The sequence below is a fragment of the Pelodiscus sinensis genome, chromosome 5, assembly GCF_049634645.1.
Source record: "Pelodiscus sinensis isolate JC-2024 chromosome 5, ASM4963464v1, whole genome shotgun sequence".
NCBI classification, from domain to species: domain Eukaryota; kingdom Metazoa; phylum Chordata; order Testudines; family Trionychidae; genus Pelodiscus; species Pelodiscus sinensis.
The window spans coordinates 60,479,323-60,539,550 of record NC_134715.1 but is presented as its reverse complement, the minus strand read 5'-3'; the positions used below and the strand labels follow the sequence as shown (position 1 = coordinate 60,539,550).

Genomic DNA, 60,228 nt, shown 5'->3' with positions numbered 1-60,228 from the left:
CATATTTATGATTTATATAGACTATTAGGAGGCACTGGTGGAATAACAATATAAAAAATGAAAAGGACTGAATAATGTATTTTGCTCACAGTGTTGATGCATGGGATGGTAGTTAAGAATAAATGAATGCACTGAGACTATAACCAAGAAAAAAGAATGATTCTACCTCCCAAATTCATGTGTGTACTCCTGGTTCCCAATTAACATCCTGACAGCTTTTCTGGTGAGTTTTATGGAGATTTGTCTGGTGAAGTATTAGAAATAGTTGGGCAGGTTCTGTGCTGTTCCTGTATCAGAGGCTCAGCAGAGAAGACACGGCCAAGGGAAGCACAAAAGTGTTTTAACCCCACCAGGCTATGTGGGGGGATTAGGATTGAGAATAGCTCAGAATCCCTGAAGCAATTAGGACTACCGATATGTGTCCTGTCCCTTATCCACTCCCTACCACTTATAGCCTTACCCTCTTTTGCCAGGGGGAGAAATTGTAGGCAGCGCTGTAGGCCACAAGAGTAAAGTTTAAGGGCCAAATGAGAGGCAGAATTATTTATCTAATAAGCAAAAAAAGCTGCCTTCTGAAATCAATATAACCTGAATAATTATAGTCATGACAGTACTATTTACTGCAAAAACAACTAATCTTTTCCTATAGTAAATCAGGCCCATAGACAATTAGGATATGTCTAGACTACATGGCTCTGTTGCCAGATCCATGTAGATTAGTTTACTAGACATACCCAAATGAAGCGGCGACTTAAATAATCACCACTTCATTTAAATTTAAATGGCTGCCGTGCTGTGCTGATCAGCTGTTTGGCGGCACAGCACTGTAGTCTGGACGCTCCACAGTCAACATCAAAGGCATTTGTCAACCTCCCTGGTAAACCTCATCCCACGAGGCATAAAGCCATGGATTCTAGGCATACCCTTAGTGCCTATTTCTGCCCTCTGCTGTGTTGGTGTGCAAATTTGTAACAACATATTGAAGAAACTACTTCTTCCCATCTATTGAACAAGAAGGTACCCAAAATATATCCATGAATGCCCAACTAATGAAACAATTGAGTCAATATATCCCCAAGAAGGCATGAACTGCAGAAAGAGGGGCATACTAGTGACATTCTCCTTTCACCTCCACATAACTCTGAGACATCAATCCGACATTTTGACTAGCAAGACGACTAAAATTCTGGTCACAAAGATACATATGCACCATTGTCCTGGCTGGACTGAAGCAAGGAAAATTTCCTTAGACATATCCTAACCTTACCCAACCCAAAGGGACCAAATTGTTAACAGGAAACCATCGAGCACCACAAAAAAGCCTTCTAAAATCCATCAATACAGCATACTCAAAGAATACTTCAATTGTGGCTTTCTTGCAGAATGCTGACATTTTTCTAAGGGTAAAATTTGTGTATTTTTTTCAGATCTTAAATCTAATCCAATCAGCAGTCAATATATTTCATGTTATTTTAGTATAACAAGAAATTCCATGCAAATAATGTTAAAACAATGGAAGAACAGTCATCTGACAGCTGTAGAAAGCCCAGCGAAGAAGAAACATCAGCTCAGGAGATAGAAGCATTGTGCAACATGTGGAAATCAAATATCTGAGGTGGGAGATTGAAATTATAGGATCTCCAAGTAAATCTGAATTTCTAAACTTCAGGAGTTAGTCACATACATATTTCAGGTTTGGGCTCTTAGGGTATGTCTACACTAGAGTTTTGTCAGAAAAACAGCCATTTTTCCAAAAAACCTGAGTTGCGTCCACACTGCAATCACATTCTTCTAAAAGTAAATCAAAAGAATAGAGGGGTTTTTCCAGCATTAGTAATCCTCTTTCTACGAGGAAGAAGCCTTTTTCGGGAAAAAAAAGGACATGTGTGGCTGGGGAAGAGGGAGTTCTTTCTAAAGAGGAAAGAGAAAAAAGCACAGGTGCCTTGGTGGCCACTCCGTACATAGTAATCACAGCTTAAATTCAAGATAGCAACCATTCAGTGTGGATGCTATCTTTCAAAAAAGTAGATCACTTTTTCGATATGCTTTTGTGGTGGACGCTCTCTTTCAGAAGAAGCTTTTTCAGAAGATCTCTTCTGAGAAGAGCTTCTTCTAAAAGAAGCCTGTAGTCTAGACATAGCCTGATTTTCTATTCTTGACAGAAAAGGAGAAGACAAGGGCTGGTTTTTGTTTTGCAAAAGTTTGCAGTTTTGTTTTGCTAACCCCCAATAAGGCTTTTTTTCAAATATGGATCCTATTGTATAGTTATCCATTAAGTCTGTGGACAAAATAAATGTTATTTTACCTCCAAGACTGTTGCTTTTAAATCCGGTGCTTTCCCATTAAGGACTGTCAAAAGGAATAACGTATTGTAAAGAATCATCTTTATGCCTATATAGCTTGATTATTTAAACAAAAATGCAGTGGTTTCTCTGGGATTAAATACATGTTGTATTTACTAAAACAGAATTCATGAACGAATTGCATGAAACTCTTTAGTAATGCTGTATTATACCTATCACAGTTTCAATATCTGCCCAACTGTGAAGAGTTCTGATGCCTCTCAGTGAGGGCTGCCACTCTAATTCTACATCCTCAACAGAAACTTCAGTCTGCTGCCTGTGATCTGTGACAAAGAAAATGCTATAGTAATCAATCCGTGAACACGCATGCACACACAAAAAGCCAAAGTATTTTGTTGTTTAAGGTAAACTCTGTAACTGATGAAGATCTGAGGAGGTTACTTTAAGGCTGGTCCACAGAACAACCTGTAAAGCTTTCCCTATAATATTAGCCAAGAATACAAAAGAAAAGATCACTTCAGCCCTCCACTTAACCACCTATTTTCTTTCTGCTCTTTTGTTAGATAGCATGAAAAGACAACATAAAATCAAATATTACTAATGCCATATTATAGAAACAAAGATGAAGTAATTTCCAGGCCCGCCAATGGGAGGGGCAAAGGGGGGCAACTGCTCTAGGGACCAGTGATTCAAAAATCCCGGGGCTCCTAGCCACAGCAGCTGCAGTCCTGGGTCCTTTAAATTATTGCAGGAGGCCCTTGCGGAATGCTCTGGGCAATGCTGAGCACTGCCTGGAAAAGGCCCTGCAGAAAGCACTGGGGGCTTCAACCTTGGCCCTTTTGCTTGAGATCAGGGAGTGGAGCTACTCCCTTCCATCTTGCCCCAGAGTCCAATGTGTCTGATGGCCCCCCTGGTGATGTCAGATTGGACCAACTTCTGTTGAACCTCACCCACTTTGTCTCCCTAACATTTTGGGACCAACATGGCTATAACAACTATGCCATATTGACAGAAACACTGAGCAGCCTTCCCCACTGGTGTCTGGCAAGATAATGAGCAATTGTGAGAAGAACATGCATTCCATGTTGATGACATATCACATTGTGATCAGCCTCCAGGAAAGACGTTTCCCAAGTCATCTTGCTCCTGTAACAATGGTGTCAGCACAGCTTTGGCCACTCTACCTCAGAGTTTGTCTGAGCATTCAAACATTTTGTTTTGGTCAAGAGCAGACTTTGCTTTCTGTGCCTGATTATTCTTCCCCTGTTATAGCTCGTGATGCTGATTACTGGCTCAGCTGTCCTTTGGCTGACTGCTGACCAGTGTCAGCAGTGTATATAACTCTGACTGCTGAATCTTGCCAGGCTGTTTTGCTTCTGGCTCAGATTTCCTCATCCTGCCTGCTGACTCTGACTGCCCTATTTCCCTTGCAGTCTCACCTCATCTCATTCCCTCTACTGACACCTGCTGAACCCTGTTGAACTCCCATCAAAACTTTGGCTTCAGCAGCAAATAATTGTAAGACCCTCAAGAAGTGTTATGTTACTTTGCATTAATTTTTGCTACAAGTTATGCAAATTATGTAAATTATGTGCTGCCTGGGGCTTGTGGGAAGTTGCTGGAGTATCCTATGTAGTCACAGTATTTGCATGACCCTGACCTGTGTGTGAGGAATATGAAGAAAATGTAGATCCATCCATTATTCATTTTGCAACATGGACGGAGTGGAACAGTATTAGAATATCATGGAAGTTTTGACAGGTACAAATGAGATTTTCCATTATTCACTTTCAAGAAAAACCTTCAGAGTCCAGTAATTAATTATATGTGACACAGGTTCAGTCCTCCATAAGCTTAAATGCCTAAGTAGAAAATACATAGTACAGTCGATAAACATACATGCTCTGCTAAAAATGCATACTTAGGGAATCAAAGAATGTGCTTCCTTTGAAAAACTATTATTGGCAAGCAATGATATTTTTCAGTGTTACAGAAAATTGGTACAGAAAGGACTAAAGCCATACCAAGAAGTGCAAATACAAATTCATTTGCCATTGCATCTGTGTCCAATACACTGTACTTGCAAATATTGTAATGGTTATTGCAGTACCATTGCAACCATGCTGATAGAGCAAAAGCAGCAGTCATAATACTTAAGGATTAATGTCACAGTGATCATATGAAACACCCCTTCCATCTTTGGCTATAAGTGATTATTTGAACACATAGTTGATACCAGCAATAGTGATGGTATTGTAGGACTCCCTGGCCTCCTGGTTTTAAAGAATCAGGCCACCTCCTTACAGTAATATATTAAAAATCTATAGGAAGTACACATTTTTAATAATGCCAAAGTAAACTTGTGTCTGAAATACATACTTGTACTTCTAAATATGTTATTATATTGCTACAATACTGTATTATGGCAAAAGTAACTAAGATACATAGAATGTATACATGTAATGAAAAACCCAATAGCAGAGTTCAAATATCTTTGAAGTGTTTATGTGAGAGCACTGTTGACAACATTGACATTGAAATGGCTTTCTTTTAGTGATGCCTAGCAACAAAACATAAGTATGCATCAGGTTATCAGTGAACAATTTTCCTTGAATTCTTCTGAAGCACATGGCAGCACAACTAGCCATCACAAATAAGTCTCCTGTGATTGTTGAAGCTCTCACAGCTTTTGTAGCAGAGCAGAATTTGAGCAAGTGACATTATAAACAGATGGAAATTCAGTGGCAGATTATGAGCTGTGACAGGCAGCGCAATTTACAATATCATTGAAGTTGCGTTAAGTTGCTCCTTGGAGGTCACCCAGCAGCTGGTGGCCTCCATGCCACTATGAACCAAAGAGCTGCACCTATCAACCAAAGAGCTGGACTCAAAGGTGTGACTTATGTTTGAGTAAATGAATGGTTTTCTTGTTCCAGCAACTGTGTGCCAACTGACATATGTTTGCTTTTCTTTAAATCCTCAGGATTTCTTTAAATCTATCAGCCAATATCAAAGAGCTGCTGTTGGAGCATGGTCTTCAACTCTTGGCCCAATGGGCTGACATTGTACAGGTTGTGCTTTCAAAACACAGTGGGCTTACCATTAATTAAATTGGACATGAAAGTGGATAGAAAAAACTATACACTTTAGTTAACTATCAGATAAAACGGAGAGAATCTTCTGGAGTCAGCAAAGGAAGTTTTCAGGGCCAAAGTTTGGCAGATGTTTCACATAACTTCAAATGCTATCCTGAACAATACCAGATAATACATGAAAGATCATTTTAGACTTATACCTCCCATTTTTGTTCTTTCTTCCCCTAAACTTGTTGGTGTTAGTGTCACTGTGGACAAATTGCCTATTTACTGGAATGCACACAACTTAAAATGGGCTCTCAACAGTGAGCAGAACTATGCACTGTGATATAGCAGTATAAATTCCACCAATTCCTCTGAAGTCAATAAAGCTATTCCTGGTGATCAGAAGTTCAACTGAGTAAAAGTTGGTCCATGGCTTTCTGAATATTTAACATTTAAAATATAAAATGTGTTAGAAATGGGAGATTTACAGTTGTTCAGGAAATAAAAACTTCTTCTATCCATCCCGTACTCTCCTCCCCCACCCTCACCAGACATTTTTCCATTTTGGAGACCCAAAACTAAAATTTGTTGTAAAAGTTTTAACTGTTTGGTTTATATTTTTGTTTCTCACTTGCATGCAATTTTATTCTTGTCTTCACAGAAACCAGAATCACTAAGATAATCAAAGAAACAGCTTTTTAAAAGATATTGTCAACATTTGACTATTTGAATAAAGCTTTGAATAAGCTTATCTGAACATTGGATTGAAAAATAAGTGTTTAGCACATTAATGTTAAATTTGCAGAATAGGAAAATAATAACATCTCTAAATGCTGTAATGCCAACCGAGAGGTTCAGTAACTTTGAAAAATCATGCCATATATTTGGGTGCCTAACTATCAATTAAAATGAAAATATTGGTCCAACTGAGTTGTGAAAGTATACAGAGTTAGTGCCAGGAATAGACCCAAGTTGTCTATTACAAATTAATCTTCTCTTTGAAAACAAACAAAACAACTTTCTGTGTTCTTCAGAAAAACAGAGTTTAAATCTAACTCCATTTGTTTGACTACAATAAATCATCCTAATTAACATGTAGTTCTAGGTGAATGTATTCATTTTATTATATTTCTTAAGGGCTATTTCCTTGCTATACAGACAGCTTTAATATGTTTTCTTATTATTTCCCCCTCATTACATACTTCTAAGATGAATATAAATGTGCTAAAGACTGTTATTTTTCATGCTAATGAACAACTCACACTAGTGAGAAATATATCTGAATTGCTCCCAAATTCACATCATACCCACTGTTGCTTAATTGTATTTCTTTGAGCTATGTTAACAGTTTTGATGTTATACAGCATACCCACTGTATGTTATCTGGGAGCTTTTATGCTTTCCTGTTTCTTAAAAAATATAGCGCAAGTGATCAGTTATAGCATCACTGCCTATACCTTATTATTTATGTGAGTGCCTAGTGAAGAGGTGGTGAGGAACCCCACCCTACCCTGAATATGTCCAGGACCAATATGTCCCATCTCTGCATTAAAGCTCATCTCTCCCCATGCTGATTTCAGCTGTGTGGAAGGGCCTATTAACCCTGAACCTTGACCAATAAGCAGCAGGTGAAGAAGGAGCTGGCCCCTCTACTCCAGAACTATTAATGTGTAGAGAATTGGGAGGCTGTCCCATTCTGGTCTTCTGCTGCTAGCCTGCTCTCCATTGATATATCTTGGGGAATTGAAGAAGGTGCAGAGTTTCTTCCTCTTCTCCATTCCGGTTCTAAATGAGGATGGTGAGCTGCAGGCTTTGAAGTGAGTTAAAGAAGCCATGTTCCTCCGTCCTGAGGTCCACCTTGTTCAGGACCACTCTGCATCTTCTCTGACTAGGGATTGTTTCTAATTGTATGTAACCGATGACCCTACCTGGATTATATATTGACATGTACAGATAACTAAAGATTAGTTGAAAGACTAGTTATGCCTTTCACAATAGTTACCTAAACATTTATTTATGGCTAGGTTGGAGGAGAAAATTAACCTAAAATTTTTCCCCACTCTTCTTCGGGAACCTTAGACAGCACATTCAGCTAATGTATGCAGAGAACATAAAACATCTGAGGTTTCTCCTGCCACCACTCATTTATCACAGAAACACATATCCATGATCTTTACTGTTTTCAGAATGAGGTAAAATCAATCAATTTCCACTTGGAGAAAAGTGTATCCAGCAAGAACATCAATCCACATCCACTTAGCCATTTTTTTCTAACAAGATTTGAAGATCAATGATTAAAGCCTTACTTGCCAACATGCTAAAAAACCACCTCAAATTTGAAGTTGGCATATTCAGTCAACCCTATTCTGTGTATATGTGTAAATTCTGTGTCCGAGTGCAGTTTGAATTTATATTGTGGTCTTGTTTTCAATCACTTCAATTAATATTGAGTCTAGATCTTTCTACTATGAACTTTGTCATCTAAAGAATAACATATACCTTCACATATTCAGAATAGATGATATTGTAAAATAAAGTTGTCATACACTAAAATGACTCCTCAATATCTTTTTAATATTGGCAGTGAATGCTGGTCTCATGCACTTTAGTACTATTTATCCTTTCTGCTCCTTGAAGTCTCTCTTTTTATTATTAAAGGATAATGTGAACTGATCCAATGTTTTGCTGCTGTGAAAATTTGGTGAGAAAAAATATCAGTGCAAAGCAAAAACTTCAGATAATGCCAAATAACTCAAAGATCTATAAAAATCAGTGCATTTTTACTTTTTGAGGGTCAACTTTAGGTCACACATATAATATGCTTAGGTGGACATCTAAATCTGGAGGCTCACTTTTCATTACTTTGTCAGTGGCATGAATACTGAGCCTGTCAGAAACTATAATGCCAGAGCTGTGCTGTACCAAACACAACTAGACTTGCTATCATCAACTGATTTTACTGCAAAGTCAATATGATGTCCACTGAGTACAAATGTTATCAAAGCCACCTTCTCTTGGGCAATATTCATGCTTCTAAGTGAAGGTTTCAAAGATATTTAAAGCACCTAGGGTCCAATATTGCTTCTATAAAAGTCAATGTCAAAATACCCATTGATTGCTAGAGAAACAGGAGCCCATGATACATTTAACTGTGTTTTGCTGCTGTGTAAATGTAACAGAAAATTTTATTAGAAGACTCTGATACACTGCTACCTTGTATTTGTGTAAACGGCTTCCGAACTATCATGATCAGCCCCTCCCCTCAAATACATGCACACACACAGAGTCAACTTTACTATACTTTTTTGGAAAAGTAAGTAGATTTTTTCAGATACACAATAAAAATAATTAATAGACATTGCTATTGAACAGAGTAATGAGTGACTGGAATGTTTTGGGGGACACTACAAAACACTGAAATTGGAAGATAGAAAAAGACTAATTCTAGTTTTGATTGGTTGTTTACCATAATTTTAGCAATCTTCCCAATATTCCAAATGGAGGGGGAAATTTATTGAAATATCCTAATTTGGGATATATTAGTATAGAATGAAAAAGTGCTGAATTTGGAATATGTTATTAGTGAGAAATAGATTTCATTAGAAAAAACAGAATGGCAGTTTTATGTTGTCCAGTAATAATTAATTTTATTGAAAATCATTCATTCATGCAAACCCATATATTTATAGCGATAAATAATAAATGTATAATAATAAATTATTACTAACACTTTTTTAATTTGCATAGTTAACCAATTTCACTTAAAAGACTGCACAGGAGATTATCAGGTGTTGTTACAATGTACGTTTTATTTGATCAATACATACTAATGAATGAACAGATGCTAAAAATCAGAATATTTGTAAGAAGCCATTACCTTGAGAGACTGCCTGAAAGCATGTTCAGAGTTTTTACCTCTCAGTATGCTTGCTTCATCTGGGAATATTGTCCATATAATGAATGACTTTTTTGCTTCATTTGGAATATGCTCAGCCTTGTCTTTGGTATTAAGGATTAAAGTAGGTTTCTTTGCATGTATGCCAAAATATATGTAAAAATAATTCACTGTTTGAAAAGAAAAAATGATAAAATACAGCTACAAACCTTACTCTGAATTACAGATGACCAGACTAGTTCTTACCAGCTCAAGGGCAACAGGAACATTTTCTCTTGTGCTTGTCACTTCAGTGTGCCTGATAAATTGCACTGGACAGTAATAAGAAATATCAGAACCTTTGTTATTTGGTATCTGATAACTAGTACAGTAGGAGAAGCAGGTAGTGAGTATATCTGCCGACCTACATCTAAAAAAAGAGAATATCTGTGCTTACCCTGACAGCCATTGAGCCAGTGTTGTTTTACATAAACACTGTTCCAAGAGCACTGATAAGGCAGTAATCATACTGTAAAGCTCAAGGCAGAAGTTCCACTTCACAGAAAACAAAACCAAACCTCACACTTGTTTCTTTCTCCATAGATGAAGTTGTAGATTGCTAAACTGAAAGGAAATGGATGTAGGGATAAGAGGGAGATACATCAGTTGTATAGGTTTACCATACTGGTAGTAATATGTTTATTGATTATTGCATTCCATAGTATTACTTGACTTTCCTGCTATTTTCAAAATTTTTGGTGTATGTGCTGTATGTTTTTATTCTTTCTCTGATGTCATTATCTATCCACATCAACATTATTTATGCCTTTTGAGACATCAACACCCTGGTGAAGTGCCAAAAATATATACAGTTTTCCAGAGAAGGTAAAATATATATATCAATATCACATACTATGCTTGTGTTCTGTCCCAGACGCTATGTCTAGACTACGGAGTTTTTCTGGGATACTTGAGGTATCCTGGAAAAACTCTGCGGCATCCAGGGACCACGTCTGCTTTCCAGAAGAAGCACTCTTTTGGAAAGCCTGTCTTTCTCATTCCACGAGGAAGAAGGGCTCTTCCAAAAAAGGAGGTTTTTCCAAAATTTGGCCCAGTGACAAAATGGGCCAAATTTTGGAAAAGCCTCTTCTGAAAAAACAATCGGAAAAAGGTATGCAAATTGCGGAGCCCAATTTGCATACTTTTTTTCTGATAAAAGTCCGTAGTATAGACATAGCCTTAGCTACTACACTCTAATATTTTTGCTTTATCCTGCTGCTATGACTGAGATGATAATTTCAAGATTGTTTTTAATAATAAGCCCTAAATCATTTTCTTAATTAGTGTGCTGAATGATTGTTCTACATATACTTATTCCCTGACGTGGGTCTATGCTTTTTTCTAAAATAGTGACAATTTATTTTAAAAACAAACATTTTTTGGTAGCTACCCTGCACATCAAGGAATTAGAGATATTTAGATAAATCCTGTAAAAAACCCACAAACCTGTGAAGCAAAAGACAGTTAAAAAGAAAATATACATGAAACCAAAAGGTTTTTAAAAATAACTAAGAAGTGAGAAGACTGAATGTTTCTAAATCTAATGTCAGTGAATTGAAAAGAAGTTCAAAAACTAGAATTCAGTTAAAAATCCATAGAAAAAAGTTTCAGACATCTCCACCATGACTTTGGTGACCACCATGACTCTGGCAACCCATGTTTGTAATGGTTATGAAACTATGGCCATATTACATAAACCCAGAGGGATGATGACCTTACTATATGCTCAGCAGGTATGATTTAATGGTAGCATATGCATTAGGTGACTGAAAGCAATGGCTGGTATTTGCTGGCCTTTAGGATAATATGGTGAATTCTTTAATTCAGAACAGAATAAAGTGTTGGAAAGACTCACAGAAGCCTATGCACAGCGGTACAAACCAGTTGTTGTGCTGAGGATTGTTACATATATAAATTCAGCCTGTGTTGTCCACATTGAGCTCTGTAAACACAATTTTAAAAACTTGCCTATCACGTTTTCTTACATATGAGAGCCCTTTTTCACTGTGCAGGTGTGGAATTTCTTATGTATTAAATACTACCCTTAGTAAGTATTCCATTTTTTGATGTACAAGATGAGTAGTGGAGGAAATTGTTGTACTATATTACAGTACTAAACACACTTAGGGTATGTCTACACAACAAAGTTATTTTGAAATAACTTTACCAGCATCTACACAGCCAAATCGCTATTTCGAAATTAAATCGAAATAGTGGAGGGCTTATTTCAAAATTGGTAAACCTCATTCCATGAGGAATAGTACCAATTTTGAAATTTCTATTTCAAAATAAGCGTTGTGTAGATGCTTATTTCAAAATAGGGAGCCTCTAGCCCTTCCTAGGGTTCCCTGGTGGCCACTCTGGGCACAACCAAGAAAACTGCTCTCCTTCTCCCTCACCCTGGAGCCCTTAAAGGGGTATACTCTGGCCACAGTGCCTGTGCCAGTTCCAAGCCTGCCAGCCTAGAGCCAGCAGTCACTGCACCTGACCCAGTGGCCCCAGCATGAGCCAGGCAGCCAGCGCCAGCCAGCCCTTCACTGCTCCCCAGGACCAGTCTGCCAGCTCCCAGGAGCCTGCCAGGGGCCGGAAAAGGTGGGGTCCTGCCTGGTCCAGTGCAGAGATCAGGGACCTAATTCAGGTTTGGGGGGATGCCTCCAATGTCCATGATCTCTGCACTAAACGGAGGAACACAACCGTCTACAGGCGGATGGCTGCCAGCCTGGCCACCAAGAGCCACATGCGAACCCAGGAGCAGGTTCACATGAAAATAAAGGAGCTGTGGCAGGTGTATGCCAGGGCCACAGGGGGAAGCTCCTAACCAGGGGCAGACCCAGACTCCTGCCCCTATTTTGATGCCATGCACTGCATCCTGGGGGGCAGGATGGTCTGTGCCCCCCAGGTGGTCATCAACCCTGGGGCAGAGCTTGCTGCCTCCTGCTGCTCCAGCTCCTGCTGCCTCCTCAGCTACCGCTCTTCCTCCCACTTCTTCTCCCCCTCCTGCTTCTTCCTCCCTACCCTCCTCATACCCTCAAGGATGCCAAGGCCCCCACACCTGCGGTGCTGGGAGACACTTGAGCCAGTAAGACCCCCAACCCCAAACCCTGAGCTTCTCCTCCCCCTGCTAGCTCCCTCCTCCCAGATTTCCCCCTCCCCTCTCCTACCCTCTCTCCTCCCCTCTCCCACCTTCTTTCCATAGTCTCACCTCAGTTTCATTCCCCCATCCCAATTTTGTTCAATAAAGAGGCTTTGTTGTAATGAGCACATGTCTTTTATTGTACAGCAGGAAGTGGGGTTAGGGAGGGGTAAATGGAAGGATGTGAGGGAGGACTGAGGCACAAACTCCCAGTGGGGCACACCAGGGAAACTGTTACTTCCTGCAGAACGTGCTGCCAGGCTCGCAGCAACATGTCCAGGAGAAGTACCAGAGTGCCCTGGGGCAGCTCTGGATCCATGTTGCAGAGTGCTGTGGTGTCCTGAGTGAGGGCAACCAGAGTACGCAGAGAAAAAAATGCTTTGCTGTCCCTCAGCGAGGTAGGCAAGCAACCAGGGAAACCTTAGAACTGACTGTCCTGGGGGATCCCTTCAAGCACAAGTCTCAGATAACTTCAGGCAGCAGCCACGCAAGGTAACTCCTGACCTGATGCCCTGCCAGAACTGGTTCTGGCCAGCCTTAAATGTGATACAGTATCCTATCAATGATACAGCCGTATCAGTTATACAGCTTAAATGTGATACAGCTATTTTGAAATGTATTTTGTGTCTAGACACATTATTTCAAAATAAGCTATTTCAAAATAATTATTTCAAAATAAGCTATTTCGAAATAATGCTGTAGTGTAGACATACCCTTACACAATATACTTTACTGTAGGCAAATGAGTGTGTAGGCTAGCTGCAATATCAAACCAAAGTAGGGCAGTAGAGACCGTATTTATTTTGAAGGAGCATAAAGTGTACCTTCATTTTTCTTCATTGTGAGTCTGTGAAAGGAAGGAACCCCTGGGGAATGTATGTGAGGAAGCTGGTGAGTGCAGGACAGTCAGTCCAACAAATAATATTGTCTTAATCTTTTTGTTGTCTTGGGCTGATAGTGCCAGAATCAGCTATAACTGTTCATCAGAGACAATGGAAGTATATTAACATAAAAAATAAACAAAGCCACCAACTTAGCTATAGGTGAGATAGTCTCATGTGTGAGATTGAACCTCAAAAGATAATCAATTGAATCAACTAACTGCATACAATATTATTGCATTATAAAAGTGTATCAAGTAAAGTGTGTTATGGAAGCTAATGACATACTGATGGTCATTACTGCTGTGAAATGTATGTATTATCACTGTTTGAGGAATTATGGACACTCAGTAATATTATGCTTTCAAGTCTGTGACCAATGGCAGGGAGAAACAGACTTTCTTCCAGAAAGGAAGGAAGGCCGCTATCGAGCTGTCCTCAATTAAATTAATTTAGGACAATGAACAATAGAAGTCCCATTTACATCCAAAATAGAAGGAAGATGGAATGTCTACATAAATGGAAGAACAGCATGTGGTCATTCTGAGTCTAGAGACAAAACCAGTGAGTTTGGGACTATATAATGAAAGAGAAGAAGCTATCATGGCATCCATCACTGGAAAGTGAGAAGGGTTCAAACCGTTTGCAAGCTGAAAAAGACAGTTCCTTCAGCCAAGAGGGTTGAACTCTCTTGAAACGAATATAGGAGAGAAACCTGCAACAACATTTTATGTAGGAAAACAAGGGAAAACAATACTTTGCGCTTTAGTGGAAGGTCATGGCTGTAATGGATGTAAAGAAAAAGATAAGTAAGACAGCTACCTTGGACCAATATGTAGCATGAGTTAAGTATTAGCCAGTAGAAAGTATATTTTATTTTTATTTGCTTGTAATCATTTTTGTCTTTATCCTTGGTATAAAGTCATGTTTTATAAATTCATAAAATAAATTCATTTTACTTTTAATCTAGTCTAAACCAACCAAGTGCAGTTTAATTTAAAGTGATTGCCAACTCCATTTAAAGTTATAAACTGTACTTTTGTCTCTTTTAAGGTGCAATGGGTCTTATTATTTACCTCACTGTTCTGGGGTAAGGGTGAAATTTGCAGATGGTTTTGGGGAAATTTGGGACAAGGAATGTGTTGAAATCACCATGCAAAAAGGTAACCAAGATGGTGAAAATGAGGGTAGGGCTGCTGAGTCAGAGGGCTGAACCAAGGCTGTATAGTACACAGAACTCATGGACTTGCATGCTTATTCATGTCCGCTGTGTCTAGACTGGCAAGTTTTCCGCAAAATCACCTGCTTTTGCGGAAAAACTTGCCAGCAGTCTACACTGGCCGCTTGAATTTCCGCAAAAGCACTGACGATCTCATGTAAGATTGTCAATGCTTTTGCGGAAATACTATGCTGCTCCCATTCGGGCAAAAGTCTTTTTCTGAAAAACTTTTGCACAAAAGGGCCAGTGTAGACAGCAGAGATTTGTTTTCCGCAAAAAAGTCCCAATCACAAAAATGGCGTTCGGGGCTTTTTTGCGGAAATGCGTGTCTAGATTGGCCACGGACGCTTTTCCGCAAAAAGTGCTTTTGCGGAAAAGCGTCCTGCCAATCTACACGCGCTTTTCCAAAAATGCTTTTAACGGAAAACTTTTCTGTTAAAAGCATTTCCGGAAAATCATGCCAGTGTAGACGTAGCCGTCTAGTCTGTGAGCCTCCGAAGAAGAGCATTGAAGGCACATAAGGTTACAGGGCAGGTGGTGACACATTCCTTCACTTGTTTAGATTGCATCCTAAAATATTACACATTCACCTTCACAGCCACATTACCCCGCACATGGTGGAAATTAGCACCTTATCAGACTACTGATACCTGTCTTCAGGCAAGCTGGGATCCATTCTGGAACGAAGAGGACTGTGGTTAGGTGAGATGGACTGAGGATTCCTATTGACACCACTCCAGAACAGTCATGGGGAACCAAATGGAGATTATTATGTCAAACTTCTCTATTGTAGATAAGGCCACTTTGGCTTCCCAACTCTAAAATGGGAATAATCAGCATCTACTTACCTCACCTTGTTGTTCTGTAGATAATTTTAAAATATTCTCTTCACAGCAGTAGCATGGAAAACATCAAAATTTGCATTTTACATTTGTAATGACTATTATCCATGTACCCATGATGAACTATCCAGCTAACAATAAAACAACCTTTCACCCATGCACTTTCTGAAACTGCGTAACATGGGGTTTTCATGAATTCCAAACAACTTCCTACTCACAAGATTTTTTTGTTTAAATCCAAAATATTCTCTGAACATGAACCAAAATAACAGAATACTAACAAGTCACCTATTTTTCAAAACTTTTCCTTTGTGTATTTCTTACAATAACAGACAAAACTGAAATTGTTCTAGCCATGGTACAATATGGTTTAAGCATTGTTCTGTGCTAAATATGTGCCATAAAATATTCATAAACATGCATTGCTTTCCAGATTGAAAGCATTTATCATCATTTCATTGACTGATAATGACACAAATCTCTCTGCAGCATATTGCACTATACCCGTGCTTTCTTTTCCTTGTTTCTACTTCCTTTTTTAACTAGAATTAGATTATTCTGTATTTTGCACTTACAGACAAGTGGAAAGAAAAACATGCTCTAGGCATACCTCATGTGAGCTATCTGCCCTTCTCTTGCTTATTTTGTCATGATGAAATTGTGAATCAAATTTTATAGCTTTACTCCAATAATGCAGTCCCTCTTCAAAGAGCATCAAAGTACTCTTTGATCAAATGAGAAATGATCAAAGACTAAGCTTGTTAGAAAACAAATCCCACAAAGTGGAGATTCTAGTGCTTTTTTTTCCATTTTCATCTTACCTCCTTGCTTTGATTATGTGTTTTATTGTATGGGGAAGCTTGACAGGGAAGTAATATAAAATAAAAATGGAGAGGCTGAGGGAATACAAGTGACAGAAGTGCTTGATGGACTGCTCTTGGATTTTCTGTAGGTTTGTCTTCACTGCAGCGTTAGCATAAGGTATAACTTAAGCATTACCTCTACCCAACTGCTATGCACACACAGGAGGCTCTAGCTCAAGTACAGTGATGCTTTAAACCTTGTTAGTGGGACTCTCAGGCTATGTCTACACAGCAGTGTTATTTTGGAATCATTAACATTATTCTGAAATAACAAAGGATGGGTGCGTCTAGACTGGCAAGATTTTGCGCAAAAGCAAGTGCTTTTGCGCAAAAACTTGCCAGCTGTCTACACTGGCCACTTGAATTTGTGCAAGAGCACTGACATTCTAATGTAAGAATTCAGTGCTTCTTGCGCAAATTCTTTGACGCTCCTGCTCAGGGATAAGCCCTCTTGCGCAAGAATATTTGTGCAAGAGGGCCAGTGTAGACAGGCACCTTAATTTTTTTCTCAAGAAAGCCCAATGGCTAAAATAGCCATCGGAGCTTCCTTGCGCAAAAGTGCATCTATACTGGGCACGGATTCTTTTGCGCAAAAGCATCTGTGCCAATCTAGATGCTCTTTTGCGGAAGTACTTTTAACGGAAAAACTTTTCCATTAAAAGTATTTCTGCAAAATCATGCCAGTCTAGATGCAGCCAATGTGCCTACACAGCAAGCCATTATTTCAAAATAATGAACTGGAGGACTTATTTTTCTTACTCATGGTAACCCTCATTTTATGCAAAGTAAGGGCAGTCAAAAGAAGAACATTCTTCCTTTGACTTCCAGCAGTATAGACAGCGCCAAAGCTGAGTTAAGCTATTTTGACCTCAGCTAAGTAATTAACGTAGTTGACGTTGCATAGCTTATTCTGACTTTAGCCCTGCTATGTAGACATACCCTCGGAGGGCATGGGTTCCATCTAGAGCTCATAATGCAATGGGGATGTAATTCTGTGCTACTAATCTAATCACTGTGCCACTTAACTCTCATTTGGCAGTGTGACTGCTATCACCAGAGCTAGGTTAACAGAGCAATTAAATCAAGGTGTAAATAAATCAAGCTAACTTGGCAATGAAGATACTTCTTGAGCTACCTATAGAAATAAGAGCTTACCTAAACTAAAAGTCATTCATGATCCCTGCCTACATATGTAGTACAACATTAATTATTAATTATTATTAATTATTATTATCACAAGACTATCGACCAGGACCACTTTGAGCTAGATGTGTTAATCAAAACTGAATTTCCACAGCTTTTTCCCAATACAGGAAGTTCATTTTTCAAGGTTGAATTATGTTGCAATTTAGATCTTTTCTAAATATTAGAATATATTTTGTTAAATGAACTAATCATGCAGAATCCCAGACAGATCATGTTTCAGGACAACTTGTCAAAATAAGATGTCCTAATCCAAGACATGCCCATGCATCTAGCAAACGTGAATTGCAACCAACAACCCATTATTTTGTTATTGTTTGGGATGGTCCAAAAATCAATATTCTTTCTACAGTAACCAGTGATAAAATCCTCTACTCTACTGTTCAGCCAAGTAACTAGAGCCGCACCAGGTAGAAGAAAGACTGAGATAGGATTTCCAGTCTCCTTTTCATTCCCCACATAGTCCTCAATGTCACATCTCCTCTCTCTCACTCATTCCCCTTATCCTTCTATCACTGAGCTATAAACCATACAGGAGCTCTAAACCTAACCCCTGTGTGGTCATCCTCACAATCAGATCTTTCTTATATCACCCTCCTTACTATTTATTTGTATTACCCTACTGGACCAGGGTTGCATTGTTCTTGGTGCTGTGCAAACACAGGACAAAAAGACACTCTGCCTCTGCACCCTCAGAGCTTGCAATATAAGGCAAGCAGTGGATGGATACAGATAGATTAACATGGGAGTACAAGGAAACAATATGGCAGACTGTGGTCCTGGAATACCAGCAGCCTAACCATTGTCAATGTGAATATACATTCTAATGCTGCCTACACACCTATCTTGGATAAAAGGTTGGATGTTATTGTGATGGATACAGCAATTTCCTGTAGATACTGTATTGAATTAAAAACAACAATGTGTGTGGTGGCACTTTAGAGACTAACAAATTTATTTAGGGTATTAGACCATAAGCTTTCATGAGCTACAACTCACTTCCTCAGATGCTGAAAAGAAAAAAGAAATAAAGACAGGGAACAATAAAAATAGAGAGATGACACTGCGAGATGAGTGCTATTTAAAACAGAGTGGATGTGGCTCATGTCCAACAGTGGTGAGAAGTTGAGAGTACCTGAATGGAAAATGACTTCTTATAATGTTGTTTTTGCTGAAACAGACTAACATGGCTACCTTTCTGAAACCTGTATTGAATTAAGTTCATTGTATTAAAAATTAAAACATTTATGTATAATTGTAGGATTGCATGGAATGTTTTCAAGGGAGAATTGTGACTCATGTAAACCCTGGGAAGTGTTTCATGAGCTTCAAAGGACTATTTGAAACAATGTGCGAGACAAGAATGAACTGTAGGATCAACTGGAGGTTTCTCGGGAATTCTCTAAGGCAGGGGAGGGGAACTTTTTTGTGGTCAAGGGCCAATGACCCACAGAAAAATCAGTTGGGAGCTGCACACAAGTGAAAAGTGAAACAAAAAAAGAACAACTAAACCCTTGCTGACATGGCCCCTGACTGAGAAGGAGAAAGACACTCCTCACATTCCCTTCATACACCAAAGCCTAGGGGGACCTAGACTAGTAGATTTTCTGTGTTCCAGCCCCACGGTGGGATAGAGGGGAGGCTGGAGCACCAGCATGGTCTCCCCATTGCTGAGAGGGAGTTCTAAGCCTTGGGGGCCAGATACAGGCAAACTGGGGGGCTGCATCTAGCTCCCAGGCCTTCAGTTCCCCACCTCCACCCTAAGAGAAGGTGTATGCAAAAATACCAGCTCCAGTTACGCAAGAATCAGGCATCTTAAACTGAAGCATCACTTTAAGAAAGGGATCATTGACTGTTATATGTGGTTTATAAGATATTTATTAATAACTTATTAGTAATTACTGTTCTTCTTCTTATTAGGAATTTATGCCATAAAAAAAACACTGGAGGGGGGGTTGGCGAGTGCCTTTTACGTCTGGTGAGTAGGATTTTCCATAATTTGTCGATCCCTGGTTATACACACACACACACACACACACACACACACACAGTTTATACTGTATATAAAGTGTTTTAACCCTTTTTATTATAGCACACTGTCCAGTGCCACACAATGCCAGTGGCAGACTGACCCTTCTGGTTTTGCTCGATTCAGCTGCTGCTGCTGCTGCCTTGTAACTCATTTTTTGCCGAAGCTCACTTGCTATTTTGACTATCGCGAGTGCCATAGAATTGGATGCTGGACTATTGGAGTTTTACTGTAGTTCTAAAAAATAGAAGAAATTATGACTTTGAACACTGTGATACCTAAAGCGTGGAGTGGAGTGATAATATTTTGCCTTCTTATGATATTTTCCTCTAAGCATTTTACTGAGAAATTAAGAGACTTATTAAAGTTGTATACTCACTATTTAACACAACTTAGTTCCATATGAATGAAGAGTTGTTCTGCAGTCTTCTTCATTAAAAGTGCAAATAAAATGAAAATGGTGTGTGATAGAGATTAAAGTGATGACCCAGTGATTTTTTCCAAGTACACCTGACAATACAGCCAACTCTATTATCCCTCCCAATCTACAATTCATGCTTATGTGTACATAAAATCTATTGTCTAGTACTCTCCGTGGTTTTCAAAATTGTTATTTACAGAGTTTCAGGATGACAGCAACCTAGCTATAACTTTTGCTGGACTTCAGCTCATTAGTCTGTTCTTTCCTGTGGTAATTTCATTATGCCTTCAACCTGTGTTCAAACTCCCACAGCTGCAATTAGATGTGAAATTTAGAGCTACCAGATTGTAAAGTTATGCTACTTGCTACCTGCTACCCAAGGGTAATTTAACTATTAATTACTAGAGCAGCAGATAACTTTACTTCCTCTCTAGTGAAGAAGACCCTCAAAGCTCATAAGCTTAGTTTCATTCACACAGTGGGCACTTTCTTGATCATAGGGCCAAATACCTCCATTAAATCACAACTGAAGAACAAACCTTTAAAAAAGTCTTTGAAATTCTATGATAATGCCTAAAAAATCAGGTGTTTTCAAATGCTAGAACGAATGGAGGCTATTGAAATCTAAAATTCACAACAAGATCGACATAGTTTGGAATGGTTTTATTTTGCTGTGCATGTTTGTGTTAAAGAGCCCTGACCAAAAGGGAATCAGAGAGCCATGGAGAGGAAGACAATATTTAAATAGCATTTTTCTATTTGCACCTTTAGGGTACAATCCTGTAAAGATTTAAGTATGTGACTTTTTACACATTGCAGTAGGAACTATTAGCCTGCATGAAGTTAACAATGTGCATAAGGCTTTGTGGGACTGGGTCCTTAAGCAATCAAAAACAGGTGAACGGGATGATAAAATTTGTATTCAAAATGTTCATTTCCCATATTCTGTTAGAGAACATTACTCCTACCCTATATGCTGAAAGGTGAGAGAATGTGCGTGTGTGTGTGCATGTGGCACAAGGCAAGATATGTGCATATGAATTGGAATAGAGAAATGAGAACAGGTGTTAAAAGAAAATTTCAATGTTTTCCTATCAAACATTTTATTGGTAGATAAATAATTAACGTGTTTCCTATCCCCTAAAAAAAATGTTTACGATATAGCCTAGAAATTTCAGCTTTCTTATGGGTGTAATTGTTTCTGAGTTTAATCTGTGGATCTTGATAATGCTTGCTAAAAGGACAAAAGGACAATCAAAAGCAGGGGAAAAATATTTTGCACTGAAATCAATAGGAACAGCACACCAAATGTAAGTTAATACATAACAGTAAAAAATAAGCAGTTATAGCCAAATTATTGCAGGAATTTATGTTAAAGGCTGTGAAACCTCATTGTTTGACAAACTGGTAAAGGAGAAACTACAATTGGAAATATTGGAAAAGGAATCCATTTTCATAGATGACCATAACCCAAATCCTGGGACCAATCAGCAATGGAATGCTAATTGTGCAGTCAGCAACACTTTGCACTGCAGATGTTTTCTCCTACAATCATTTATTTCACTGCATTGACTTGAGGCTTCTTGGCTCTTGTTTTCTCTTCTTTTATTCTTATACCCTCAAAACCTAGTTTTGCATCAGAAGCCAATAGAGGCACATAATGGATTGTTTGGATGCTGCTGCAAACATGCTACTAAAGTCACAGTAGACTTAAAGCCTGCGGGTTTGGTGTTACTGCCATCATTTCTATAGCAGTAACATTAGACTTAATCTCTTCTGGCTGAGCTATTTTATGCCTTTTTGATGGAAAGGAAATCTGCAGTGTGTAGTTTTAGTGGGTACACTTCTTCAACCAAAATTCCTTTTCTTTCTCTAATCTGAAGCAAGTCTAAAAATTGGGTCCATGATCTGTAAATATGAGTTTTGCTTTTTAAAACAATTAACTGATGAATTATGATTGCTACTGACATATCAGAGGAATTTCTTACTATAAGTTTAACATGTGCCACTTAGCATTTGAATTAATTTATTTTGGAAGATAATAAATAAAGTACAAATGGTGTGTAAGTATTGATGCCTTTTTTCAGTTTTTGCGGACACAGAATAATCTGTTGGATTTTGCTGTTCTGCAGTTGCTCATTTTACAGTAAAACAAATCTGAAATCAGAGCAGAGATGCACAAGTACAACATAAACAAACCAGAAGTTTTCTACAGCTTGGACACAAATGTAAATATCTTGTTAGAAATGTCAGACCAACATGGCAAATCATTTATGCCATCATGGGATGGATCCAAAGTTCCCATAGATGTGAAAGGTAAATATAAATACTGATTACATATATTCCATTACTACTTTTTCAACAAATGTATCAATTTATCATTGGCTATTAAAAGCTAAATAACTTCAACATATATATGTGCTCAAGCTGGAAAAACCAGACATAGTTTTAGAGAGCACTAGATTTCAGAGAGATTTGTCTCCAAGTTTCTTTCATAAAATCATAGAAATGGATGAGATCTCAAGAGGCCTTCTAGTCCAGACTACTACATTCATGACAGGACTAAGATTGTATGGCTGTGTCTAGACTGGCAAGTTTTTCCGCAAAAGCAAGCGCTTTTGCGGAAAAACTTGCCAGCTGTCTACACTGGCCGCTTGAATTTCCGCAAGAACACTGACTTCATACTGTCTGAAATCAGTGCTTCTTGCGAAATACTATGCTGCACTCATTCAGGCAAAAGTCCCTTTTGCGCAAAACTTTTGTGCAAAAGGACCACTGTAGACAGCTCAGATTTGTTTTGCGCAAAAAAGCCCCGATCGCGGAAATGGCGATCGGGTCTTTTTTACGCAAAAGCACATCTAGATTGGCATGGACGCTTTTCCGCAAAAAGTGCTTTTGCGGAAAAGCATCCGTACCAATTTAGATGCTCTTTTCTGCCAATGCTTTTAATGGAAAACTTTTCCGTTAAAAGCATTTGCGGAAAATCATGACAGTCTAGACGTAGCTATTATGGGTATGTCTAGACTACAGGCTTTTGTTGACAGAAGTTTTGTTGACAGATAGGGCATGTCTAAACTACATGGCTCCGTCGACGAAGCCATGTAGATTTGTTTGTTCGGCAAAGGGAAATGAAGCCACGATTTAAATAATCGTGGCTTCATTTAAGTTTAAATGGCTGCCGCGCTGAGCCGACAAACAGCTGATCAGCTGTTTGTCGGCTCAGCGCACTAGTCTGGACGCTCCCCTGCCGACATGAAAGCCCTTTATCGACCTCCCCAGTAAACCTCATCCTACGAGGCATGTTTGTTGGCTCAGCGCGGCAGCCATTTAAATTTAAATGAAGCCGTGATTATTTAAATCGCGGCTTTATTTCCCTTTGCCGATCAGCCTAATCTACATGGCTCCATCGTTGGAGCCATGTAGTTTAGACACACCCATACTGTTGACAAAGCTTCTGTAGACAAAGAGTGTCTAGACTACATCCAGTTCTGTCAACAAAGCAGGCTGCTTTGTCGAATTGACAGTGTAGATGCAAAGGACAGTGTAGATGCTAGAACTCTGTTGACAAAAGGCATTATTCCTCATATAATGAGGTTTACAGGCGTCTACAAAACTGCCGAGTTCTGTTGATGTTATGTCGACAGAACCCAGCAGCAGTGTAGACGCAGGTAGTTTTGTCGACAAAAGTCCACTTTTGTTGACAAAACCCTGTAGTCTAGACGTTCCCTATTAGACAGGTGTTTGCCTAACCTCTTCTTCTGCTTATAATTTATGGGGGTATTTGCAAACTGTACATTTGGTTTGAATTCAGATTTTAAAACCTCTGCCACTCCCTAAATTTAGGGGTGTCCTGCCTAAGTTTAGGGGCAGATTATAGATTCAGATTCATCTATAGTTGATATTTCTGTAGAGGTTCTCATGGATGTGACCTGAATAGATAGTTTTCAGTTTCACTCACTGTTAACATTGATGTTGGCTCCTATTTTGTTCTTTTTGTCTGGAATTTGATTTGGAAAGTTTTTTGTGAAGTATGTACAACTTTTATCAATAGGAAAATGTTTGGCTTTTTTGTGATTCTAAAACTGGCATTTGGTGACATTTTCTCTTGTTATTGACAGTTTTTTATATATTTCCTTAAAAGAATAAGCTCGTTTTGTAGTGGCGTTTAATTTGTTTTGTCCAGTCCATAACAGTACACAAAACTCTCTCTTCACATTTCACTCCTATTAGGGCTTTGATTGCTTTCTGCTGCTCCTTTGTTTGCTTTATGACCTTTGTCCAAATCATGTTTTTGTCCCTAGATAGACCCTGGATAGCTCTTTGGTGATACCTCCACATCACTTTTCATAAAGTTTGTTTTCTTCTTATCCCCCTTCCCCCAATTCAGCAGTGCAGCAGAAAGATTCTTAGCTAGCTCCTTTAAAACTATATACAAATGAATCTTTTGAATTATGTTGCTGCAACACAACTGTCTTCCTGTTGAATAATGGTCAAGCAGGCTTTTTGTTGCACTTGTTGACATGCCACTGCTGAGTGATTACTAATCTTTACATTATACTGCATGTGCTGACTAACCTCCTTTATAACCTTTATAAACATGATTTATAAAAAGCCGCAGCAAAGGTGAAATAATAGAGTAGGACTTCTGTGTTAAAGTGGATGTGATTAGACCTCTGACTAATGGTAGGAAATATGGAATGTAACTGAAGAATTTTCAATCAGAGGTGGCTACTGTATCTCACAGAGAGTGAAGATTAAATGCCCGCCAAACCAGAAGCAGTACTGTACATCACAATTGTAGGCTCATAGATGATTTATATTTATAATGATCTTTTAAAAGAGTGATAAAACATCAGAATTTGCCAATTCGAGTAATTGTTTAATTGCAACTCAGCACTTGAAAGTGATCATTTTTTAAAGTTACATTTTCTGGCTGTAAAATGCACTCTTTCATTAATCAGTGTTGGATTGGGACCTCCTTTATGAAAAGAATAATAACATTCAGAAAACAAAAATCAAGATTCCAACTGGGTGATTGAAGGCATTGCCTGATTTTTTCCATCACCTGCAGTTAATATTTGTAATAGTATTTCTTCTGGGCTACTGTGTATTACCATTGCTAAGGAATTCTGGGGGGGGGGGGGGACTATTCTGTGTTATAGGCGGGGGCCAAGGTTGCTTAAAGATTAACGCACTAGGTAAGATTTTTAAGATTACATAATTTAATTAGTAACCAACAGCTGAGAATGCTGATGGGTGTCATCTTCTCAAATTAGATAAAGCAACACTTCAATTGGGCTAGATTACTAAACATAGTTACCTCATTTGTAAGCCCTGATGCATTCCCATGCAGGACAATAAACAGAAATAAGGAGCCACTTTTTTCTCCAGTGTAGCCCACCCAAATAGCTGGTGTCTACATGAGTTCAGAGATTGGCCACCACTAAGCTATTATCCCCTTCCCATCCAGGTGGGCTCAGTGTGCATGAAAGAGCCTCCTTTCAGTATGCTGGCCTGTGCACCAGAGCAGATGTGGATGGTGAGGATTTGATGTGCCAATGGAAGTAGTAGTGCAGACTTCCACTCACCTCAAGGAAAGAAGGAAATAGAACCAAATGATGACAGTCAGAATCATAATCTGGTTCCTGCCTGACTCAATTACAGTCCAGCCTAACAAACGACCAAATAGATGTCTTAAAGGAAATGTATATTTGTTAATGTTTATTTTCATTAGTTAAAATAAAAAATTTGGGACCAGACCCTCTGCTTTACTCCATACGAGTCACTAATGGCATGATGGGGTTATAACTCATTGCCAAGTATGATCATCTTCCGTGGGAGTTGTAGATCCTCAGGTGGCTGATAAGGCCAATCCTTGAACTACAAGTTCTATTACAATGAGACAGATGTTTCCAGGTACAGGAGGAGGCTGTTGACCATGACTAGAAGCCAGTCTCCTGACTAATGACATTGGGCCAAGGTTGTTGACTACTGCTTCTCATAGCTTATTCCCCCACCTCTGCAGGACTGTGAGAGTACAAAAAAATCCATCTATCATATTAGGGTATATGCAGAAAGTGTTGTTACTGGACTTGAGCCTCAAAAAATAGTGTTGTTTCTGTTTTAACTTGTCTCCTTTTTTTCTCTTGGGTTTGTGGGGGTGTGACGGTGCCCGCAACCCTGCACTAAAACACCCGCGGCGAAAGCCCTATTCGGGCGGCGGGGGAGCGCGCACCAGCCTTGCGCCGGCTGTACTCGTGCCGTGGACCAGCTGTCCGACTTGGCGGCGGTGGCGGCACAGACACTGCGGGAGGGGTGGAGTCAGCGGGTGACGTCATGGACACCCTCCGGCGCAGGGCGCGGCGGGAGTTTTAAATGCCGCCCCGGATGGGGCGAGGGGGAGACCCCTCCTGGCTGCGGACCGCCGGGTTTCGCGGACCGCGTGGAGCAACGGGGTCCAGAAGGTCACCCGAAGAGACGAGCGCCGGACCCACGGAGGGCGGAGTAAGCCAGCAGCAGGGGACGAGGGGGGACAGGACAGAGAAGAAGTAGCCCAGGGGAAGGCCATACAAAAGCCCCTCACTTGGGCAGGTTTCGGGAGGACACCCCTGCCAACTGAACCCAGACCGAAGCTGGTCTGTGTCCTTTAGGGCCCTGGGCTAGGGCCCGGGAGCGAGGGTGGGCCCGGGCCCCCCTCTCTCCTCCCTACCCGGTACCCCCTCTCGGCATAACCTGACCGGAAAGAGCAGCGCAGTCTCTGGGTACTGGCTGGAGCCGGTTTGCTGCCAGAATGCTAATCCTGGGTGCCTGTGCCTTTTAAAAATGGCTATAGGCAGGAACAATAGAGTTGAAAGCTGTGGCAGGAGTGTCCACCAGGGCTTCTTCCTGGAGGCCTTTATTCTTCCCTGCATCCACACTTATCTTTTGTCGACAGAACTCTGTCAACAAAGGCATTATTCCTCATAAAATGAGGTTTACTGCCATCGACAAAATTGCCGCGTTCTGTTGACTTACTGTCAACAGAATGAGGCAGTAGTGTAGACGCAGGTATAGTTTTGTCGACAAAACCCCACTTTTGTCAACAAAACCCTGTAGTCTAGACACATCCTGTTAGTTCCCAAGATGATAATAACAGAACATGGCTGCATCTATCTGCACAGAGCTCAATAGATGCATGTTCATGCACTAGAGCTGAATTACAGAGGACAGGACTATACCCAACAGTAACTTTTCAGATGTAGTTTAATATGGTCACTAGGGATGTAATAGTGCAGCCAATTAACCAAAAAGCAAAAGCTTATAGGTTAATGCCACAGACTACATGCATTTCTCTCCCACACCTCACAAGTAGTTTTTTTTAGCAGGCTGGCCAGCAGATTGGCTCAGCCCTGGCTTGTGACAGGTCAGCGATCTACCCCTGCTGCAGCTCTGCTTTTAAAGTGTATTAAGAGCTGGGCAGGCAGGCAGCTTGGCTAAGTCCTGGCTCACAGTGGGTCTGGGATTTACCCCCACTGTGGCTCTGCATTTAAACCATATTAGGAGCCAAGTGGACAGGCAGCCTACCTCAATGCCAGCTCGCACCAGGTCTAGGCACTCAGACCCACCCCCCAGGCAGGGTCTGCTGCCACTCCTCACTGCTGCCTCTATATCAGAGACAGCAGTACAGGGTTACAGGCAGCTGGTCCATGAGGGGAGCTGGTTTTTAAACCAACTCCCTCATGGACCAGCTCCTGCCTGGCACCCCATGCTGCTGCCTGTGATACAGAAGCATCAGTGTAGAGTGGCAGGGGGCTCCTCATGTGAGAGACCAGAGTGCAATATCAGCTGGCCTCACACACACACAGACAGGGACTATAGAATAGTCCATAACCATTAAGAATTCATGAGGTTAACCGACTATTCAATTAATGGATATTTAACATCCCTAATGGGCACTTGGCATTGTAGATGCTGAATTTTTTAGTCCTGCAATATTTCTTTCAGAAGTTTGCTTTTTATTTAAATAATTGCCAGAACATTTGTTTGCATTGGTCAGCTGAACTTTATCAGTGGTAAATGATGGGTTGTCCTCTCTGCCGGCACAATAGAATCTCTTGTGCTTGTGCCCTATAGTAACATTTCATCCATATTAAGGAAAGCAGCAGCCTCCATAGGGTGGCTATGCACCTTCCTCATGCAGATGAATGTGAAGGCTTGAGCAGCTGTTGACGGATTGATGACATAATAAGGCCAGCATTTAATGGACCCTATCCAGTGTCAGATATATACCTGCTATTGTTTATCCCTGCTGCAGAGCAATAGACTAGGAGAGAGATGGTAACTCTCAAAATTGTCCCGGGCTGATCCTAGGACAGTATAACATGCTACTTCATTTTCTTGTAACTGTTGGTCATGCTATATGATGATACTTGGTTTGCTACCTCTTTCTACTATGAACAGGAGTGAAATCCTGCCTTTTTGTTATTGAGGATCATATACCTTATCCCATAGATATGCCCACATATATACTCTCTAGTGATCATCCCTGGAATAACATTGCCTCATGAAAAAAAAACAATAAATGGTCTGGTAGCACTTTATAGACTAACAAAACATGTTAGTGGGCTATGCCCACGAAAGCTCATGATACCATCTACATGTTTTGTTAGTCTATAAAGTGCTACCAGACCATTTGGTTTTTTTTTCTGTAAGGGTATGTCTATACTAGTCCCCTAGTTCAAACTAGGGAGGCTAATGGAAGTATTCAAAGTTGCAAATCAAGCCCGGGATTTAAATATCCCGTGCTTGATTTGCATCTTCCCAGCCAGACGTCATTTTTGAAATTTACAAGTCCGGACTAACTGCCCGCGTCTACACATGGCAGGGACCCGGTATTTCAAATTAAAGTCCCTAAACCTCCTTGCAGGAGGAATAACAGGTAGTCCAATTTAGGGCTTTATTTTGAAATACTGGGTCCCTGCCGTGTGTAGACGCGGGCAGTTAGTCCGGACTTGTAAATTTCAAAAATGACGTCTGGCTGGGAAGATGCAAATCAAGCACGGGATATTTAAATCCCAGGCTTCATTTGCAACTTCAAATGCCTACATTAGCCTCCCTAGTTCAAACTAGGGGGCTAGTGTAGACATACCCTAACAGACTATCTCAGCTACCCCCTGAAGTTTCATTGCCTCATGAGACCTTCTTATTGACTTGTACTACAAAGCTTTTCCTGAAAATACTGCCTTTCAATGACAACTTAAGATGTCAGATACTGATATCACAACAGGACCATTATAGAAACTGGGGCTGTGAGGGGCTTTGACAAGTTACTGCAGGGGAAGCATTAATGGTACTGATTGGAAGTAGGTACTTGGGTTTTACAGTGTCTTTACTTTTGCATTCTTTTTTCCCCCAGGAAGCTACAAATCGTATCCATGGTTACCGTTTCAAAGATATTTTGCAGCACATACAAAGCAAGTTGGAAATTTTGACTAATGTACTTTCAGTGCTGGTTTAATTCAGGGCTGATTAATTTCAGGAAATTACATTCCCTCACTATAAATTATGCTATACTGCCTCTATTAAATCTACAGGTTTTGCTTGTGTTTTTCACAACAGATGTCTATTTTTAATTTAACTTCCTTCTACAAATTAAAATATTATACCCAGCTTGTTGTCTATTAATATATGTTTAAAATATTATTTATTTAAGCATTATATTTTAGTAACACATTGAAATAATAAATAAAAGCAAGCAAAATGAAAAACTGCTCAATATTTACATTTACAAATGTTCAAAAAGTTTATAGACACAATCTTAAACACTTTCACCTATGGAACTACTTAAATTCCTGCCACAATTGTTAAAATTCAGTAGCTAAATTAAATGGAATTTCATACCCACAACTAATTCATTTAAGAATAATGGGCAAAACTTGTTTCTGATGTAATTCCAGAGATGTCAGAGTTACACCAGGTATAAATTTAACTGAATGTTTGTAGACCTATAAAATGCTTCTTAAAATAAGTCCCATGCACAGATAAAATACCTTCAGACCAAGTTTGGTGCTTCCAAAAATGGCATAATGATGCTTGATCCCGCTGTGAGGGCAGGGGACTGAACTTGATGACCTCTCGAGGTCCTTTCCAGTTTTCGTGTTCTTTGATAATTCTGCATTAAATTACATGTCACACAATCCCATTCACTTCATTCAGAATACATGGAATATTCAATTCATATATATTTTAGTGCAAATCAAAAGTTACTTCAGTGAAATCAGTAGCATCACTCTGATAAATGTATCTGGTTTTTAGAATCATGTGCATAGCTCAGCACCAAATTGTCCTAAAAGGTTTAATTTGGGAGTCTTTTTACATGCCATATCTCTTCCACACTGCTGTCACTTTGTTTTTAACAATGGTCTCAGACATTCCATCTTTCCTCCCATAAAGTGCCTCCTAGGATACTGTTGCAGCAGAGTTGTTATTGTAATACGGATGAAAGTTCTTTTTTAATTTCATCTCATGTCTAAAATCTATAATGTGCCATTCACTCTAGCTATCAAATTTTGATGTGTGTGTGGGTGAGGCTGAAGACAGCTGGTGACCATATCCAGGAACTGTGTATTAAAAAAAATCAGAAATTTTCATTGTAAAGAACATAAAGTTCAGCCATTGCCTATATATAATTAGTCAGCTAGAGCTAATTGGGAATACATTATTCTGTGAATTTAGCATTTTGTTTACAAAGTGCTTATGAGCTGATCCTGTTTACTGCTAATATATTTTCAGAATAATTGTGAACAAATTTAAGCTATGAGAGGAATAGCCATTTCTGAAATATTCATGGGACTATAAACTATTTCCAGAGAGTGTTAATAGCAGAGGTTTGATTCAAATTCTATAACCATTAAGAAATAGAATGTACGTCCATGTGCAGTAGTTAGATATTTGATCTGTGTAAGTCCACAGCAGTGTTTAGATATTTGATTTGTTCACAGGTGCAGGAAGTAAGAGTCCAGTGGCTGCTGCAGCACTGTGGCCCATCCCGTGCCCCCCTTCCGTCAATCCCTCAGTGGGGATCCGTTTATGCGTCGGGCTCTACTGTCACTGCTCCAGTCCAGTACCATTGCCGTCGTTCTTCTCTCTGTTCTCGTTACTGCCGCAATACACTCTTCGCTGCGGCGGGGGACACGAGGAGGGGGAAGAGGGGACCCGGGCGCGCCCTCACTCACGGGCCCCATCCCAGGGTCCTAAGGACTCGGATCTATGGGGATCCGGTCTGGCTGGTGGGGTGTTCCGCCCTGGGCTACTTCCCTTCTCCTTGGAAGCCCCCTACCTCGGAGCTCACCTTCCCTTTTGTAGACAGAGTTGCTGGAGGGGGACATCAGTTTCTGGCCACGGACGGCCTCTTCCTCTGTAGCCCGGACCCCCCCCTCCTGGTCCGGGTGACAGCATTTTAAAACGCTGCGCCCTCCCCATTCTCCCTATCATCGGCAGGGGTCATGCCAGTGGATCATCCCAGCCCCGCCCAACGCTGATGTCGTTCCCTGACGTCCCCGGTCCGGGACACCGTGCCACCCCATCTTCCCTTGGGGGCGGGGCCTCCCCCCGCTCCCTCTGCCCACCCTGGGCCATCCCTGATGTCTCCTACCATGATGTCAGCCCGGGGCGACGGTTGAGCGGTGTGGGAGCAAGCCGCACATGGATGAGCCTCCCCAGCACGGAGGCCGAACAGCACCTGTCCGGCCACGGAGAATGTGATGGGCGAGGTCGCCTCGTCACAAGCACCCACAGGTTTTTGACATCCCAGCCAAATGTCCCCGCTGCCAAGAGTTCTAGCCGCCCCCACTGTTTCCTGTGTGAGGACTCTTCTTCTAGTCCTCGGTCCTGCTTGGTTGCCATCTCCATGTGTAAGGTCTCAGTCACCTGCCATGGGTCCTGCTCAGCTGCTGGCCCCACCGCAAAGTCCTGTATGGAGAGTCCCACCCAGCAGCTAAGCCCAGAATCTTGGCTGCTGGCCCCCCAGGTGAGGTCCCAGCTGCTAGCCCCAGCTCTAAGGAGTGGTAAGGGGTTTGACAGAAGTAAGCAGGGGTGCCAAAAATTGTTCCCACACCACTGGAGCTGTTCTGCTATTAATATTGCATTCAATGTTACATACAATATTATTGTAAGCTGTGTATTATTTGTGTGTTTCTGTCTAGAGTTATAATTAAAGGTTAATGACTAGATTTGTCTCTGGAATATTAGAAGCTGTAGTTTTTAAGGCAGCAAAAATTCTTAGAGTGGTCAGGTTCCTTTGGGGCTTACTCAGACACATTTATCTCCAAGCATAAGGTTACTTTCACACATAGTCCCATTGAACTCAATGACAATGTTCATGGCAGTAATTGCATTCAGGACCAACCCCATTAACTGTTTTTTCTGTATGCATAATGGCTGTTTGCTGTAAACAACCAAAATAAAAAATGATCAGTAACTGAGGTTGGAGTTTTGGGATGTAGTGTAAAGTTGAAAAGGGAGATTTCAATGAACTGTGATTCTTTCTCTTTCCAAGGCTGTGTGCTGATTTTTGCAGCATGCAGTCTTCCAGGATGTCTGAACACCATATAGTAGTTTAGTGCTCTTAAAATTTCTTAATGTGTTCATTTCCCAGAAAGACTGTGTGGAATTATGCCAAAGCCATTCTTAATACTTATTTTCCTCTTCAGTATGAAGTGCTGTGTTATGTACTACCGCAAGATTCTTCCAAGAGATTCTCATATCAGTGTACTTCAGTTTTCTGTCTGTGTAATAGCTGTTTTTTCTAACAGATGAAGCATATACAATTACACCAAACCTCTGTTAATATTTTTAGATTCTTCCCCTTTCCCTCAGCTCCAGGTCTTTTCAGTGCTGGTAGGAAGAGAGGATTGATTTCTTCTGAAACAGGAGTTATCCAAATACACTACAGAATGGGAGGTGTGTGAGCAAAATAAGACAGTTACACAACCACTCCATCATTCTACCAGCTACTTTGCATCTGTATTCATGCAAGAGGCTGTATGATTATAAGTTAAAAATATTAACTGACATGTCTGTACTTTGGATCAGAGACTTGAAATCTGGTAAGAGGTTGCCCTAGTGTTGGGGATGGACATTTTTAATTACCCATGCGAAACTCTACCCAAATCTCAATTTAAACATGCTCAGTAGAGATGAGTTAGAGTTTGGCAGCTAAATTTTCTGAAGATTCCATCTGTTCTGCGTATGCTCCATCGTATCACAATTCTATACACATATTAGACAGTAGATGTGCCATCCTTTCAAAGCAACATGCTCCATGGTCGGATGGGGAGTGGAGGACTGATCAGGGTGTTCCCTGCATTTCCTGTTTCCAGCTTCTGACAATGCCAGACACCAGAAATGAAAACTCGACTCAAATACAGAGAGGTGAAGAACATTCCTGGGAAAAGTATAGCAAAAGACAGAGGGTTAGAAGCAGAAGTTAGGAGGGGAAAACAGTGATCCAGCAGGGCTGTCTCCCCCACTCCTCCATTCCCCACCTGGTCCCAATAAGAGGAAGCTGCATACCTAGCTCTTACCATTTAGAAGGAGTTCTTGAACAAACATGCTGAACAGATGGACAGAGAGGTGTACATTTCTAAAATATATAGATAAATACAGAGAGGAACCAGCATATTACTAAAAAGTCTGCAATTTATGTTTGGTATTAAATATATCAGCATGCAACTTTTCAACACCAGGTATAGTGAATTAAAAATATTCCCTTAGGGTATGTCTACACTTGATAACTATAACGCTCCATAAATCCCATATTTTGAATAGCAAATGTATGAAACAATTGTTTCAGTGAGTAGTATGTAAGCTATTGATTAGCTGAAAGAGATTTCTACCCACCCTGGTAAATAGTTTCTAGCAACAAATAGATAGATAGATAGATAGATAGATAGATAGATAGATAGATAGATAGATAGATAGATAGATAGATAGATAGATAGATAGATAGATAGATAGATAGATAGATAGATAAAGCTGGTCATGAACAGAAAAAAGGGTGAGATTAATTGCATAACTTGACTTGCTATTTGTGAATAGTTCACTTACTCCTGTTTCAGATCATCCCCCCTGATTTCAGGTTTTGAAAGTGTTACCTAATGAAGCTTTATGACTACAACTTTGGGCTGATTAAATATCATAATCCTCTTGTTGTGCAGGTCCCTGGTGCTCCCCACTTTTTATTAAGCATGGCATCTAATGAAGTTCCTACAGTGTTGCTAGGCAATTATTACTTACAATCTGAAATGAAGCTGTGTTCCAATCCATTTACATTTATGTTCTGAAACGAAATGATTAATGTGGGGTTTTACACATTTTTAGGTTTAATTTTTCAGCCTAATGAAACCATAAATTTCAAGCTCTCAAAAATCTTCTTATCTCTTATTTAATTCAGTATATAATTGAGACCATGCTTTCACTACAGATGGAGAGGCATTTCTAAATTTAAATTAATTTGGGATTTATCTGAATTAGTAGATTAAAAGCTACAAAATTTGGTATTTACCACGCTTTATTTTAGCCTTCAAATTAATAATGTGATTGTTTTTAATTTCACAGTGTTAAAATATTTTCAAAAAAGCTCTCGGTATGTTCTCTTGTACTATATTCACTAAAGGATATGTGCTAAATGCAAGACAATAACGGTACAAAAATTCGGCTACATTGACATAAACATCTGGTACAAAACACTGAATATTACTTTTAGTCCAAGCATAATATCTGCAAATAACTAAAACCTAATATAGACATGACATTTTTCCTTCCTTTCCTCCAATACCTCCCCAACAGAAATGAACAGTCTCCGAGACCACTTCTATACTTGTGCCAAAGATCAATCTTCTGGCATTTGATTAAACAGATTTATTTAAGACCCACTAAATTGAACATTATGGGTAGCTCCAGCTTTCAAAGGTACTGCTGGCTACCTTATTTGCACTATACTGGAACTATCTCACAGATCTTTTGTGTTGGTGTTGAAATGTGCCACAGGAATTATCCTATGATGTCTATGATGGCAAAATCCTTAGCACCATCATACTAGTCTGACAGACACTGATGATTTAGAAAAGGAGTCCGCTTTAATGAGATGTTAAAAGGTTAAACACGCTCTCCAACAAAAAAATAGTATATTTATTGTGAAACAGAGTCTTCAACAGTATCACAGATTATAAACTTATTAATAAGCTTGTAAATGACAACCACTGGTTAGCCATTAGTCAGCCACAATACCTCTCCTCAGGGTCAAATTTTCCTATAAGGCCAGACCTGAGAATGTAAGATTTGAAACAGGTGCCTGAGTTTTCAGCTCTTATATATGTGGCAAGGTATTTTGCATCAACAATGGTCTATACATTGATTCCCAACAGGATAACCATGTGTGATGACTATGTCTAGGAATAGGAATTAGTGTTCATTTCATCAAACAATTCTCAGGACTGGTAAGTTAGTTATGTCATCAAACTGTCTCACTGCTTGCTGCTCATGGTGATATTGCTGTAATGATTAAAACTTCCAAATACTTTTGTCTATTATAAATAAAACTAACAGAATGCATTAATTTATCTGTGCTCTCCCCAGTAATTCTTTGACAGACACTTGTAGACAGGTATTGGAGGGTAGTTATCACTTTAATGATTAGAGGTTTCACCATTGGTGCTTGGCAGATCCCTTTATAACTTCTCTCAGAAATTCAGAATTGTGTGTCAAAACCACACTTTAGAAACACTTTTTCTCCAGCAAATTAAGGAAATGAATGCATAGCCTACAAATGTTAATGCACTCTACATCGCTCCTTTCCCGGGATTGGTCAAAAATATGAGGCTGCATTAATGAATTACTATAGATCAGCTGATATACGGGCTGCTCCCCTGGCATAGGATTTGCCATTGCATTTGAAGGCACAAAATGTTGGCTGCTAAATAACTAATTACACCTACATGCTCTCTTTGCTAGCTTACACTGAAAGTATATATTTTTAAAATCATGCCCCATAGTGCCCTCGTTGTCTTGCAAGCAAAAATGTCAGGCCATGTCCTCAGCAATGGAGCTATTTTACTGTAGCTACAGAACTGGCCCTGTTACCATGGGTATACCGGTCAAATTTTGTGCTAAATAGGTTGAAATTTAGCCCTACATATGTTTCACAGCTGACTGACTTGGAGAGCTTAGAAAACAATAAAGAGAGCTCATTAAAGTTCTTGTCCACTTTTCGCTTTTAATGAATATTCCCTCAACAGAGCTTGAATAATACAGACAAAAAATGAGCAGTTTGTTATGAAAACTACAGCAATAATATAGTTAGGGCTGCAAATAACTGGTATTAAATGCCATTGTTTTGATCTAATTCTAGATGACTCAGATCTCATCAAAGACTTTGAATACGTGAAAATGAATTCCTCTATGTATAGCTTACACAAAGGCAACTTTGGAAGTTTCTGCCACAAGTGAGAAGCTGTTCTTGTAGGGATTTTTAATTTTAATAGGTCAAATGCTGAAAAAAATGACAATTCAAAAAGAAAGCATTGTTCTCCATCTTAAAAATATGAAATTTTATACAATTAAGAAAATTATCAAAAAGAATGTAGGGCATAAGAGGTCATCTTGTCCATCTTCCTCATGCTGAGGCAGGACCTAAGTATTCCTAGACCATCCTTCACAGCAGTGTTTCCTGTAAGCTGTGCATTTGTGTAAACATTCAGGAGAGATTCAAATGCCACCCAGCTAATTAGCAGAGAGCCCACAGCTAGGTTTTTGTTTGTTTGTTTGTTTCTACTGGGAGTGCACATTCGCACATACCTTAGTGTACATTAAATTATTCTGCACATGGATGGAAAGGATTAAAGGGAACATTGCCTGACAGTGTTATGTCCCCACTTTTCAGAAAAGCTTCTAATGATGGAGAGCCTCCTTGGATAGCTATCTTAATAGTTAGAAGTTGTCCCTAATCTCTTATCTAAATCTCTCTTGCTACATACTAAGTCTATTACTTCTTATCCTATTTCCCGTGATGTGGTGAACAATGATCATCATCTTTAGAACAGCCCTTAGCATATTCTAAGTCCATTAGGTCCCCCCTCAGTTGTCTTTTTCTCAAGGTTAAATTTGTGCTGGGTTCTTAAATCTTTCTTCGTAGATCAGCTTTTTAAAAACCTATTGTAGTTCTTTCTTTACACTCTCTCCAATTTGTGCACATCTCTCAAGCAATATCTAACAATTTATTAAACATCTGTCAGGGATGATCTAGATGATGCTTGGTCCTGCCCTGAGTGCAAGGGACTGAACTTGATGTCCTCTTGAGATCCCTTCCAGTCTAAGTATTCTATGATTATTTCTTTGAGTGTTATGAAATATTCTTTCAGATAATATCATTAAAATTCAATCAAGTAATAGAACAAATTAAAGAACCACCAGCTTTGAAGGAGCTATGCAATTATCAACTGATTTTGCCACACTTACAATTGGAATTCTTCTTAATTGTTCAGAGGTTTGTTTCTAGTATGATTACAGTAGCTCTCTCAGAGTGCAGATTTTCAGAAGTTGCTTTGCCACAGTCTAATTCTTTCCTTTATCTCAGCAGTACCAGTTTGTCACCTCAGATAAGTGTGCTTCTGATACTGTTCCTGTCAATTACAGAGCTCTCAAGAGCTTTTTATATGGCCCCTTGCTCTTATGATGTAGGTTATTATTTCTAAGCAGATGATACTGTGAATTATTTATTTATTTTTTGGAAAATGCTCCCTTTTTATTTTATGCTGTCTTAGTGAAGTTAACAAATTGGATGGCTCAGGATGTTTTTAAAATAAATACCATTCAAGTAGGAGAAAATCATGTATGAAAAATTTTGTATAAAATTCAAACACAAAAAATATGAGAAATCCATAATTAAGACTCTTACCGGAAACATATCTCTTCCCCCACACACATATTTCTTTTGATGAAGGATCCAACTAAGTCCAGGTGGAAGCAGGTGCAACTCAATGATAGTTTGAATGAGAATTTTGCTCACTTACATGCTGGCTGAAGTTAGTTAATTGTCTTTATTTATTAAAGGATCCTGTACCAAAACACAAGGTTAAAATATATAGTTTGTAAGGTCAAGACCAGTATAATCTCTTGCTCTGGTCTGAATAAAACATTTGCTCTCCCCATTGTTATTTCAGTTTACTATGACTCACATTTCAAAGATATACTTTTAAACTCACTGTTAGTTATTTAATGCAGGGATGGCCAACCAGAGCCAAAATAGCTGTGGATAGAGTGCAAAGACCCACGTAATTAATTAATTAGCTAGTTAATTAATTAATTAAGATAGATAGATAGATAGATAGATAGATAGATAGATAGATAGATAGATAGATAGATAGATAGATAGATAGATAGATAGATAGGGTTCACAAAACGTAGTGATAAAAATAGCATCACAGGACATTTTGGACAAAAACCAATTTAAATACGACATCTGGGTTGGCTGCCTTATTCTGCATCCATGAAGACTTTGAGTTCAAGGTGCTTCAGCCCACCTGCTCTAACCCAATCCCCTTCCTCTTCACCAGAGCCAGGCACCCCCACTCTACTCCCCACCCCCCGCACTCTGGGTCTCACTGGAGCGGCTGCCACCACTATGCACTTCTCCCTCCAGGCACTGGGGCATGTGCAGAGCGGCCGGCCATGAGCAGTCCAGGCACATGGCTCAGAACTAGCAAGAGCTGCATTTTTTGGAGCAAAGAGCCACATGCAGCTCAAGAGCCACGGGTTGGCCCCTGATTTAATGGTTAACATTTTATAAATGGCTGCGCAGTATAAATTATTAAAAAGCTAAAGAATGTTATTTATGATTGCTAAGGATATTAAGTTATGGTCAACAGGAGTAAACTTTACAAATTCTGTGGCCATGTCTACACTAGGAAATTATTTCAAAATTACTAAATTTTGACTTAACTCCCAATATAACAAAATGGAATTTTTGTTTGCTGACCACCTACAAATTTAGCTGAAAGACAGAGCTAAATAAATATATGTTTTTTCCAGCATTGGCGAAATTGTCCAAAGACATTGCACCCTTGACTACATCTACACTGCAGGCTTTTTTCACAAGAACAAAAACTTGCAGAGCGTCTACACTTCATGCTTGTTCTTGCTCAAGTAAATTTACAGTACAGCATCGGAAAACAGGACTTCTTCCGGAAGAGTTATTCCTCTCCCCATGAGGAATAAGCCCTCTTGCACAAGAGCTCTTCCACAAGAAAGCAGTGTAGACAGGTAACATGAATTTCTTGTGCAAGAAACCCCTATGGCTAAAATGGCCATCAGAGCTTTCTTGCACAAGAGAGCATCCACACTGCCACGGACGCTCTTGCGCAAAAGCACATGGCAGTGTGGACACGCTCTTGTGGAAGACCTTTTGCACAAGAACTCTTCCACAAAACAGTTCTTGCACAAGAAGCCTGCAGTGTAGACGTAGCCATATGAGTAGTCCAACTGATTTCAACTCAGCCTTCAGTAGTGCAGAGTAATTTCAGTTGCATGGTAATATTTACAGTGTATAGCATTAAGCACATGCCTACTTGGGGCATTGGCCTTATTGTCATGGTCAATGGGAGAACTCACACTGGTTATGACAATGTAACCATTATGTGGCAATGTTTTCTGGACTGGATAATACATCAACTAGTTATGAATTTCCTCTAATTCAAACAATTAAAAATGTTTTTGATTCTAAAGACAGTATTTGTTTCCACCTTAAGATCAAGCTTTCATCCTTAACGTCCCTTCCCTCCCACCCTCCCCCCCCCAAAAAGGGAGCTGACAATAAGAAGGGCCCACAACCTAGTATGCTTCTAGAAGAAGACAGAGTTATACTGGTTATGAACCTTCACTAGCAGGAATCAGTTGCTTTCATAATAAAGGGTGAGTTTATACTTTGCAGAGCCCCATGCAAAGCCCACAGGGCCCCAAGCGACTAAAGAGGCTGCTGAATGGAGAATTACCTTTCCCCCATAATTTCTGTCAGGGACAATGAAGATGAACTGTGAGACGAGAGCTTTCAGGCTCTCTGAAAAGCAGGATCCCAACATGGGCACTTGCTTGTATTTATGCCCAACTGATTTCAGATTCATCCCTTTTTCAGATTCTATCCTATATAATTTCTGACATAGTTTGACATATCGAAGACAAAATACTGCTGCAGCCTTCATCTATGAATTTAGCAGTTAAATCTTCTTTTTACTATTTTTAGATTTATACACAGTAATATACTTATCACTAAGAATTTTCAGAGCATATGATTTCATTCCTGCATTCACTGCCTGGTAATCAACACATTGGGTAAAAGATTACACTTTTTATATGTACAATATAACATGGCTTGGCACTTCATAAAGAACTGCTATTGAAAGGCATTCTAACACCTTGTTTCATGGGATTTGCTGATATTGGTGTTCTTGGGCTTTCTACCTTCCATTTTAAAACATACTGTACTTTATGTCTTCAAGGCTTTTAACGATCAGGTTTCATAGTTGCAGAACTCACTCCCAGTTGAGAGTGCTGCAGTCTGAAATGCAGTGTTAGTGTTCTTATTTGACTTTCTGACTCATGAAAGTATCAGTTCATTTATACCGTTTCTAAAGAGCCTGGAGGTAAGCTGAGATGAAGAATGTGTTTATAGGGTTTGTTTGGAGAATTTTGTAAAAAGTAGTTGAGACAGTATTGAATAGCTGCAGCTACTACAACAGTCTGTGCACTTGTAGAATACCAGCTTCATAGCGATCTGTAAACATTGCTAGTGCTTCTCAGAATACAGCCCCAGCAAATAACTTAAAATAAATAACACAACAACATAGGGCCTGATCCAAAGTCATTTCAGTCAGTGGAAAGACTCCCTTTCCCTCTAAGGGGCTTGAGCTCAGGTCCTTATAAAGCCCACTTGTGTACAGCAGCCTTAGGGTTTGTATAACACCTAGCACAACAGAGCCCTGAATGGATGCAACTGCATTTCAAATAATAAAATAATAAATGGCAAACAAATATTTAAAATTGAGCATGCAGTGCCATTTTTCATTATTAATTGAAATTTAAATGAACATCTGGATATTTTTATTACCATTAACAGAAACTAATAAAGATACGTCTATTATTTAAATTATTACAAAATGCTTCAGAGCATTTCTTCCTTCAGAATTATATGGGGGAAAGATTGTTTGGCAGATATAAAATGGCAGATAATCACTTATCTATGTCCCACTCCCCCATTTAGCTGTCATCAACTGCTTGGGTTAGAAAGAGAGAGCTATGAGTGTAAATTGTACCACAGGGAAATACCACTTATACATTTGTATATTTTAACTTACTTTTTATTATACTTGACATACATTTTTTCTGACTAAAGAATTAAATGAACACAGCCAAAGAAAGGTAGCTGTTGGCTAGAAGCCATCAAGGGCCTGTCTTCTTTTTCATTTGTTGTTAAATAAACTGGTGAGGCACAGTAGGCATAAGATATTTTGGCCTCGTGGTCTCTGCTTGATTTTTACTTTTGTTTTCTAGAGATGGGGATTTTTTTGCTTTTTTTTTTAGCAGGTTCCGATAAGATAAAATGAAGATGGCAGCGAATAGCTCTGCTGGATGCTTTCTTTTGTGTTCAGTTATTACTTACCTATATGGAGGGAGAAGAAATACAATCAAGACACACAACTTTTATTTTTATGTTCTAGTTGGGGAGAGGGTTATTCAAAGAAAGCAAGAATAAACACCTCATCTTTTTTTTTTCATTTCCATTATTGTAAAATGACTATTAAAATACTGCTACTTCTGACATTTTGAAATGGCACAATTCCCATTCACTTCAATGGGCATAGAAATAGACCTTATTTACTTACTGGAGTATTTCTTAGCATCTTAAATAAATCTGTAATTTTTTTGAGGTTTACAAAAGTGCTAGAGAATATTTGTAAAGTCTAAATTCTGTACTCAATTGTAGCAAAACAGGAATATGAAGCACAGTGCAGATCCTACATACTTTGCCCCCAAATTAGTACACATGCTTAACATCAGCCCTGTGCATCTGGCTGCCGTGTTCCTCACAAACTCATAGAAAACACACATCACTAATCTCTGACTATTGGTAAGGGGTATCGGTACCCAAAAATGGAACAAGCCTCTGGAGTAGATGCCAGTTTTAGATACAAGGTTTGGTGAAGTATCTTGCATTACAGGCAGGGAAATATACAGCTTTATATACCCCACCATCAGGAAGAGAGGGTATGTCTACACTACAGCGCTAATTCAAACTAACTTAGTTTGAATTAGTTAATTCGAACTAAGCTAATTTGAATTAGTGCAGCTAGACTTAAAAACTAGTTCGAATTAGCATGTCCACACAGAGTGGACCCTGAACAGAGTTAAGGATGGCCGAAAGCAGTGCCGGCAGGGCATCAGATGAGGACTTAGAGCGTGGAGCTGCTGTCTCAGGCTAGCCGAGGGCTGTGCTTAAAGGGTCCTGACCCCCACCCCGGACAGACAGTTCTCAGGGGTTCCCTGCTTGCAAAGCAGTCCTGGCTTGGAGTGCCCAGAGTACCCACACTTGGCACATCACAGCACTTGGCCACCAACCCGGCTGCAGTTGCCGCAGGCTGCCATCTGGGGAGAGGGGGCAATTGGGGGGCTGCAGGAGAGCTTCCACTGCCAGAAGCCAGCAGAGCCAGCCCAGTCCTCCCCATCGGGGGCTTGTACCCCATTCCTCCCTCACCTCCTTCCACTTACCCTTCCCTAGCCCCCCTTCCTGATGTACAAAATAAAGAAAACGTGTGTTCAAAAATAGACTCTCTCTTTATTGAACAAAACTGGGGGAGACTGGGAAAAGGAGGTGGGAGAGGGGAAGAGAGAGGGTGGGAGAGGGGAGGGCAACTACAATGATCAGGGGTTTGGAACAGGTCCCATATGAAGAGAGGCTAAAGAGTCTGGGACTTTTCAGCTTAGAAAAGAGGAGACTGAGGGGGGATATGATAGAGGTCTCTAAAAGTATGAGTGGTGTGGAGAGGATGCATACAGAAAAGTTCTTCATTAGTTCCCATAATAAAAGGACTAGAGGACACCAAAGGAAAGGAATGGGTAGCCCGTTTCAAACTAATAACAGAAAGTTGTTCTTCACAAAGCAAAGAGTCAACCTGTGGACCTCCTTGCTGCAGGAGGCTGTGAAGGCTAGAACTAGAACAGAGTTTAAAGGGAACTTAGAGAAAGTCATGAAGGTTGGGTCCATGGAGTGCTATTAGCCAGGGGGTAGGAATGGTGTCCCTGGCCAAAGTTTGTGGAAGATTGGAGAGGGATGGCATGAGACAAATGGCTTGGTCACTGTCTTTGGTCCATCCCCTCCAGGGTCCCTAGTGTTGGCCGCTGTCGGCAGACAGGCTACTGGGCTAGCTGGACCTTTGGTCTGACCCAGTACGGCCATTGTAAGCTCAGGGCTCAGGGTCGGGGGTCTCACTGGACCACCTTGATTTTCATGCACACCTGCTCCTGGGTGGCCATGCTGGCAGCTCTCCTGCCCTAGACGGCCACTTTCTTGTGCCTAGTGCAGAGGTCGTGGACGAGGTCCACGATGTCTGCACTGGACCAGACGGGTGCCCGCCTCTTGTGGACCAGGGCAGGCTCCCAGGAGCCACCAGCCTGGTCCCGGGAAGAGGGGGAGGGCTGGGGTCATCGGGTGGCTGGCTCGAGCCGTGCCAGATGGAGAGTCTGCTGGCTGGGTGCTGGCAGGCTTGCACCTGGCACGGGCACCGTAGCCAGCCCGTGCCCCTTTAAGAGGTCCGGAGCCGGGAGGGGGGCAGTATAGTTTTCCTGGTGTTGGCCAGAGTAGCCACCAGGGAAAGCTGGGGAGGGCTAGCCTCCCACTAGTTCGAATTAAGGGGCTACACCCCCTTAATTCGAACTAGTAAGTTCGAACTAGGCTTAGTCCTCATGGAATGGGATTTACCTAGTTCGAACTAAGCGCTCCGCTAGTTCGAATTAAGTTCGAACTAGTGGAGCGCTAGTGTAGCGCCTATCAAAGTTAATTCAAACTAACGTCCGTTAGTTCGAATTAACTTTGTAGTGTAGACATACCCAGAGAGACATGGGTCTTCCCCCAAAAAAGGCAACAGATGGGATCCAAGAAGCTAAAGTGTACGCTCTTACAGCATGTTTACACTAAGAAATTATTTTTTTTAAACTTATTTTGAAACAATAACTACCAAAATAGTTATTTCAAAATAGCATGTCCACACTATAGGGAAGCCTTGAAATTGGTCTGAGACAAAATCCCTTAATGTATGTCTATACTTCTATACTGCAGGGAAAAAGTTGAATTAAACTACACAACTGATGTTGCTAAGGTCGCATAGATTAAGTCGAAAGAGTTTAATTCAGCTTTTGGTGCTGTCTACACAGCAGAAACTTGAAGGAAGAACACTCTTCCTTCCACTTCCCTTACTCCTCGTAAAATGAGGGTTACAGCAGTTGGAGTAAGAAGTCTTCCAGCTCACCATTATTTGGAAATAATGACTTACACTTAGACACGCTCTTTATGTGGATGTACTACCTCAACTTAGAGCCCCAGGAAGCACTAAAGAGAAATTACTTTGAATGACTCTCGGGAGTAGTTATTTCAAAATAGCAGCAGTGGTGCATCCATACTACAGCTACTTCAAAATAACTATTTTGAAAAAAGTATTATTCCTCGAGAAAAGCAGGAGTTATTATTTCAAAATAACCAATCCCTTATTTCAAAATAACGGGTTTGGTAGTATGGTCACTTGGCTTGTTATTTTGAAATAAGGGGAGTTATTTCAAAATAATTCCCTAGTGGGGGCCAGGGCTTAGTGAACCACAGAATATAGGAGCAGATACAGTTAAACTCACAGCCACTTCTACATAGCCCAAGAAATATTCAATACATTAAATAAGAAGCTAAAAACAGCGCTTTTAATGTCTTCCCTCCATTTAATTAGCCACCCAGAATCTTTATATTTTTCATTCCAAGTAATCGCATAAGTTAAAATAAATTTCAAGTCCATCAAAGACATTTTAGTTAAGTTATATTTAAATGCAGGACACTAAATACTCATTACCACATATCTGATTTTAGAGAAGAAAGCCAAAATCTGAACTGTATGTGTAATATTAAGAATAAAATTTTGATCATTAAAGTTGGACAATTAATATTAAAAAGAATCTGCAAATATTTGTTTGATTAAAAACATGGAATACCTTGAAGGCTATTGACAACCACTTTTTGTTGTCTTTTGCAGATATTTATATAACCAAAAAAGGTATTCAGCAATAAATAAATAAATAAATAAATAAATAAATTATGAAAATGGCACAGATATTTATGCACACATGACTATATTTGTTCAAGTGTTTGTGGCAGAATATATCCACCCACACAAAGGGTCACAACAGCGCATGGGTAGTCAGATCAGTCAGAATGGGAAGCAGGCCAAGTTGGGTACTGAGGGAAAACCAAGGTTCAGGTGTCATGAGACAGACAGGGTCACGTTACCAGGCAGTCCAGGTCCAAGACAGACCAGAGGGAAAACCCTCTAGAGTTAGGCATCAGTAGGCAACCAGATGCCAGAATCTGGTATCTCTCATGGGCAGGTTCTGATGCAAGACAGACAAGCTGTCTATATGTTGTTCGGGCAATTCCTTATCATGCCTTTCTGGCTTAAGTACTGGTGCCAGCCAACCAAGGGGTTGCAATAAGCTGCCACTAAGGTCCTGCTAGGCCATACAGCCTGCTAGAACCAGCTTCACTGGGTCCTGCCACAAGAGGCCAGCCTAAGTACACTGCAGTCATGTGGAGGTATCAGTAGCCCAGATGTCCTGTGGTCTCAGGCCCTAGCTCTTCAGGTTCTTATACACACATCATTGTGCATATATTCAAATTAGACACATACATACATGTTCTTGACTACTGATAAAATATATAGGTATTCATTTCATTCTCTGTTGCTCCCACCCTTTCCCCAAACAGTTTCCATTTTCAGTTTTGGAATGCTGTAAGAATACATAGTTGTCTTACTTACCTTATATCTTCTTTGATTTTCTTAATCTTTTCTCCATTGATCTACAAACCTTTCCAGTTGTTTGTCTGATATGGTAAATTCTCCTTTAGTTTTTTTTTATATGAATCATCTTTACATCACATATTCTGTAAAATTTGAGAGTTAGTTTTAAAGATTTAGCATCCTATTGCTTTTACTCAGCATAAAATGAGTATACAGCCTCTGAAGTCGTATGAAATTAGGTCCTTAGTCCTCTAAGGCCTGACAGTTCTTAATGTCTGTAATTAACGTAGTACATGTAACTTGGCCCTTAATCTTGATTACCACTTTTAATATTTTGATAAGAAAACACCAATTGGTCCAAACTGTAATTTGTCCCATTTTCTAGCATGTAAAATCTGCCACAAAGAAGAAAAATAAAGCAGTAGAGGGAGAAGCCAATCACAGGAAGCCCCTCTGCTGGTATCCACACTTCCCTGGACACCAGGCTGCCTCAAAGTGCAGAAGCAACAGAGCTGTCTTTACAATTTACAAGGTTGCAAAATAATTTTTTAGCATTGCTTAAATGTAGCTGCAACTAAGCACAATCCTGACCTGAGGTTATGGGAAGGATTAGAGGAGAGGATTCTTTGGCAAACTTATAGCTGACTCAGCTTACATAAAACTTATTCATTTCTGCCCTTGTGATCTGTTTATATTGGCTCACATTTTCAAGACATTTTTACAAGGAAATGAGATAGTATCTTTCTTTTAAAATGAAACCTGAAACTCTTCTTCATATATGTAATGTACTCAAATCAGAAGGAATTGTCATGAAGGCCTTTCCATGGCCTAACCAGCTTTGGATAGTTTATGCTAGGGAGATAGGTCAAAATTCATTAGCTATAATCCTATGTATAGCTTGCCGTAACTCCCTCACCCACCCTTACGTTGTGACAGGGGACAAATTGCCATGGTGGCACAATACTAGCATTTCTAGTTGGAATGGGGAAGGCAGGGAAATTTAATGCCCCTAGCTTCAGGTCTCAGAAAGTGAGGCTTTTTAGAAGATGGGAGAATTAAATCTGAGGAGCAAGACAAAGATGAATAAAAGTATAAGTCCACTAGTTATCAAGAAAAGAGATCTAATAATAGATGACACCAAGAAGTCTCGGGTGTTTAATGCCTATTTTGCTTCCATCTGCAATAGAAATGTTAATTATGACCCAATGCTTAACATAATTAATATTAACAAAGAGTGAAGGAATGGGTTAAAGAATACAGTATATAAATAACTTAGTTGTATTTAAGTTGGAATAAATTGACAAAATTTATCCTGGAGTACATCAAGATCTAGCTGAACCTATCTCAAAACTGTCTTTTAGAACTTCTGGAAAACAGGCAAGGTCCCTGAGGAATGGAGAGGGCAAACAAAGTACCTATCTTCAAAATGAGAAGAAAGTAGCCCAATAAAATTATAGTTCAGCAATCTTAGCATCAGTACCCGAAAAGATATTGGAAACAAACTATTAAACAATCAACCACTCATCACCTAAAGAATCATAGGGTAGTAAGAATTAATGTACATTTCTCAAGAACTCATGTCAAACCAATCTAATTTCCTCCCTTGACAGGGTTACTGGTTCAGTGGATGAGAGGAAGGAGTAGATATACTATAAATTGATTTTAGTAAGACTTTGACAAAGTAGCACAAGAGATTGAGGAGTTTATGAAAGTGACACCTTTTCCAGGGTTGCCTGTGATGCATGGTGGGGCAGGAGGCAGCAGACCCAGGATTCATATTAGTTCAGATCTTATGTTCTGAAAAGTTCATGATTAAAATTGCAGTCAGCTACTTGCAGAGGCCAAGGAAGCATTTTTTTCTCCCTCCAATATATTAGGTTTGGGTGGTGTAGGGTGTTTCTTCCTTTCCTATAAAATGCCAGAGAAGGCCATGGCTGAAAATGCAGCATTGGATGGGGTGAACAGGGGCTCTGAGGTCGCACCAAGCATTCTTTTTCTCACTCGCTTGTTTAGGTGGTTCTTGCTCATGTGATCAAGGTCTATTTGGTACCCAAGGTTGGGGAGAAATTTCCCCCAGCTCAAGTTAGCAATGAGCTTAAGGGGGTTTTGGCCTTTCTTTGTACATGTGTATATAGATCACTTGCCAGAATCTGGGTATATTTCACTTAATCATTTCCCTGCCATTGTGGGGCTGTAGAAACTGCTGCACCGTAGTCCCTCCTGTGGTCCAGAAAAATGTAACCTCCTAGGGGTATAATACTTCGGTCTAATTTTGGGTTCTTGGGTTTTGTGTTCAAGTCAGGATCAGTGTTGGTGGCCTGTACAGATCAGACTAGATGATTTGGTGGGCCTTAATGTCTCTGATTCCGACATTCTGGCCTTAACGTCTCTGATTCTGACATTCTGAAACAAACTGGAGAAATATGGACTAAATGAAATTACTACAAGGTGGAGAACTGATTGACAGACCATACTCAAAGAGTACTTATTAACTGTTCACTGTCAAAGTGAGAGACCATACCAAGTGGAATTCTACAGAGGTCTTTCCTGGGTCCACTTCAAGTCAATATTTTCATTAATGACTCGGATAATCGAGCGAAGAATATGCTTATAAAATTTGTGAGTGATACCAAGTCAGGAGAGGTTTCAAGCACTTTGTATGACAGGAATAGAATTCAAATTTACATTGACAAACTGGAGAATTGGTCTGAAATCCACAAGATGAAATTCAACAAAGACAAGTGCAAAGTACTATACTCAGAAAGGAATAACAAAATATACACTATGTGCAGGCAGGAAAAGGGAGTAAGGGAATTTGTGTGCAGCCATCTTGGTCTTGTTAACAAGAGAGCAAGAGTCAGGCTAAGTCTGTGGCCTGACAACGCGAGATCTGTAATTAGACACTGCCTTCGCCTCTCGCCTCCATACGGAGATAAGGATAGAATGCTGACTCTGGTAGGGACCTTGAGATAAGGAGCATCTGGGTGGAACTAAATAACTGTTAGCCATTGGTGTTTGTAATGGGAAGGAGACTAATTGTTATTGTTATTATATTTAATAGACAGTATATAAACTGCTTCATAATTGCTTGTATTCGAAGATCTGCCTCGGACGGGGGGGGGGGAGCTTCCCCCCTGTCCGAACCAGTTTTTCCCTTGCTGCAGCTCGTAATAAAACTGCCTCTGGCTACTTGTTGCTTACAAACTCAGAGTGAAGACAATGTTTTCTTCCACACTATCAAATAGGAAATAATTGGCTAGGCAGTATTACTGCAGAAAAAGATGATGGAATTATAATGGATCACAAATGACTGGCTGGTGGTGGGAGAGCATCTCCCAGGGGTCAGATATGTGTGCCGTCCCCACAGCCTGTGAGCAGGAAGCCGAGGGTCCTTGGGGGTGCCTCCTGGGCCACGTAGCAGAGACTGGCATTGCACATACTTCCAGGTGTACGGATTGTAGCACGATGCCCAGGCCAATTGACGATCACACCCCATCCCCTTGGAGGATGCTTGCAAGACATCCAGGCCCTAGGGTACCAGCTCGAGGTTGAGGGTGATGCTGCTGGCCATCTCCTCCTCCTCCAGCTGCTCATCGTCCTCCTCCTCCTCCTGGTCTGGGAGCTCTGGGCAGGCAACGATGAGTGTCTCCAGCCCCAAGTCCATGACCAGGGTTGGGAAAGGGGTTGAAACGCCCCCGAGAATGCAGTGGATCTCAGTGTAGTAGGGACAGGAGTGGGGTCCTGCCCTTGAGCAAGAGCTGTGCTCTCTTGCCCTGGCATAGCCCTGGCAGAGCTCCTTGACTTTGCTCCATATTTGTTTGAGGCTCAAGGGGTGGTGGCCTATCAGAAATGGAGATTCTGCAGGTTTTGAGATTCTCCTCCTCACCCCACACCTCCAGGAGGGCAAAGATCTCCGCCGCAGACCACGACGGTGAATGCCTCTTCTGGTCCCTAGCTGGGTCCTGGGAGGTCATGCTCCCTCTTTGGGCCAGGAGGTCTTGGGGGGCTTGTGGCTGGACCACAGATGTGCAGCACTGTGGCAGTCAGAGCCGCACAGTGAGTGCAGCTCCCAGGGCTGGCTTCCTGCCATAAGCCTTGTCCCTTGTGCCTGCAGCTTTAAGAGCTGGCAGGAGTCAGGAAATATAGAATTCTGATTAGTTTGGATGGAGTGGCCACCAGGGTACCTGTGTTATTTCCTGGAAGCCTCTTTTTTCAAAAGAATTTCCTCTTCCTCATCCACACATGCCTTTTTCTGAAAAAGCTTTTTTGGAAAAAAGCTTCTTCCTCATAGAAAAAGGTTTACTGCTGTTGGAAAAACCCTCTTCAATCTTTCAACTTTTTATCAAAAGAACACAATAACAGTGTGGTTGCAAGTATTTTTTTTCCAGAATAACAACTGTTATTCCGGAAAAATGCATTATACACTCTTTACAGTTTATTGACAGCCCTCTCTAACTTCTCTCTTAATTCAAATCCTTCCTTACAGCACATGTCTTCCAAAAGGTCTGTTAAGTTTAGGTCTTATCTCAAGCAAGTGACCACTAGAAGCAAGACATAAATTAGCCTAGCTATCTAGTGTAAAATTGTTGGAATCGTGGTACATGAGGACTTATCAAGTGTATACAAGCAAACACCCTTTTTGCAATTTATGACAGGCAGGGTTGGTAGCACTTTGTCTTAGAATCAGAGGAGTCAAGAAATCTTACTAACACCTCATTCTCAGTTGCTTATTAAATCAAAAAAATACTTCAAATACTTAAGGAGCAAGAGAAAGATGAATGGAAATATAGATCTAATTAGCAGGGGAGAAAAGCTAATAACTAATGTAAAGTTTAAACTTTTAAGTGAAAGTCTCATGTTTGTTGTGCAATACTTCCATTAGCATATATCTGATTTTAAAAAAAATTAAATAAATAGTAAGACCATCTAATCTTTGTATTGCCTACTTTTTTAGACAAGTTTTTACTGCAATGTTTTGCAGTAGCTAGGCTGCTTCGCTGGTAAAACATCTGCTATCTAGGGCTATTTCCACACTCTGTGGCTTCGTCTAGACTGGCATGATTTTCCACAAATGCTTTTAACGGAAAAGTTTTCCGTTAAAAGCATTTGCGGAAAAGAGCGTCTAGATTAGCACGGACGCTTTTCCACAAAAGCACTTTTTGCAGAAAAACGTCATGCCAATCTAGACGCACTTTTGCGCAAAAAAGTCCCAAAAGCCATTTTCGCGATCGGGGCTTTTTTTCACAAAACAAATCTGAGCTGTCTACACAGGCCCTTTTGCGCAAAAGCTTTGTGTAAAAGGACTTTTGCCCAAACGGGAGCAGCATAGAATTTCCACAAGAAGCACTGATTTCAGACAGTAGGAAGTCAGTGTTCTTGAGGAAGTTTAAGTGGCCAGTGTAGACAGCTGGCAAGTTTTTCCGCAAAAGCAGTTGCTTTTGCGGAAAAACTTGCCAGTCTAGACACAGCCTGGGGGTTTTCTGGGAAAATTCTGCCACGTCCAAGGAACGCATTTGCACTTCCATTTTTTTTTTTTTTGCAGAAGACCAAACGCACTCTTTTGGGGAGTCCTGTATGCCTGGATCCATGAGGGATAAGGGCTCTGCCAAAAGAGGAGGCTTTTCTGCCATTTGGCCCCATCTAGACTGGGCCTAATGGCGAAAAAGCCTCTTCCGAAAAAGCGATTGGAAAAAGCTACACATTTGTATAGCTTTTTCTGACAAAGGACAGTAGTGTAGACCTAGCCTAACATTTATTTGGTTGGGGGTTAGGACACTCAGCTAGGAGTAAGAAAACCTAGGCGCTATTCCTTTGTCTACTGCTGACCTGCTATCTGACTTTCAACAAATCACTCTTCCTCATTTTCCCCCTAATTGCAAAATGTGACTGTGAACTTCTCCTCCTCTGTAATGCATTATGTAGGAGTTATGTGATATCATTACCTTATTAGCTCCCACTTTTGTCATTTCACTCTCTGAAAAAACACTGGTATCATATCCCTCTTCATAACTTTTTCCAGCAAATGTGTGAGACCAGATTTCACTCTTTGCAATAAAGATCCAAAATGTGCAAGACAACATCAGATGACAGAACAGGAATCTTGTAATGATTTGCCATTCAAGTAACTATACACCATTTATATTTGTTAATCTCAGTTAAAGTTTTTTGTATTTTTACGCAACACATAATAGAGAATTAAATAATGTTAGGGATCTGATCTTGTAAGGATCTGAGCATCATCAGCTCTATTGATTTCAGCATATCACAAGTGAAATTGAGCATCTTGCAGGCTTGGGCTACAGGGAAAGATGGAAATTGGAGTCAAATCCAACCTGGCACCTTCCTGATAATGGACTTTCAGTTTACCAGGAGCAGGTTAGCTGAAGAAGCACGAACACCCTTCTCCAAAACTGAAATTTAGATTTCATTCCAGTCCTTTGCATACATTTTTTAAACACAGATGGGCCTTATCCACACCCCTTTTTGTGGAATAACATATAAGATCTTCCTCAGCTATGAAGATGGGATACTCTATGTTCTTTGGCTGCAACAGTCCTAAATAAAGGCAGAGTTATTCCTGTAACTGCAATGCATCAAAGAGTGCAAGGAAAGCTAGTTCTGGGCTTGGTGTAAATAATATCATGGGTGTGACACAAACCAGGAAATTCAAAACAGAAACTGACACGGAAATTGCAGACTATTGCCTCCCTATATCCCCTATTGAGCTTCCTTCTGGAATAGCACGTTTAGAGTGGAACATAAATCAACATAATATTTTCTGACGTCTGTGGGTTGAATGTACAGCATAAGCATTGGGTCAAAGCACTTTCTCCTGATTTGGCTCAGTCCACCCCCAATCAACCATCTGAAAGTTCAAAAGGTCAGGTGCCCTTTTCACCATGAATACACTGGAAGTTTTAAACACTGTAATTGGTACATCTGAGACAGCTGCTGGTGGCAGCCATCTTGTGAAAAAATGGTATCATTTGTGGCACCAGCAATATGGGAGCTCATTTTAATAGACTCTAATCAAGTCTCAGCCTGCTGTGCTATTGCTGTAACAGTCAGAAGAAAGGAATTATTATGCAGTATTACAGGAATTGTTTAATTTTTAAATGTAAAACTATTTTTCTGAATGCTGAACCAACATTTTGGCAAGTAGGGGAATTTATTTACTCTTTCCTAAACAGCAGTCTCCTGCTGCCTACATCCCTTTTAGCAAAGCGGTTACCCATTAGAAGCATCAATTAGGTTTTTTTTTTAAGACTGGTATTTTCAAATACACCGTGATTTCAGTGAATTTGAACTTTTATATTTCTGGGTTTGGCCCAGCAAAAACATAGGCTCTGATTCTTGGACCTGGCTCAACTGCACTAATATTATAGAGGACTTAAGGGGAGAAAGGTGTTTTTATAACATCTTTATAATCCTTAGCTCTGGGGCCAAGTAGGGGCTGGTTCAGCCTCCACTATGAAACAGAAGAGCCTCAGGAGTGTTGTAATTTACATTCAACTATCAGGCGTCTGACAGGGTCATTCTGCAGCCACTTCTCCATTTCACAGGGGAGTTGCAAGGATGAATCCATTGAAGACAATGAACTGTTCACTAGTGACTACAATGTGACTCACCACCAAGTGCTGCCTCCATAGCTAGGAGCAGCATTGCAGGATTTCATCCCTTGTTGTCTCACCATCCAGGTCCACAACAGCTTCCCGTTGCCTTTTGACTTGGCCCACTGGCTGGGTCACTTTTGATCTTGCCCCTTTCAGGGTAAATCAGAATTTCCACCCAAGAGTCCCAGGACTAACAGTCCTTCTGATTCCTTGTGCCTATGACTTTTTGCAACTAGTCTTCCTGGTGAGGCTGCAGGGGTACCCAGTTTGTCACTCCATCCAGGGACTCTTCTGGCAAGTAATTAAAGTCTGTCTGGTTAGACTGCCTGCTTCTTTCCTGAACTACCTCCTACATCCACCTTCTCCCCAGGGGACTCTTAATTTTCTACAGGAGTCTAGCCCCACATCTTACTTCTCAAGGTAACAAAAGAAACTAAATTAACAGAAATAAAGAAGGGCTCTAGCTTCACTCTCCCACCCAGATATTTCAGCCATATCTTACTGCTCCATGTCCATAATCAACCTAAGGTAGCTTGGGTCTATGTCATTCTCCTGTCTGCGAGATAATGAAAGATCTGTCCATCTCCTCAGACAGGGGCTTTTTGAACTGAGCTTCTCTCTTTTTAAATCTCTTCCTCCAAAATTAGCACACTTCACAGATGTGGTGGGGCTCCTGAGTCTAAAGCTGTTCTTTTCAACCCCTTCTTGTCCAGTGCAGGGTTTGTCATAGGGGAAGCATGTAAACACCTAAAGGTTCATCTATATGGGAAAGCTTAACTTAGATTACATGTAAATTTAAAACAGCCTAGCTTCCCATGTAGACACTATTGTTCCACGCTAACTGTGCCTTTGTGAGGTTTAGCTTAGTCCACTTTGGAAATGGAGAATAACAATTACACTTTAACTTTGTAAGTGAATTCAGTTAAGCCACTCAAAGGCACTTTTACTCCACACTAAGGCTATGTCTACACTACAGTGTTATTTCGAAATAGCTTATTTTGAAATAACGCGTCTACACACAAAATGCATTTCGAAATAGTTTTTTGCTATTTTGAAATAGCATGTCCACACTGAGTGGACTCTGAATCACATTTAAGGATGGCCGGAACCAAGTCTGGTAGGGCATCAGGTCTGGATTTACTTTGTGTGGCTGCTGCCTGAGGCTATCTGAGGCCTGTGCTTAAAGGGACCACTCCCTTTCCCCCCTCTCGACAGCCAGTTCTCAGGTTTCCTTGCTTGCTTGCCTACCTCAATGAGGGACAGCAAAGCATTTTGTCTTTGTGTGCTCTGGTTGCCCTCACTCGGGACCCCAAAGGACTCTGCAACATGGAGCCTGAGCTGACCCTGGGCATGCTGGTGTTTCTTGTGGATGCATTGCTGCAAGCCTGGCTGCACTTTCTTCAGGCTGCCATCCAGGAGGTCCATTGGGGGGCTGTCAGTATCCAGGAGGCTCTGCAGGAGAGCTTTCACCCTGAGGAGCCCTAAGAGCCTCCCTGGTCTGCCCCACTGGGGGCTTGTGCCTCATTCCTCCCTCTTGTCCTTCCACTTACCCCTCCTTAACCCCCCTTCCTGATGTCAAATAAAATACATGTATTTTCATGAACACAAACTCTCTTTATTTAACAAAACTGTTGAGGAGGGAATGTAACTCTGGTGAGACTGGGGAAAGGAGGTGGGAGAGGAAGAAGAGAGGGTGGGAGAGAGGAGGGGGAAACCTGGGAGGAGGGAGCTGGAAGGGGGAAGCAAGGGGAAGAAGCGGGAGGGGAAGCTCAGGGCTCAGGGGTGGGAGTCTCACCGGACCAACTTGATTTTCATGCAAACCTGCTCCTGGGTTCGCATGTGGCCTTTTATGGCAAGGCTGGCAGCTATCCTGTCATAGACGGCCGTGTTCCTCCATCTAGTGCAGAGATCATGGGCATTGCGGGCATCCCCCCAAACCTGAATAAGGTCCCTGAGCTCCACACTGGACCAGGAAGGCGCCCACCTTCTCTGGGCCCTGGCAGGCTCCTGGGAGCTGGCAGACTGCTTCTGGGGAGCAGTGGAGGGCTGGCTGCCAGTGGCTTGCTGGCTCATGTTTTGGGACCACTGGGTCAGGGGCAGTGACTTCTGGCTCTGGGCTGGCAGGCTTGGAGCTGACACAGACACTGTAGCCAGAGTCTACCTCTTTATGGGCTCCGAGGAGTGGGGGAGGGAGAGAAGTGTTCTTGGTTGAGGCCGGAGTAGCCACCAGGGCACCCTGGGAAGACTGGAAGCCCCCTATTTCAAAATAAGTGTCTACACAGCACTTATTTCGAAATAGCTATTTTGAATTTGGCGTTATTCCTCATAGAATGAATTTACCAAATTCAAAATAAGCGCTCTGCTATTTTGAATTTATTTTTAAATAGTTGTTAGGTTGTGTAGATGCTAGGAAAGTTATTTCGAAATAACTTTGCTGTGTAGACATACCCTAAGAGTGTCCATAAAAGCTACGTCTACACTACAGGGTTTTTGCGCAAAAACCTGCAGAGCATTCACACCTTAAGTGGATTTTAGTGCACATAAATTTACAGTAAATCAAAAGAACAGAGAGGGTTTTGCAGTGTAGGTATTCCTCTTTCTACAAGGAATACCTCCTTTTTGTGCAAGAGTTCTTATGCACAATATATGTGTGGATGAGCAACAGGGGGTTTTTGCACAAAAAGAGCCAATTGACAAAAGCACAGGTGCTCTGGTGGCTATTTTGTGAATAGCAATCAGAGCTTTCTTTCAAGATAGCGTCCATGCAGTCTGAACGCTCTCTTGCGCAAGTTTTTGCTGAAGATCTCTTCTGCAAAAAGCTTCTTGCACAAGAAGCCTGCAGAGTAGACGTAGCAAAAGACAGCTAGTGCAGAATAACTATTTCCACAAAGGCTACGTCTAGACTGCAAGCCTCTTTCGAAAGAGGCTTTTTCGAAAAAACCCTTCAGTCTAGACACAGCCAAAGAGACAACTGGAGAGAGAGAGAGATGTAATTTGACCCCACATCTTATGCCAAGAGCTGTAAAGAAAGCGGTATAAAGAGTAGTTGGATTGACACCAACAAAGGGAAATCTCCACACAATCAGATGAGCCGAGTTTGTGGTCCCTTTGCTTCATTGGGACTACAGTGTACAGGGGAATCCATCTTGTAGATATTTATTTTTAGGAGACACCATCCATTTAAAATACAGCCAATTTGAAAAAAAATAGAGCTTGAAAGCAGTTTCAGATTTTAGACTTGATGATCAGTCTGCCTCCCAATTTTCTGAGGTTAACAATCAATTTTTTTAACAAATGTTTTCCTCTTTCCCTTAGTTATATGAAGACCCACACAATCAGCAAGGGCAGCTAACTACACAAGAAACTCAATAGCACTAAATCACTGAAAATCCAGAGAACAAAGAAAACAAACTAAATAGTAGATAACTATTTTCTCTGTAACCTCTTAGTTATCTTAGGCGCACCAGTACTAGGTGAAAAAACTTTAGGTAGAAATTACCCGTATATACCCGAGTATAAGTCGACCTGAATATAAGCCGAGGCACCTAATTTTACCCCAAAAAACTGGGAAAAAGTATTGACTCGAGTATAAGCCTAGGGTAGGAAATGAGGCAGCTATTGGTAAATGTAAAAAATGAAGATAGATACCGGGTCTAGCCCCGGAAGTCGGGGCGAAAGCTGCTCCGGTGCCCCTGGTCTGCTGGAGACCGTCTCCAGCAGACCAGGGGCACCGGGCGGGTTCCCGCGCTTCTGAGGCTTTGCCAGAGCAAAGCCTCAGAGGCGCGGGACCCCCCGCGGCTGCGGCTTCAGTCCGGGAGCCTGTGGTCTGCTGGGGACGGTCCCCAGCAGACCACAGGCACCCAGATTGAAGCGGCAGCAGCGGCGGTTCCCCGCGCCTCTGAGGCTTTGCTCTGGCAAAGCCTCAGAAGCGCGGGAACCCGCCCGGTGCCCCTGGTCTGCTGGAGACAGTCTCCAGCAGACCAGGGGCACCGGAGCAGCTTTCGCCCCGACTTCCGGGGCTAGACCCGGCTAGACCCGGCCAGCGGCAGAGACGCGCTGAGCCCGCCCGCCTCAGTTCTCGAGATGCTGTCTCGAGTATAAGCCGAGGGGGGCATTTTTCAGCACAAAAACTGTGCTGAAAAACTCGGCTTATACTCGAGTATATACGGTACTTTTTTTATATTGACAGTGTCTCTTGAAATTAGGCTTTTTTTCTTTCTTAGTGAAGACTTTTCTGCAAAACAGTCATTCATCTTGAGCTCTTTATATTCCTGGGCTCTTCTTACAAAATGCATCAACTTTACTAAATACCCTATATGATATACAAAGAGGAATTAAATACTTTTCATTTATATGTAAATTATTAGCTTTTTATCAACAAATGTAAATTTCACTTTACAAATAGAAAGCAACAAAAATATTCCCATTGAAAACTTAAATGTACAGATAAAGTAAGGAAAATGCTGCTTGAGTATGTAGAGGTTAATTTAAGAATATGTATATATATTTTGATAGGTGAGGTTAATAACTTATATTTTACTAATTAAAAATATTTAAGTTTTTTAATCTCAACAATTATAGTTATTAAATAAATTATTGCCTGATTGCTCAATCCCTATAATTTCTCACAACTCTGAAAATTTAAACAAAAAAAAAAGCATAAAGCCTTACAATTTTGTACATTTGTGAAAATTTAAATAGATATATATTTTAAAGATTAAAAAGAAAAATCAATATCATCCATCAAAATTATTAAAAACTAAAATTTGAATTCTGACCAGATTATTTATGTGTGAGCCAACCCTATTCCCAGAAATTTTCCTCTATTGGTGAAAGGTTATTTGTATAGGTTAATACCCATTAACATTTGGTGAGTAACATTTGGTGAGTCACCAAAATTATACAGGATCTTGGATTTGGGGATTTTGAGCTCAAAGTGGGGGAAAGAGTTCTTACCTTGCAGCAAAAAGCTCATTTCCACACAAACAGGACTCTGCCCAAGGATCTGAAGAGTTTGTGATTTTCCTTCCTGTGAGGAATTCACAATAAGAGAAAACATAGAGCAACAAATCCATGGTGAAATCATTAAGGACTTTTCTGCAAAAAATATTGCAGACCACAACAGCAGAGCAAAATTGCAGGAAGAATAATGGTAGTTCGAATTAGGAGCTTTAATTCGAACTACCCAGTCCATGCCGCATGTAGCTGCGAGCAGGTAATTCGAACTACGGGCATTTAAAAATGGCACCCACCCGGGAACATGCAAATGAAGCCCAGGATATTTAAATCCTGGGCTTCATTTGCAAGTTCAAATGCCTACATTAGCAACCCTAGTTCGAACGAGGGTGGCAGTGGAGACATACCCTAAGAGACTCTTGGCTGTCATTGGCTATGTTTACACAGCAGCGTTATTTCAGAATAACTAATGTTATTCCAAAATAACAAAGTCCATGTCTGCACTACAAGCAGTTATTTTGACATAATGTTGAAATATTGTGAATCTGGAGGACTTCTTACTCCGACTCCTGTAACCCTCATTTTACGAGGAGTAAGGGAAGTCAGACGAAGAGTCCTCTTTCTTGGACTCCCTGCTGTGTAGATGGCGCCAAAAGCTGAAATAAGCTATTTTTCTTCAGCTACACAATTGACGTATCTCAAGTTTCGTAGCTTATTTCAGCTTTAGTCCTGCTGTATTTACATTCCCATAATGGCTGTGGTAGTTGTTACAAATTGGCATAATTAAGAGGATGGCACAAAAGATCAGGGGAGCACAAATGTGGCATTAAACCATTTTCCCACTTACTTGCATATCAAAATATCCCAGCAAGTTAAAATGTGCTGAGATTACATCTTGATACAAGTTACACAAGCCTCAATAAAATCTGACACACAAAGTTAAAATTCAAGGCATTTGAAAAGCTATTCAAAACTTTACAAAACTACCATTATTTAAACTATTTACAGCAAACTGTGCTTTAAAAAAAACCAATGCACATAAAAATGAATTAGGTTTGTGATGAATGCCTAATCTGAATGCAGGAAGATGGAGGATGCTAAAAAAACTCAGATTAATCTACAGAAATGGGTTGTTTCTCCAGTATCTTTTTGTAATCTAGTAATGTATTATATTATCCAATTATCCCAGGCAGGCAGGTTGCTATTTTCTACCTTGTCCAAAAGAAGTAGAATTAAAGATGATCTCCTTAAATTACTGCTTTTAAAACTGAATTATATTATTTTGTATAGGGCCTGTCCCTACTTTTATAAACTGTTAATCTACTGAATGTTTTCACACTTGATACACAATTTTTATTTACAAGCAATGTGAATTCATTAGCTAGATGTAAATGATAGTTATTATGCATACATTTTTTGCTGTCCCCTAGGAATGAAATGAAAATGAGATGCTGCATCTCTAAAGGCCTTCTTAAAAAGCAATATTTATAAGTAAATATTGTAACCAAACATTTGGTAAATTGACACTACTGTACAGTGAATCATATTCTTCCAAATTTCAATCATATCCTATCACACACGGGAAGATTGCATTATTTAGATGCTATGAATTTTCCAAACCCTCGATTGCTAGTTCCAATCTGAGACACCTATGTGAAATGAATAGAGTCAAT

General features: G+C 40.4%; 1 long non-coding RNA gene across 1 annotated transcript; it reads right to left on the bottom strand.

The window, feature by feature from the left end:
* Positions 1 to 29,504: 29,504 nt before the first annotated feature.
* LOC106731935 (uncharacterized) lies at positions 29,505 to 58,623 on the bottom strand. Its single transcript, XR_012904198.1, has 7 exons — positions 58,556 to 58,623; positions 46,005 to 46,129; positions 41,292 to 41,596; positions 37,841 to 37,999; positions 34,183 to 34,225; positions 33,471 to 33,529; positions 29,505 to 30,058 (listed from the first exon to the last, which is right to left on the bottom strand). It is a non-coding gene; the product is annotated as an uncharacterized LOC106731935 (long non-coding RNA).
* Positions 58,624 to 60,228: the final 1,605 nt, after the last annotated feature.